The following is a 72089-nucleotide window of genomic DNA, read 5'->3' as shown; positions in this document are numbered from 1 at the left end:
TGGTAGAGGTAAGTCCAGGGTGTTGGTCCAATCTTTTTGTAGCGCAGGTCCAGTATCAAAGGGGCCATAGGAAGGGGAGCAATGGCAGTTCAAAGTGGACAAGGTGACAGAGTGTAACACAAGGGGGATATTCAGGAGGGTCTCGTTTCCTGCGGTGGTCTTGGCAAGTGTCTCTGGTGTCTGGCTGGGTCACAGGGAACATTTGTGGGGTGATTCACCTTATGCAGGGGGCCTGATGGTGTGCTGTGTAGTCCCTCATGATGTTGGCCATATCACCCAGCACCCCTCCTATGGAGACCATGGTGGTGTTGAGGGCCTGAAAATCTTTCCTGATCTCCTGGTGCAGTTCCTCCTGCAGCTGCTGGTTCTGCTGCATGATGTGTATCACCTGACCCATCTTGTCCTGGGATTGTTGGTAAGCCCCCAGGACATTGGTAAGTGCCTCCTGGGCAGTCAGTTCCCGTGCATAGCTGTCCTCCGTGTGTCACTGTCCCCCTATGCCTGTGTCCCCTGAACGGTGTGCGCATTGCAACTGACCCCAGGACCCTGATTTTCTTGGTTGTGAGGTGTGGACTGGGGTCCCTGTACAAGTGGGTACACTGCTGATTGACGTGTCCTGGGGACAGGGGTGTGGGGATGTTGGGTGGCTGCTGTGGTGTTGGATACTGAGGGGGGGAGGCTCTGTGGTGGACTAGGTGTGGGCTGGGGTAGCCGACTGACCAGTGGTCCCCAATGGGCCAGGAAGTTCATCCTGATCCAGAAGTCCAGAGGTACTGTCAACACTGGGGGCATTTCTGATTGGGCACTGGGTAGCTGTGGCACCTCCGCGCCGCTGAGTTTGGCTGATGCACCGGTGGCGATGTAAGTGGTGTCTTATGCTACATGTCTGTGACATTTTCTGCATCCCTAGCTTCCCCTATGTTGTTGCTGTTGCCCTGCCACCTTTGTTTGTGAATGGTGATGTCTTGTGGGATTGTTAGTTCTGCATGCTGTGCATGCATTAGTGGTGGGTGTACATGTAGGGCTGAGAGGGATGTTCATGCAGTGGGTATGGCTTGCAGGGCTTCGCATTCACATTACTAAATTGTGATGGTGCACTGTGTGGGATGGAGTGGAGTGATGGGTGTCAGGGTGAGGGATGATGGTGGCATGCAGGTATGTGGGGGGATAGGTAGCAAATATTGACTCACCAGTGTCCAGTCCTCCGGCAACTCCAGTGAGTCCCTCAGGATGCAGTATTGCCAAGACTTGCTCCTCCCATGCTGTCAGCTGTGGGGGAGAAGGTGGGGGTCCCCCGCCAGTTCTCTGGATGGCGAGCTGGTGCCTTGTGGCATGGAACGTACCTTCTCGAGTAGGTTGTTCCACCTCTTCCTGATGTCATCCCTTTTGCTTTGTTGCTGTCCCACAGCGTTCACCCTGTCCACGACTCTCCGCCATTGCTCCATCTTCCTGGCAATAGAGATTTACTGTACCTGTGCTCCAAACAGCTGTGGCTCTACCCTGACTATTTCCTCCACCATGACCCACAACTCTTCATCTGTGAAACGGGGGTGCCTTTGTGGGGACATGGGTGTTGTAATGCTCATTAAACGGCTGAATGTGTTCTACTGGTGGGGCGGTGCTAGTGTTAGCAGCTCCAGGTTACCACCCTCCACCAGTATGAACACTGCAGGATTTCCACCCTTATTGTGGCGGAAGTCAGGCAGTGCTCATAATCTGGCGGACGGACGGTAGCCGCCGTGGTGGTATGTTGGCAGCCATCACCGCAGCTGTAGGTGGTATTTACCGCCAATGTTATAATGAGGGCCATAATGTTTAAGACGAATGGCGGCCACATGGTCCACCATAATTCAGACGTGCACATTGGCAACTTGTGTTATTTTCTCTGTTAGGCTTTAAATGTAGGTTAATTCATCACCATATGCTAACTTCTATGCCACTAATATACTAATAAAATTTGATCTCTCTCAAACTCACTTTAATAATCACACTTTATTAATTTAATCACCCACTAGAATCTGGAGAAAATGATTCAGTTTCCACAGAGCACAAGACAAATGCAATAACCAACAAATTTACAACAATAGTTAGTAACCACCAGCTTAACCACTAACTTTGGGTTACAGAATAGCATGCTGCCTGCCATAAAGCCTTTCAACACTTCATCGAGGATATTAAGCACTATATAGAAGCAAACACAGCAGAATATAATACAATAAAATATTGTCAACACAGTCCGTGCTGTTTCATATATGTAGGAAACTATGCAGTCAACGGCTTCACATGGTCAAAGATGCTAGGCACAGCTTCAAAGGTCCATTAATGCATGCCAGTCAGAGAGTGAGGTCCCCAGATTGTCTCTGCTATCCTTCAATTTTTCACCCAAAACCTTGGAATTGCCCTTCCAGAGCAATCACTTTATCACAGTGATAATTAATGAGTTCATGAGGACTGAAGCAAGAAAGCCTATCCAAGATAGTGAACATCTCACAGATAAAGGGAGCTAATTATTCAGACATTAGTAGTAGTAGTAGTCAGTTTATTTCAGAACTAAGCCCATAAAACATCCACACAATTGAATTAATGCAATAGAACATACATAGATAGAACACAATCAGTAAATCATCTATCAGAAATGTTCATATAAAAACCTAATAATGTACCATCAAAAAAATGATTACAAATATAAAATGTGAGTCATATATTTTTTCTGTACAGGCACGTTCTAAGTACATTTAAGCAGCAGTTGGCTAAGAGGGTTAAAGAGAAAGGCCTTTGAAATTCCTTGTTAACCATACTGAATACAAATAGTTACTGAGACTCATAAAGATATGGGTAGTACTATTGGTCTGAAACACGTTGATACGCTTTTTTAAAGTGTTTTATACCCAAAGCACTGCAACGTGATCTTACCCAGAACCTTCTTGGTTTTACATATGCTCGACAAAAAACAGTAAATATTCCACACCTTCAATTGCATAATTACAAAGTGCACAATGCAATGGCCTAACCAAATTAGACTTCCACTTATTGGTGAACTTGTTCACTTCCAGCATACCCAACCTGAATTGTATGTATAAGGTTCATGCGTTGGAAGATACATACATATCCATACATGGTTCCAGGGCATGAGCTGTTTCAGAGTTAGCAGTTCATCAACCATGTCATCAAATTTAGCCATGCAGCGGTACATGTTTGTTTTGTTTTTCCAGGATGCGTCCTAGATCATGAGTCTGGTGTTATTGTTTATTGATGTGGGATTATTCCAGAACATGCTCATCCCTTGATCGCTAAGGCATGGCATGGTTGAACCAGGGGATAAGGTCACAATTGCCATGGTTCCTTACTTCTAGCATAGAATATCTATAGGATGAGAGTTCAGTAGTTAGCCACAATCTTACCCAAAAGACCAGAGGTTTTAATATTGCTGAATTACCGATTCTATTTAGCCGCTTATTGGAAAAACAATGTGCTCCTGGGCATGTTAAAAAATAATCTCATGAAGTTATTTTCCTTTACTGTTAATCCACTAATACATCCTGCTCCTCAGATTTCTGCCACAGATTTCAGGCTGGAGTCTTAGCTTCGGCCCTATACACATAAATAGCTGGTGTGACAGATCTTGGGGTGGTTGTTTTAATCTTTTTGCTCACAGCAAAGCTACTATGGAGCAGGGTCATTTCACTTTTTTGGAGCTGAGACTTGTGCCAGATTTGTCTAACCTCACTCCAAAATAATAGAAAATGTCTGCAGTTTACAGGACCGCCCAATTGATACAGAAGTCTCCTCTGTACAATTTATGGGATCTAAGAACCATTAATCAGAACATTATTATTTGGGGTGCCAAGAGGTCAGCATGACAAAAGACAGGCTTAATTGTATTATTCGACAACCCTAAAGTGCACTGAATCTTCACACTTTAAAATCTTAATCTTGGAAATGCATAAATATATAAATCAATTGTTTTTGTTTAGTTTTTTCGCTGCACGAGGCTTTTTTATATTTTAGTCAGGGGTCAAATTGCAATCTAGACCTATTGGCTCTGCTAACGCGTTTTGCAATCTGAGAACCAGAGTGGCTTTGAAGCAGCTTGAAATTGCATAGATGTCTTGAGAGTACAGGTGCAGAAAACATCTGTAGTGGTCAATAACACATTGGTTGATATTTTTCTTGTCAGCAGAAGATGCAGGAAGTGATCCAAAGTGGGAAACACTTCTTCTTGGGCACACATTGCAGGGAAAGTTTAATGATTTTCTCGTCCGACCCTCATTTCCATGATTCCGATTACAAAGAACTAGTTGGCGCCACAATATTTTCTGTAACACAGTGTACATGAAAGGGTGATGTTCTGGGTTGTGATCAGTTGCACCATTTCACCAAAATAATGGGGGCAAAAGATGTGACATATGGCTAGATGTACCAAAGGGTTTTACCCATTCTGTGTCTATGGCCCATAATGTATTCTTTGACTCAGTATGATATCACAGGGAGTGCAATCCCTTATACTGCAGTGCTAGGCTGTTGTACTCTTTCTACCGCAATCTTTACTGAAATATTAAGGCTGCAGTACGTTACATTACAAGTGGTTGGGAAATGATCTGCATATTCCCCACCAACGTAGTTTCCAATACCACGGGTACAGGTAACTCTGGAGTTTAGGAAAATATGGCCCATTATAAGTTAGATCTGGAAGATCCACTAAGAAATTAAGACTTTTGGTGGTAAATTGATAACTCCTTGTCTGAGTCCGGTGGTAGTTCCTCACTGTGAACCAGCCATTCACCTGGTGATTTTGGCTGCTGAAAGGTCATTCGTAATAACAACCTAATTTACTAAAATACAAAAAAGCACTGAAAAAAACAAAAGGTCTCGATGTGGCAGAGCTATTGTATTTGCCAATTTCATTAGCCATGTTGTACAGCAGCATGGCTGAAAAGTAGGGAAAAAATGCTATGACTCAACCAGAACTGACTGCGAGAGACAGTGATCCATTTTCTTAGTATGGGATTATTTACAAAAAAATATTTCATTATTTCACAACTGAGCTGAAGTTTGCAGTTTTGGACCCTCATGTAATAATTCTGTAAATGAATATTTGGGTTTCTCCCCTTTTTTCTGTAAATATGGTTTCCACCCAAAATGATGAACACAAATATTCCAAGCTGAACTTATTTTTCCAGGAACATATAGATAAGATACACCAGAATGCACAGGAGAATATACAGCAAGCAAAGAAAAGATTCAAGAAGTATGCTGACAAACACAGAACTCCAGAGAAAATATATTCATTTGGGGATCAGGTGTGGTTATCCACGAAATATGCTTGTCTTGCAGGACAAAATAAATCTTACCTTAAGCTTGTGAGGCCATTCAAGGTGTGCAATTTGTTTTAACCCTGTAGCCCTTAAATTAGAATTACCTGCTACCCTAGCTGTTCATCCAGTTTTTCATGTGTCTTTCATTAAACATTGGCACATGTTTTAGATACTATACCAGCCGCTGTGGAGGTTAGGGCTGACCCAAAGTATGAGGTAAAAGCAATATTGGATTACAAAAAGAGTAAGGTGATGTCCTTTCTATCTTACAGATTGGAAAGGTTGTGGTCGTAAGAATAGATCCTGGGAGCCTGTGGGTCATGTGCATGGACCCTGGCTGATGAGACAATTTAATTTACAACATCCAGCCATACCCAAGCCAGTGGGGAGGGTTTTGGGAAAGGTGTACTGTCACAGTTGCAGCCACTCCTCCCTGCTCGTCAGCACTACCACAGGATGATAATTAAGGCTGAGGTAGGAGACACTGGGCCTCGTTATGAGTTTGGCAGTCTCAGGACAACCATGTTGGTTTGGTTCTCAACGAATACAGCCAAAGCACCGCCAACACCGCCACTGCCGTCTGGCCGCCATGGATGACGGTAACCACCTGCAGGCCTCCAGATAGATTACGAGGTGGACACCGCCAAGGTTACTGCCGCAGTCACACCACCACGGAAACCCAGGTGGAAACGAACTGCATAAAAAGAAACACTCACCTTCAGGAAGCCGTACCTGTCCGAAGCCGCCATTGAACCAGAACTCCACGTCATCTTGCTACTCCTACTCACCCAGAGACTCCGGAATCAATGCCAAACACAGCAACTGTAAGTGCACACACTTATCTGTCACTGTTGTAAATTGCAAAAGTTGCATGCACACACAACACACCATCGGGAATGGGGGCGAGGGCGACACACACACACATGTAACCTGACATGCACACTCACAGACAGCCACATACATATACAGAGTACACGGCCATCACACAAACACGTCAAAATACACACACCGACTACAGGAAACACAGCACCGGCCCAGTCACACACAATAACCCACAACACGTCACAACAACACCACAAACGCTACACCATCAATGCAATGGCAAGCACCCACAATAGACACTACCCAGTGACAAATCACACATACAACACAACATACCACCAACTGGGAACGAACACACACAATCACACAACCATCCAACACAGCAATCGACATGCACAGCAAACACACAGCACATAGTATCTGATATACCATGCACCAAACACACACACAAAGCCACAAACACGTCAACACAAACACCACTCAATACCATGACAACAACATGTCCCCAACATACACATGCCCAACATACAACACACACCCATTACTGGGGGACAAAAGCACTGCACACAACCTCACATGCTGCCCAGACAAAACAGGTAGCACAATCATCACTTACACACAAATACTCACACACAAACAATGTAAGCCATGAACAAATCTGCCCTAAGAAAAGAAATGCAGAACAAAACAGTTGGGTGACATGAATGTTGTGGGGACTTACCAAACTCCACTCCCCCAAGTATTCCTGCAGGCCCTCATGATGCAGAATGTTCAAGATCTTCTCCTCCCAAGATGTGAAAATAGGAGGACAAGGTGGAGGCCCTCCGTCAGTCTTGAGGACCGCCAGTTGGTGCCTGTTGACCATGGAACGTACCTTCCCCCTTAGGTCATTCCACCTTTTCCTGATGTCCTCCCTTGTGAGTGGATAGCTGCCTACAGAATTGACCCTGTTGACTATCCTTTGCCACAACTCCGTTTTCCTGGATATTGATGTTTGCTGGACCTGTGCTCCGGACAGGTGTGGCTCTACGCTGACAATTTCGTCCACCCTGACCCTCAACTCCTCATCAATGAAACGTGGGTGTTTTTGTGGGGACATGGTAGTGGAGACGGTGAGGTAGTGTTTAAAAAAACAATTGAACTGAAAGTAAGTGATGAGGTGTAGGTGCTGTGATGGAGTAGATGACGGTTGTGTGTGAAGGTAAATTGTGTGTTGTGTATGTTGTGCAGGTGTGTGATATTTGCGTGCTGAAATGTGTATAGGTGACAAAAGTTGTCAGAGAAAATCTGTGATGGTGGTTCCTCCTCTCTGACTGTGTGTGGAGTTCTGGTTGCAAAGGATTGCAGGTTGTGTAGTGATCTGTTATATATCGGAGTGAGTAGGTGTGTGGATGTGTGTCAGGTGTGCGATATTCAAACTATCCAATGTGGTGTTGTGTTCAGTGTGATGTGAGTTCAGACTGCCTCGGTTCAAACCACCAATGGCTTCCTGCCATGGAAGAACCCCAGTCGTGATTTGTGGATCGTAATATGATGGGAGGATTTTTGTTGGCCTGGCGGTGCTGGTGGTGGGACCACCTCTTTTCTGGCCTCCAGTGTCCTGGTGGATTCGGAAATGTGGCTGTTTTTTGATGACTTCACAGTGTAACTCTTAATACGACGGTCGGATTACTGTCAACATGGCGGTCTTTTGGCGGCCGCAACCGCAGCAGTCTTACCGTCAGACCGCCAAAGTCATAATGAGGCCGACTGTCTAGTTGTTATGTACTCCCCTGCATTGGTCCGCCCTCCCCCAGAAGCTGCGTTAAGTCAGGATCATGTTTCTGAGTGCAGCAGCAAAAAAGCTGCTCTAGGAAACCAGCTTGTGCCTGTAATAATTTTCCGATGCCGTACTGACCTTGATTTCTCGATGGTCTTGTTGTCGCTGATTTTGCTTTGATCCGGTCCCACTGCTTCCATGGACAGCACTTCACTGAAATTCCGGGGGTAGCGGAAGTGACATCACACACCCTTTGACCTCCACTTTCACTCACACACACATACTTACACATACACACACTTTCACATAAACACACTCTCACCTGCAAGCATGCACACAACATATATTTAAAAGCATATTTTACTTACATAAGCTGCCATGGAAGGGCATATTCCAGCTAATTGTACTCCATTTTTATTATACTAATAGTGAATAATATGTTATTTTTCACTATTAATGTGATAAAAATTGATAGAACAAGGAGATTGGAGCCCCAAATGAAGGACGAGCTGCCACTGTGTTCCTGGCACTGATTTTGCCACCTCTGAAGCCAGGGGTTGCAAAGGCTGTGCGAGTGGTCGCAATGGGTAAGACAGGGGTTGCAGCTACGACCCTTAAATGACATTCGTGGCTGCTGCTTGCTCTGTGTCCCTGGAAGGGGTTTTCTTAATTCCTACTTCCTGCTCCTATGCAGCTGAGTTATTGCTGGTATCTCTGTTTTCTGGAAGTCTGTTAGGTTCTCATGCGCCTGTGGAGATAATGGTGCAAAAGCATTTATTATCAGCTGACAAATTTTGTAGGATGTACACATGCAAGTAATTTTGGATATTCACTCACCATCCTGCATTTGAATTCCAAGACTTTAATGGAAGTATACATGTGGATTCTACAAAATAAAGAGAAAAGACTGTTAATGGATATTGAAATATGTAATATGCAAAGAAGTAAAAGACTGTCAACATACATGTTTTAAACTGAATACTAATACTTGTTATTTGTTGAGCATCTTTTGGGAAGAGTTCCAGCCTCCAAAATATGTATAGCTTATATTTTAGGAGACTCTAAAGGAATGAAGTAATTCTGGTTTTGTGTAATTCCCTTAATATTTTAGGAGACTCTAAAGGAATGAATTAATTCTGGTTATGTGTTATTCCCTTAAAGGTCCTGTCTTTTAAGCATCTAGGTATTACTCAATCAATCAATCAATCAATCAGTTTTTGTAGAGTGTGGCTACTAACCCGTGAGGGTCTCAAGGCGCTGGGGGGGAGCCTCATCTGAAGAGCCACATCTTGAGGTTCTTCCTGAAGATGGTGAACAACGGGCTTTGTCTGAGGTTGTTCCAGCTTTTTGCTGCCGTGTAGGTGAAGGATTGTCCTCCGTCTGTGGTTTTACAAATGCGAGGGATGGTGGCCAGGGCCAGCTTGGCGGAGCGGAGGAATCTGGCGGGGTGTGGAAGGAGACGCAGTGGTTCAGGTAGGCCAGTCCTGCGTTGTGTATAGCCTTCTACGTGTGGGTAAGTAGCTTGAAAGTGATTTGTTTCTTGACCAGGAGCCAGTGGAGGGTCCTCAGGTATTTGGAGATATATTCTCAGCATGGGAGGTCCACGATGAGTCTGGCGGTGGCATTCTGGATGAGCTGTAGTTTTTTGATGTGTCTAGTTGAGGTGCCGGCATAGAGGGTGTTGCCGTAGTTGAGATTGCTTGTGACTAAGGCGCGGGTGACTGTCCTGCGGCAGTCTGCTGGGTCCCATCTGAAGATCTTCCAAAGTTTGTGGAGTGTGTGCCAGCAGGATGAAGGCAATTGAGTTTACCTGGCGGGTCATGGACAGGGAGGAGTCGAGCATGATGCCTAGGTTGCGGGCATGCTCAGTCGGTGCAGGGGGGCTGCTGAGGGATGTGGGCCACCAGGAGTCATCCCATGCTGAGGTGGCATTTCCAAAGATGATGAGCTCAGTCTTGTTGGAGTTGAACTTGAGGCAGCTTCCTCTCATCCAGGTGGCTACGGCTTCTATTTCTGATTGGAAGTTCCCTTTGGCCATGTCCGGGTCTTCGGTGAGGGAAATGATGAGTTGTGCGTCATCTGCATATGACACGATGTTCATACCATGGCCTCTGATGATCGCTGTGAGAGGGGCCATGTATACGTTGAACAGTGTGGGACTCAGTGAGGGTCCATGGGGGACTCGCAGTTGACTCCTGTGGGTCTGGATGAATATGGCGGGAGTCTGACCCTCTGAGTCCTATAGGAGAGGAAGGAGTGGATCTATTCCAGGGCTCTTCCACAGATTCCTATGTCGTGGAGTCTGTTGCGTAGTGTGCTGTGGGATACCATGTTGCAGACTGCTGAGAGGTTGAGGAGTATGAGTGCTGCGGTGTGGCCGCAGGCTAGGAGTAATCGGATGTTGTCGGTGGCTGCCAGGAGCGCTGTCTCCATGCTGTGGTTGCTGAGGAAACCGGACTGGGAGCTGTCCAGGGAGTTGTTGGCCTTGATTAAGTTCTGTAGTTGTGCATTGATTGCTTTCTCCAGTACTTTGGTGGGGTAGGGTAGCAGTGAGATGGGCCAGAAAAACTTTAGTTCTGATAGGCCGGCCCAAGGTTTCTTCAGGAGAGGGCATGTTTCGGCGTGCTTCCAGTATTCGGGAAGGTGCCAGTTTTGAGTGGCGTGTTCCCCCATTTTTTCTCTAAACGTCTGCGGGTATGCTTTGATTCTTGGATATTACTGGGGTGACAGGGGGTTCAAAGCTTAGAGATGCAAAGTATTTGTATTAATTTAGTATCCTACTACTTCTTAGGATTACATACCATACATTGGGATTCAGCCACTAAATACAAGTGGAAATGTGGGAGGTTCTAGGCAAGAAAATCACACTCCTAGTTGTTATTCTGAGTTACTCATACTTTAAAGGTGAAGGCTCTAAAGTCTGTTATTCTTTTTAACCAGATGCATGATGAAGCTAGAATAATGAAGGAATCTCTAGTGTCATGGATTGATGCAGTTACCTTGAATGGGCCCTTGAAATGCCATCTTTGTGTTTTCTTCACTCCAGCTTCTGGAATTCACATCTCACCCCAAAAGATTGAGCAGCTAGTGGTTGTGCTCTGGCATTTCATGGGTAGAGGTAAACGGAGATGAGTGTGAATTGTGGGTTCAGGGGCTTGTAGGGTGACTAGACAGCTCAGAGCTGGGTAGAGGTAAAGGGAGGTGAGGGTGACTTGAGGATTCAGGGTCGGGTAAAGGAAAATAGAGGTGAGAGTGACTTGCGCATTCAAGGTCAGGTAGAGGTGAAGGGGAGGTGAGGGTGACCTGAGTTCTCAGGGGTGAGAAGTGGTAAAGGGACATGAGGGTGACTTGATGCCTCAGAGGTGGACAGAGGTAAGGGGAGGTAAGGGTCACTTGAAGATTCAGGAATGGGTAGAGGTAAAGTGAATGATGGAGACTTGAGGTTTCAAAGGTGGGTATACGTAAAAGGAGGTGAGGGTGGCATGAAGGTTCAGGGATGGATAGAGGTAAAGGGAAGTGAGGGTGTCTTGAGCATTCAGGCACGGGTATAAGTAAAGGTGCTGGGGGCTTGAGGGTTCTCGTGTGGGCAGAGATAAAAGGAAGTGAGCGTGACTTGAGGGATTAGGGGTGAATAGAGGGGAAGGTAAGGGGAAAAAGGTGACTAGAAGGGTCAGGGGCGAATAGAAGTAAAAGGAGCTGAGGGCTATGAGGGTTCAGGTGCAGGTAGAGGTAAAGAGATGTGAGGGTAACTTAATGGTTCAGAGTGGGCAAAGGTAAAGGGACGTGAGGACAACTTCAAGTTTCAGGGTGGGTAGAGGTAAAAGGAGTGAGGGCGACTTCAGGGTTTAAGGGTGGGTAGAGGTATAGAGAGGTGAGGGTGACTTGAGAGTTCAGGGGTGGGTAAAGGTAAGAGGGGGATGAAGGTGATTTGAGGGCTCTTGTGAGTAGAGGTAAAGTGAGGTGAGGGGGACTTGAGTGCTAGGGTGGGAAGGGATAAAGAGAGGTTAGGGTGACTTGTGGACTTGTGGTGGGTAGAGGTAAATGGAAGTAAGGGTGACTTGAGGACCTAGGGGTGGGTGAAGATAAGGGGAGATAAAGGTAGGTGAGGGTAACTTCATGGGGCCAGGTAAATGTAAAGGGAGGTGAGGGTGACATGGGGGTTCAGAGGCGGGAGAGGTAAAGGGAAGTAAGGGTGACTTGAGGGTTCAGTAGCAGGTCGAGATAAAGGAAGGTGTCACCCTCACCTCCCTTTATATCTATTCTATAATGGGAGCTGAGGGTGACTTGAGGCTCATGGACAAGTAGCAGTAAAGAGAGGTGAGGGTGGCTTGAGGATTCAGGGACGGGCAGAGGTAGAAGGAGGTGAAGATGACTTGAGGGCTCAGGGATTGGTATTAGAAAAAAGAGGTGAAGGTGACAAGCACTCAGGGATGGATAGAGGTAGAGGGAGGTGAGGATGACTTGAGAGCTCAGGGGTGGGTGGAAGTAAAGGGAGGTGAGGTGACTTGAGGGTTCAGGGGTAGGCAAATGTAAAGGGAGGTGAAGGTGATTTGAGAGTACAGCGATGGGCAGAGACAAAAGGAGATGTGGTGACTTGAATGGTTTAGGGGTGGGTAGATGACTGAGGAGGATGACTTGAGGGCTCAGGGTGTGTAGAGATAAAGGGAGGTGAGAGTAATGTGAGGGCTCAGGGTGCTTAGAGGTGAAGGGAGGTGAGGGAGACATGAGGGTTCAGGCACAGGTGAAAGTAAAGGGAAGTGAACATTACTTGAATACTAAAGGGGTGGACAGAGATAAAGAGAGATGAGGATGACTTAGGTGCTCAGGGACGGGTAGAGGTAAAGGGAGGTAAGGGTGATTAGAGGGCTCAGGGGCAAGTAGAGGTAAACAGAGATTAGGGTGACTTGAGGATTCAGGAGTGGGTAGATGTAAAGGCAGGTGAGGGTGACATGAGTGTTTAGGGAGAGTTTGAGGTAAAGAGAAGTGAGGGTGACTTGAAGGCTCAGGGGTGGGTATAGGTAAAGAGAGGTGAGGTTGACTAGAGGGCTCTTGAGTGAGTAGAGGTAAATGGACTTGAGGGTTCAGGAGCAGGTAAAGGTAAGGGAGGTGAAGTTGGCAGGTTCTCATGGGCAAGAAGAGGAAAAGGGAGGGGAGGGTGACTTGAGGTCTCAGGTGTGGGTAGAGACCAAGGGAGGTGAGGGTAACTTGAGGATTTGGGGGTTGGTAAAGGGTAAAGGCAGGTGATGGTGACTTTAGAACTTGGTGGGTAGTGGTAAAGGGAAGTGAGGGTGACTTGAGGGTGGGTTCGACATGGGTAAAGGTGGTGAGGGTACTTTGAAGGTTCGAGTGGGTTGAGGTAAAGGGAGGTGAGGGTGACTTGAGAGTTTCAGGGGTGAGTAGAGGTAAAGGAGTATGAGAGTGACTTGAAGGCTCAGTTAGGTAGAGGTAAGGGGAAGGAGATTGACTTGAGGGCTCGGATGGGTAGAGGTAAAGGGAATTGGGGATGACTTGAAGGCTAGGATTTGGTAGAGGTAAATGGAGGTAATGGTGACTTGAGGACATAGGGTGGGTAGAGGTAAGAAGAAGAGGGTGAGTTAAGGGCTCCGGAGTAGGTAGAGATAAGAGAAGGTGAGGGTGACTTGAGGGTTCAGCTTCATTTAAGGGTAAAGAGGGGTGAGGGTGACTTGAGGGCTCAGGGTGGGTAGCGATAAAGGTAGGTGAGGGTGACTTCTGCGGTGGGTAGAGGTGAAGAGAGATAAGGGTGATTTGAGGATTCAGGGGTGGGTATATGAAAGGCAGGTGAGGCTGGCTTGAGGGTTCATGGGGGGTAGAGGTAAAGGGAGTGAGGATGACTTGCGCACTCAGGGGCAGTGAGAGGTGAAGTTAGGTGAGGGTGACTTGGGGGCACAGTGGTGGGTTGAGGTAAAGGAAGGTGAGTCTGATGTGAGGGTTCAGGGATGGGCAGAAGTAATAGGAGGTAATTGAGACTTGAAGGATCAGAGTGGGAAGAGGTAAAGGGAGGTGAGGTTCACTTGAGAACTCAGGGGCAGGTAGAGGTAAAGGGAGATGAAACTGGGTTGAGCATTCAAGGGGTGCAAGAGGTAAAGGGAGGTGACGTTGACTTGAGGGCTCTTAGGCAGATGGAGGTAAATAAAGGTAAGTGAGAGTGATTTGAGGGCTCAGGGTTGGGTACAGGTAAAGAAATATGAGATTGACTTGAGGGCTCAAGGGTAGGTTGAGGTAAAAGAAGGTGAGGGTGACACACGCTCATGGGTGGGTAGAGGTTAAGGGAGGTGAGGGTGACTTGAGGACTCAGGGGCTAGATTAGGTAAAAGGAGGTGAAGGTGACTTGAGGACTTAGGGGTGAGTAGAGGTAAGGGGAGAAGGGTGACTTGAGGGTTCACAGGTGGGTGGAGGTAAAGGGAGTTGAGAGTGATTTGAGGGTTCAGGTATGGGTATAGTTAAAGGGAGGAATTGAGGGCTCAGGGGCAGATAGTGGTAAAGGGAAGTGAGGGTGGCTTGTGGGTTCAGGGTTAGGTAGATGAAAAGGGTTGTGAGGGTGACATGAGGACTCTGGGTTAGGAGAGGAAAAGAGTGGTGAGGGTTACTTGTAGGTTCAGTGGTGGACATGGGTAAAATGAGGTGAGGGTGACTTGACTGGATGGTATGATATGGTATAGCCTGTCATTTTATGGTACGGTATGGTATGGTATATTATGGTATGGTACGGTAAGTATGGTATGGTATGGTATGGCATGGCTCATATGGCATGACAATGCATGGCATTGCATTGCATGGCATGGTATGGTATGGTGTGGTTTGATACCGTATGGCCTGTCTTTTTATAATTTGGTATGATATGGGCTGTTATTGAGTGGTATGTTATGGTATTGCCTGTTGTTGTATGGTAGGGTATAATATAGAATTATATAGTATGAACTATCATTATATTGTATTGCATGGTATGGCCGGTTAGTCTTTTGTGTTGTATGTAATACCCATTTGTGAATAATGAGTATTGTGGATGAACTGCAATCTAACATCATTTTGTTATTGAGGCACACAACCTATAAACTGCCAACAGCATGCATATACATGCATTTAGACAAGTGTCAATATTATCAGCTGCAATAATTTTAAAATATGCAACTTACTCTGGCTTTTCCGAATTGGGTAAGAAGGCAGCATTATACGCAATGTGACCAATAGGAGGACACGTCATAAGCAAACAAGCATTAGTGAATGCTGCAAAATGTAACTTTATTAATAAATGATTTTGTCATGCAGCTCAATACAGGCTGGTTGGAGAAAAATGGTTTACTTGAAAGTGAAGTTTTGAAAATTCTGGAAAGCAAACAATGATCGAGGGAAACGGTGGGCCCAAGACGAAAAAAACAAAAACAAAGAGGCCTAAAAGCACAATAAAATGAGATAGAGCATCATAAGAATGTGTAAAGAGAACATACAAACAAACAATACACACTCAAAAGAAAAAAAGTACCACAATCTGAGCACAAGCAGCGTGGGAGAACACTAATCAAGAAATCAGTCATCACTTGGTCCGTACTCCAGAGAAGAAAACAGAAACATAGAGAGGAAGTGAAGCCAACATGTGCAGACAGGCGCTCACCAATGAAAGGGAAGAAAATATGAGTGACAATGAAGCCAACCACTTGTAAGCAATGGCTGGTGAAAGCCTTGTTTTAGGGGGTTTCTTTGTTATTATCAAGAATAGGTCGTTTAATACAACAGCGCCTGTGCGCTCTCTCTGGAAAAATCTAAAAACTAGAATAATTTGCAAAAGATAAACCCACCTTTTCTTAAAAACTTAAGTAGACAATTAAATCACAGGACTTGTAAAATAATCTACAGGTACTGCACACAGAAAAATAGGGAAAGCATTTTTGGTACCTCTAGATACTCCCAGATAAAGTCACTTCCACACGCTTTGATTTTGAGGGCATAACTATGGACACTAGAAAGCATAAATGATCAATCCACATCAACCGCCGCTGCTGGCAGGGAGGAATACTTCTGACATGTTCATTCCCTTTCACTGGTAATTGATGGCGACCGCCGCGAACTATTTAGTTTGCAATCTGTGTCAAGTGAGGGGAAGTAATTTCTAACGAAGCCTAGGAAATAATATTCACCAACTTTAATTACTAAAAAGATTAAATTAATGTCTCTCCTGCTCCATTCCTGCTTGGCAGTATCCACTCGAGGTGAAATCCTCTGGGGCCTTGAGATGATGTGGAATGGAAACTAATTGTCTGGAGGCAGATCTCAGTCTGTGCTGTGATCCCATGATCTCCACATAGCAGCAGAATAATGGACGATGCCTGCACCTGTTCAAGTCCCAGGCATTCTGTCAGGATAATTGCATATAAAAAACGTAATTACTGAAAAAGATCAATCATGTAAGCGAAAAGTGTATAACACGCCAGATTCATGGAACCGGAAGTCAGCATGTCCTTGTGGGCACAGAACATGTACAGAGTCATTGAACACTTTTGCAAGCTGTTAAGGTCAGTGCTCACAATTTGCCCATGTAATGCATGATTAATATATTGCCAATGCAATTACAGCTCTAAAAACAAGAAATAACTTCTGGAAGTCGTATAAAACTTCAAGAGAGAAGTGGAAACTACAAGTGATTCTATCCGGTTTGCATTTTGCATAGGTACGGAGCCAGCACACATACCACTTTCACAATAATAAACGTCATAAGAAAAGTGCAAACAGCATTGGTGTGCTAGTGACTGGGAATATGCAGAATGAAAAAGAAGGGACAAAGCCAACGGGTTAAGTTCTTCATGGAACATCCTCGCACCTTCAGTGAAACCTGATGGTTTTTGTAAGCTGTGTGGTGTAATATATGTAATGTGTACTTTGAATAGCAGGAAGTCACCTTCCTTTTATTTGATTTGTGATTTGTGATTTGTAAAGCGCATGGATATCCTCACAGGTTTCCCAGCGCTGGCCTCCTCACAAAACAAATGTACTCAGTCAATTATACCACAATATGCAGTTGGAAACAGCTTGATCATCAAATTCTTCTGAAAACATCATATTATGTAGATGGAAACAGCCAAGACTTCAGTTTTTTCTGAAATACTGTAAGCATACTACAAACTTGCCGCAGGTCATTCTACAATTTAGGGCCAAGATACGCAAATGATCGACCGGCTTGCCGGGTCCTCCTACTGAGCTCGGAATCAGGGCCAAATTTAAGTGGCTTGAACGCAGAGCACGATTTGGAATGTAAGCAAACACCAAAGGTCTTAAATACAATGTCCCAGTATTAGCAAGGCACTTATGCATGTAGCATAAGGTCTTAAAGTGGCCCTGCTGCTCAATAGTCAGCCAGTGGAGAGTAATAAGCAAACCGCCTGTCGAAGTAAACCTAGGTGGATGAAGAAGCATGCAGGCTGCCACATTTTGAACAATTTGAAGCCGCTTGAGCAGAGATTTAATCACACCCAGATACAAGACGTTGCTACAATCCAACCTGGATATCACTAAGGCCCAAACTACCATTCGTTGGGCCGAATCAAGTAGACATGTCAGGATCTTCTTCAGGCACTAAAGAATACTGAAGCATGTGGCCGCAACTTTATTTATGTGGTGATTCATTGATAGTTTATCATCTATCCAAACGCCTAGGCTTTTAACCACCTGGATTGGAGTGGGGATTGGGCCCAGAGCAGAGGGCCAAATATGGGGCCCCCAGAGGTGGGGATGATTGTCTATTAACAGGATCTCGGTTTTATCCCCATTAAGTTTCAGTGAATTGCTATTCATTCAAGCTGAAATGTGAGCTAGACAGGGACTAAGGGCTTGCGCAATTCGGTTATCCTTGGTAGATAGAGACACCACAATTTGTGTGTCGTCAGCATGAGAAAAAGGCGTGGGCCCATGGGACTCCACAATGTCAGCAGGAGGCTTAACATACAGACTGAACAGGAGTGGACTCGGGGTAGAACTCTAAGGTACCCCGAAAGCTAGCAAATGGGGTTTAGACCTGTGTTGATGCGAATACATCTGAAAAGTACAAATATAGACGAAAGATCATAACCATGCCAAGGCCGTACCCTGCACTCCCATCCCTTCCAGGTGACTGAACAGAATAAAATGAGTCACTGTGTCGAATGCGGCACTGAGTTCTAACAGAATCACTGCCACCGAATAGCCTGAATCTAATTGGCCTCAAAGGTATTCCATGACATTAAGGAGATCAGACTAAGTACTGTGATTATCCCTGAATCCTGATTGCGATGAATGCAAAATCCCATTCTGCTCCATAAAAGATGTAAATTGCCGAATGACATCCCTTTCCAGCATCTTTGCTAGGGTAGGCAAAAGAGAAATTGGCCTATAATTTGACCATACCATAGAGCCAAGATTGGGCTTTTTAAGTAAAGGTGTAACTAAGGTCCTCTTCCATGATAACAGGATCATATCTACCGCTAAGGAAGCATCCAGAAGCTGAGTAAGTCGTACCATGGTAAGAAAGGCCATCTTACTCACGTTTTTCTCATCACATTCCCTAAAGTCCTTCAGGGGAGTTTGGGGAATCTGGTGAGAAAAACATAAAGACATAGCGCAATTTATAGCATGACTTTCACACCAAAGTTTTCAAAAGCCATAGGCTCCAAAAGGACACTCATAAAATAGTCCATTACTTGTCTGGTGTGTCTAGAACGCCTGGTTCTTGTAGACAAATTGTACAGTTTTTAGCTTTCATTCCCTTACAAATTGTCTTAAAAGTGACAAGTGACCTAGAGGGTTCAGAACATTCACTTTCACTTGGCATAATACCAACAATCTTTTTACACTTCAAATTTCCTTTTCTTTACGTTTTCCAGCCTGCTAAGTCGTCAATGCTCGACTTTAGATGTCTGTGTAAAATAGCTCGCTGTTCAGTTCTGAGAGCATCAGTCCAGCGGCTCCGACTGCGGATCTGGCTATACATGCCTCCTGTCCTAGATTTCCAGTAAACGAGTTTGATTTCTTATTTTCGTGCGCTGGCCCCTCTTAACATTTGGTGATGAAGACCATTTCTTCATGGCTCTGCAGCCTCACGCCACCTGCTTCAAAATGTCGACTTGAAAAGCTCATCTTCAGTTGCCAGCTGCTTGGTCATGGTATATGTGAATGCTTTGCTGCATGGACTGTCACTCAGTCTCTGTGCGACATTTCCAGGTATGGAATAACTGGGGGCTGCCCGCTTGATGATGCGAAGGACAGGCAGGGTGGAACAGGCAGCACAACTCCTGTGCAAGTGATGTCAACGTGCTTCACTTGTACACGTGGCCATATTTACCACCATTTTGAACTGAGGTAAACACAGATTTCATCGACTTTGATAGTTATGTTTTCATAACGGGACTCAAGCTGCCACAAGAAAGATAGCAACCAGTGCACTGAAGAATCTACAGGGGAAATATGATGGCGAGTTTCATCATTACAGCTGGATTCCCTAGAGGTATTTACACAATTTGTTGAAGATAATGCTTGTGAGAAACGTGCGAGGTATTGCATTCAGTTCTAACTGTTTATGGTTTATGTGGAGTGTAGGAGACACCGGGGGTGTCGTGAGCCCCCGCGTTAACAGCTTCAGCGGGGGTGGCGTTCTTGTTGTGCCTTATCTGTCTGCAGCTCGGCAGAAAAAAGCTGAGCACAAACCCTGTCTACAGAAGAGCAGTCCGGAGCAAGGAAAACCTCACGGGGTAAATAGAACAGGGAAAGAAAGAAGGAATTTTGGAAAGAGGGGAGGAAAGAAGGAAAATTGGAAGGAAAGGTGAAAAGTATGGATGATCGAGTGGATGAAAGGATGAGTGAATAATAAGTGGACGGACAGGCGAAAGGATGGCAAATTAAAGGAATGGGTGGATGGGTAAGTGAGTGAATGTTTAGGTGGTTGGACAGGTGAAAAGATGGCATAGTAAAGGGATGATGGATGCATGGATGGATGAATGGGTGGCAGAGTAAAGAAAGGGATGGACAGGTGGATGGGCTGGTGAATGGATGGTAGAGTAAAGGGATGGATGGATGGATGGACAGTGAATGGACAAATGAAAGGATACCAGAGTGGATGCATTAATGGATAAATGGGGGTGAATGCATTGGTGGGTGGATAGGCGAAAGGATGGCAGAGTAAAGGGATGATGGATAGGTGGATTGACAAATTAAAGGATGGCAGAGTAAAAGGATGGATGAATGAGTGGGTGAAAACATGAGGAACGGATGACAGAGTGGATGGATGGTAGAATAAATGGATGAATAGCAGAGTGAATGAATGGATGTAAGTCAGAATCGATTGATGCATGGTAGAGTGGATGAATTGATGGATGGCAGAGTGGATGGATTAATGGATGAGTGGCAGAGTAGATGGATTGCAGAGTGAGTGGATGCCAGAGTGGATTTATGGTAGAGTGGAAGAGTGGATGGATGGATGGCAGAATAGATGGAGGGTAGAATGGATCCATGGCAGAGTGGATTATGGCAGAATGGATGGGGGTTAGATGGATGAATGGATAAATGGATTAATGGATGGATGAATGGCAGGCAGAGTGGATTTTTGAATGCCAGAGTGTGTGAATGAATGGATGAAAGAGTTGATGAACGGATGGATGAACAATGGATGATGGATGGGTGGCAGAGTGAATGAGTGGATGGATGGCAGAGTGTGGGGATGGGTGGATGGATGGAAGAGTGTCTAGAAGGATAGATAGCTGAGTGATGGGGGAATGCAAAGTGGTTCTGGGGCCGAGTGGATGGAAAAATCGGGGGCAGAAGGATGGATGGCTAGATGGATAGCAGACTGGATGGATGAGGATGGATGGCTAGACGGATAGCAGACTGGATGGATGGGTGGGTGGATGGGTGGATGGATGGACTGAATGGGGAAATATAGAATGGTGGATAAATGAATGAATTGGTGAGAGAATGTAAATATGTAACAGTGCATATCAGCAGGTGGATGGAAGGGTGAATGAATGGATAGACGCATGGACAGAAAAGACAAGGAATCTGTTCTAGGGAGGGTTCAGCTCATGTGATTTTCTTGCTTGGTGGAATCAGCGAGTTAGTTCAAGGGGGGGGGGAGAGTTTCAATTTTCTGGCTACTCCTTTGTGAGTCACCGCCATATGTACGTTAACATTTGTTCTGAAATTTAGTATACTAATAGTCATCAAAGTAATATGTCGCACTATTTGGAGCATGGAATCCAGGCACAATACCCCAGTATTTCCAAGGGCAAGTGGGTTCGGAGAATAGGGAATGTTGTATTATACTCAATGTAGCCGTGGTGAAGGAGAGTGTTGGAGTTGTGAGAGGTAAGAGGTGTGGGGATCAAGCGTGAGCCCGCATGTACAGAAGGCAACACAGTGTGCACATTGAGGATGGCCGAAAGAGAGGAACTGACCAGGTGAACCTCCGGCATACACAAAGGTAGCGTCCAAGTCGCGTCTTGCAATAGAAACCATATCCAAGATACGTCTCCAGTAATAGCGTGCAATGTATCTCTAAGGTTATGCCAACATTTTTAAAACATATAGGCAGTGGCGGTTGGTGAAGTTTGAGAGTGGTGGGGCTGGGCTTGTCCCGGGGTGGAGGGAGGAAGAGGTTCACATTGTGGGGGGTGGTGAGCATGGCAATTTGTGGGATGCTAGTCACCATTTCCTGTGCAAATCTTATTTAACATAAATGAGATAAAATGGTGCAGCGTGTTGGCCCATCCTTACAATATATTATAGACAATCATGCAAAATGCACTAAATAAAATGAGCAAATTTGTCATGTATTCACACTTTACTGTATAGGCAATGTATACATAAACTAGGCACCTAATGCATATGCACAGTATGCCACACAGACTGTACAAACCATATACATTATACAGGCACGTCATCAAAATACTGTGCATTGATAATATGCACACATTATATTGTACCCATGCTAAACTCACCTGCAGATATACAGTATATAGCTTGTTTTTGTGCATGTGGACTAAATAAAACAATATTATGAGCACTAATAGCATTGCCACAACTTATACACTAAAAAATCCTCTACAAGCTAATACTGCACGCAATAGTCGACAGTTAAAGCATGCCTGTCGACTGTTGAGCATTTAGAAAATGCAGCAAGCAGACCTTTTTATTTTAACACGCACATACAACTTATGTCCACAAACTAGTGTGCTGCTCTGCCCACGCAGAAAGCGCACATCCATCCAAGAAGGCGGTGGCAGGATACTGACGTATCCCCGGAGAAAACAAAAGTAAACTATTTTTAAAGTCAAAGAACACCAACTACACAAATCGAAGCCTTTATAGAAGCCTCACGAATATCCAATCATTCCCACCTCGAAGAAAAAAATGCATGTTTTCTTTTCAGTCGGATATTACTGCAACATCGCAATCAGAGAGATTGAAAACAAAATAGGACAAATACTATTTCACAAATGCAAAATAAAATCCAGAACTTGGCCCGCCCATTTGCTTGCTATCCAATGCACACTGATCGGACTCTGAAGAGCACAGCTTTCAAGCCCAGGCTTTAAGGGTATTAACACATACTGGCTGCAAGCTACACGAAAATAGATAAGTGACATTAACACCTGACCACTTAAAATAATGGCTATTGAAATATATATTAAACACTTTACTAGAAAATTGATGAAAATTCCTGCCTGTGTGACATAGCTATGAGTTCTCAAGAAAGCCACTACAACTACAGCAAGGGGCCTGAATTCCAGCAGAGAGGCCCTGTATTGAAGGGGCATGGAGTGTTGACCACAACATTCTGGTGGGTAGTATGTAAAAAGCTGGAGTCAGTGGTTAGCAGCTGGCACAGGCAGGCAGTGAAAAGCTGAAACTGGCGGCTATTATAAGGAACTCATACAAATATTAGGACCTTTATGCCACCCCTGCTCTAAGGCTATTCCACATTTTTCAGCTAGACTGTAAAGCCAGAAGGGATTGTGGTGCGTATGTTTACAGTGATATAACACTTCTATGTGGAAAATGTTTCAAATATATGTGCCGTCTCTGGCCTCCCATTTTAACTCCACGCCGATTAGAGAGTGGTACAGTGCAATTAATTATTCTGCCTTGTCCCAATTATTTATCCAAGTGATTGCAATTATTTATTTATGTCATTGGTCTCAGGCTCAGTGACCTTAGCGTTCAACATAGGAACTCGTTGAGTGTCTATGAAACCCCACATAAATAGTTCAATAAAAATAGCCACTGTCTTCCAAAATTCCTGAAACAGCACAAAGGAGGTAATTATTATCCAAGCAAGGAAAAGGGCATTCATTTTAACAGGCCCTTCAATAAATGCAAGTATCCAAATGAGCCAACTAAGTTAATGGATGAGAAAAAGCATGTGTGCTGACTGAGGCAGGACAACTCCAAATGGCATGTCAATGATCTGCCCAAAGAGTGTTTCAAAGTTGGTGACGGAGATGAGGACCATGAAGCAGCGGCTGAGAGGAGATTTGAATAGTGCTGTAGAAGAGATTCCGCAGGGCACAGAGTCTAAGGTCTGTGCTGTCTGTGCTGCTATGAATATCCACTCAAACTGATGACAGCAAGGAACTATGGGGTATGGCATTAGTTTTGGTGCTGCCACAGATTTACAAATACTTATAAATCTGGAGCAGGGTCAAAAGCAATGGGTGTTGCGGGGTAACGCCCACAGCAACACCCATTGCACACCCTCTAGACAAAACTCCCATTTCTCTCCCTGGTAGGAACATTAATAACAAGAGATATCTTGACATTTTAATTGCTTCCTGAAGGCTGAACGTACAAGGAACTTTTCAGCAGGTGCTTTAAAGTCGCAAGTTTTGGAAGTTATTGCTAAACACAGTATCCCCTTGAGGTCAGCGCCCCCCAATCCAGGTCAGCACCCGGTGCAGCCACACCGCCCTAATGCCGGCCCTGTGAATACCCTACCCCGGGGAACCTAATTAAAAGCCTATGAGTAAAATACATTCAGATATACCATTTTCTAGTCATGTTTGGTATTTAAATTAATTCGGGAAACCTTGCCTGTTTTTCCATAGGGTCAGAAAGGGGATGGTTGTACGGTCAAAGCTGTCAGAAGAATTTGGCACTTTTGCCATAAGAATTTGGATATGACAGTTATATTGTAGGGAACCCTGAAATGTCTTCTATTTCCATTGTAGTCCATAGATGACATTGGACTACACATCGAGCCTCTACCCCTGAACATTTCAGTCTGATGTGTATTTTGAAATTAGCAACAGTGGATTGTACTCTTTGAAAGTGGTGGGACGAGTGAAGTGCCCCACCACTTCGCAAGAGAAACAAAATAAAACACCCCATCCATCCAAAACTCCAAAGTAAACCACCCCTTTCTCCAAAAGCCCAAATAACACTAACTATAAAAAAACACAACACTACACTTACAGTGCTACACACTTACATACATTACACATATGCATTACACACGTGCACTACAGATTTTTAAAAAGGCACATACCCACGGGCTGCGCCTCCTCCATAATCTTCTGCTCTCCGATAGAGAAAGCGCTCCCCTAATCAATCCAGATGCTGCTCTCATGCTATTAACCTGCATGAGAGAAGCGCCTGGATTGGATGGAGCATCCTGGCTGGATGCCTGGTCTCCGTTCAGCTGTCTCCAGACAGCTGAGTGGAGAGCTTTAAAGTGTGCATGTCGCTTTGGCGGGCGCATAGCAGCCGGCCAAAGAGACATGCACACTTTGGAGCATCCAGTCCAGGCACTGCTCCAGTCCTCTGCTGTCCGAAGCAGAGGCAGTCCTGTGCTGCCGGCAGCAGAGGGCACGCCCAGCATGACTCTGGGCTGGTGCACTGTGCAGAAAAAATAAAATGGCAATTAAATCTTTTCATTGACATTCTATTTTTTCCTGCGCTGCTCGCAGAGGGCCAGGGGATGACGCTCCCCTGCCCTTCGAGAAGAAACCACCGCTGGATATTAGTGATTTCAGAGCCCCATTTATCCCCAGTTTTTAATTCTGGTCCAGCCTATCAAGGGATCATTGTTACTGAAGCATGCACGCCACGCAACAAGAGCGTGGACCATCCACATAGGCGTGGTTAGACCTCACCATGCAAAGAAAACATCTTACAGGCAGCCCTATGTAAGTACCTCTAATGTTTCACTGGATGGCAGAGTGTTTTCAATTTGGCACCAACCCATTTTATTTCCACATTATTGTGGGCTGCTTAACACTGATCAGCGGATGGGGGCTAGTGAAGAATCAGCCTTCCTTTGCAATATTACGTGATTACTTTAGTGGGTGAGTCCTTCTCCACCCCCACGCCCCCTATATGTTATTCTATAGCGTATTATGTGCACTACAGTGGTTAGCATGGTTTTAAATCACATATATCATGTTAATTGTACTGTCTGTTTTTACACCAACACTAAGATGGTGTCTGGAGAGAATCTGTCTCCCTGGCCACACAACATGTTTGCACTAATGGATGAATCCATCACTGCCCCCTCAACATGTTAATGGGCAGTTTCAACATATACCGTGTTTGGCATGTTTTTCGGTCACAACTGTGTGCACACTCGGCACCTTCCCCTGCAGGAGTTTTAATGGGTTTGCACGCCCTTTGGGGACTTCTGGCCCAGCGTTCACTATATCTGCTCTGTGGCTGGTTCAAGGGAAAAGCCAGAAAATTGAAACACCACGCACTCCGAACAAAAGCTCTTACTATATGGCACCAAAGGAACAAAGCAAGTCATCACACAACCCTTCCCAAAAGAGCGCTCCTGTTTTAATTGTATCCATTCACCCTTTCCTCCTTCCATTCGCCTGCTGATATCCACCATTTCATTCTGTCATTCATTCATTCTTTCATCCATCATTGTCTTTCACCATTCTGTCCGTCCAACCATACATTTCCAGTCTATCGATTCATCTCAATATGTAGCCATCAAACCTATACATCCACACACCTATTATTCATCCATCCTTTCACACATCCATCTTTTCAGTCACTCACTCATTCATCCATCCACCCTTTCATCAATCCATCGACCCTACCTTTCAATCATCCATCCATTATTTCCCTCATCCATCTATCCACCCTTTAATCCATTTATCAATCCACCTTCCCTTTAACTCATCCATCCATATTTTAACTCAGCCATCCTTTCACTCATCCATCCATCATTTTATCTCTCATAATCTTTCCATCCATCCCTCATCCACCTATCCATCCACCTTTCACTCACCCATCAATTCACTCTTTAATCCATCTATCTACCCTCCCTTTCACTCATCTATCCATTTTTTCACTCATCCACCCATCCACCCTTTAATCTATGCATCAACCCACTTTCACTCATCAATTCATTCTTCTACTCATCCATCCTTTCACTCATCCATCCATCATCCTTTCTCTCCTTAGCCACCCACCCTTTCATTCATGCATCCATTCTTTCACTCACCCATCCATCATCCCTTCTCTCATCATCCATCCATCCACTGTTTCATCAATCCATCTATCCTCCCTTTCACTCATTCATCCATTCTTTCTCTTGTCCATCCATTATCCTTTCGCTCATCATCCATCTATCTACCCTTTCACTCATACATCCAACCACCTGTACACCCTACCTTCCACACATTCATCCATCACCCTTTCATCCATCCATCCATCCTCCCTTTCACTCATTTCATCCATTCGTTCACTCACCCATCCTTACATCCATCCATCTTTCACTCACCCATCAATTCACTCTTTAATCCATCTATCTACCCTCCCTTTCACTCATATATCCATTTTTTCACTCATCCACCCCTCCACCCTTTAATCTATGCATCAACCCACTTTCACTCATCAATTCATTCTTCTACTCATCCATCCTTTCACTCATCCATCCATCATCCTTTCTCTCCTTAGCCACCCACCCTTTCATTCATGCATCCATTCTTTCACTCATCCATCCATCATCCTTCCTCTCATCATCCATCCATCCACCCTTTCATCAATCCATCTATCCTCCCTTTCACTCATTCATCCATTCTTTCTCTTGTCCATCCATTATCCTTTCGCTCATCATCCATCCATCTGCCCTTTCACTCATAAATCCAACCACCTGTACACCCTAACTTCCACACATTCATCCATCACCCTTTCATCCATCCATCCATCCATCCTCCCTTTCACTCATTTCATCCATTTGTTCACTCACCCATCCTTACATCCTTCCCTTCATTCATTCATCCACCTACCCATCCATCCTTTCACTCACTCATCCATCCACCCTTTAACTAACATATTCATCCTTCCTTTCAATCACTCACCTTTGTCTGCCAAGTTGCATACAGGAGATGCCCATCAAGAACTTCGACTCCACTGTAGCTACCAAAGTTGCGGGTTCATAACCACCCCACATCCATCCTTTCACTCATCTGTGCATTCCTTCGTTCATCCATCTATCCACACTTTCACTCCATCCATCCATACCATCACTCAACCATCCATACCTTCTCTCATCATCCATCCACCCTTTCATTCATCCATCCATACTTTCTCTCATCATCCATCCACCCTTTCACTCATACACCCATCCATACATTTACCCTTTCACCCTCTCTTTCATTCATCCATCCATTTTTTCACGTATTCATCCATCCACCATTTTATCCATCCATCCACCCTTCCACCCTCTCTTTCACTCATCCATCCTTTCTTTACTTACCAATCCATTCTTTTACTCACCCATCCATCCACCCTTTCATTCATCCATCCATCCATCCTCCCTTTCACTCACACATCCATCCATCTGACTTTTCACTCAACCATCCATACTTTCACTCACTCAAGCATCCATAATTTCTCTCATCATCTATCCACACTTTCACTCATCCATCCGCCTACCCTTTCACCCTCTCTTTCATTCATTCATCCATCCATCATCCATTCTTGAACTTAATCATCCATCCGCCCTTTTACCCATCCATCCATCCTCTCTTTCACTCATCCATCCATTCTTTTACTCATCCATCTTACATCCATCCTTTCACTTTTACCCACTAACTGTTTTACTCACCCATCTATCCACCCTTTCACTCATACATCCATCCACCCACCCTTTCACTCACACATCCATCCATCAGCCATCCATCCATTCAATCACTCACACACCCATTCACCCTTTCACGTTATTTATGACCCCAGCTGACATTTTTGTTGCCTCACCTGGTGACATGGAGGCGAATCTTCAAGCCAGGCGAGTCGGGACTCAGGAATGCTGACTAATTCAAATAAACACACGCACATGCAATGTGCAACACCTTGCTCTTTGCTTCACTGTCCCCACGAGTCTGCTTGCTGGCAGTAAATCTAAGGCATACCGGAGCTCAAAATGCATCCAGCATGAACTGCAGCGTGGGAAGCAGCACCTCGAGTCTGCGCAGTGTGTCTTCAAAAGTCCAGCTCACACACCGCGCACACTCGATTTCGTGGCTTCCTGCTTGTAGTCTCTACCTCATCCTTTACCAACTCGTCACCGGGTCTGGTACCACCCCACCCTGTGACGAGCTGGAAAAGGGTGTGGTGACAATGGTCTCCTCTCACTGATTGATGTGGAGGCCGAGAGCTGCAGGGCTTGAATCTGAAACGCCCAGGGCTAACTCTACCTGCACGTCATCAGGGGGTGGAGACTGAACCTTGATGCAGTGTCTTTGCCGAGTTGATGACCTCACAGGCCTCAGGGCTGTGAGATTGTCAGCTTAGCAAAATTCTCTGGACTTTGTGCCTGCCCAGGAAAGCGTCACTCCACTGTCATCACTGCAACGAGTAGGGTCAGGTCAGTTCGTAGTGTAGAACAGCCTCAAAGATAATTCAACATGTAAATACACTGTGTTCACAAGTTGTTTTAACGAAGCAGTTTCAGCTTTGCTTCGATGCATTATTTTTCACAGAGAATGTAAAGGGGGTCGGAGCCCCGACGCCCTTGAAGAGAAACTGCCACTTCATATAGGGTAGGACATATATTTTGTAGGTTATATCATCAGCAAGGCAGTGCCCTAGTACTTTGAGCTAACCAGTCAGTGGGAGGATGTGTAAAGGTATCACTGAAAACCAGAATGGATGCGGAAAGGATGTGGAGAACGCCATGAGTAGCATGCTGTAGACATACTCAACAATCACCTGTAATGCCTTTTGAAGTGGCTAGAGGTAGAAAAAGTGTTTCAGTGTTGGCACCAGGGTGGATGTCATAAGACAGATGTGTGAAACCTCGTCAAGAGTGTACAAATGAGTTGGCGAAGAAGAATATTGAAAAGGACTAAGGTAAAAGCAAGGTGAGGAATGATAGGATGAACAGACTGAAAGAAGTGAGTATTTATTTAGGGGACCAATTGTAAAAAATGGCGGGAAAAGGTAAGAGTTTATGAAGTATTACTATTTAGTAAGGAGCTCCAAAGTGTGAATGAGTGAGAGGGCGGTATTGTATCCAGTGAGGAAGGAGATGTGTTGGTTTCCAGATATTTACCAAGGCAATAGCAAGAAACAGGAAAATACCAGAATAAAGGAAATATTATGGCTAGTAATTCTTTTGCTTTAGTTATTGTTGAAGTTAATGTAATGCATCTGTTTTGTTTGTATTGTTGGTGTCGGTATATTGTGATCTTGGGTCTTGTGATGTGTGTCTGGTTGTCTGAGCAGTCTTGTGAATTTGTTGTCTAAAAAAGGATTGTGTGTGATATTCCGTGTTTACATTGTGTCATCAGCACTATTCCTGATTAGTGCCAATTTGTTCTGTGTTATAGTTTATATTTGTATGTGTACAATAGAATGCTAATATACAACAAAATGTACGTCGTAAGCTAATGTTACCGACTCAAACCGTAGGTCTCCAGCTCATGGTATATAGTCCTTAGAAGCTTGAAACGGGGTTGGATTAGGATTTCAGAAGATTTTCAGTTAAATATCTGCTTTTAATACATATTTCGATATCCTGTCCGTTTCTTCCAAATATCAAGGTTTCAATTTATAAAAATGTGACTCCTTTACTATCAAATATAAGGCCCTCATTACAACATTGGTGGTAAAAGCCGCTTGTGCAGAAGACCGCCAACACACCGCCGCGTCCGCGGAATTCCGCCACAGCTATTATGACCCACATTTCGGAATTCGCCAAAATTCAGACACCCCCCACAAGTCCGCCACACAAAAACAAAACCTCCACCATCACGCCAACAGAAATACACCCACACTATCACGACACACGAATCCACGCAGCGGTCTTTCAACTGCGTTATTCCATTGGCGGTACACACCGCCGCGCTCAAAATACACACACTTCTACAAAACACAGCCACATTGGACAATTCGAAATACACACACCTGATACACATACACACACCACTCCCACACACCCATTACAATAGAAAACACACACACACATCACCCACAAACCCCTACTACCAAACATTCCGAAAGAAGGCCAGAGAGAGACAGCACCAGCAAGAACAACAGCATCCACAGGCACACAACACCATCACCCACAGAACTTCCACGCACCTCACACAACACACCACTACATATCAGCACACTTATCACCACACACTCCATCCCACACATCACCTACACCACCCCATGGCACGGCAAAGACACCCCAGGTTCTCGGAGGAGGAGCTCAGGGTCATAGTGGAGGAAATCGTCCGGGTAGAGCCACAGCTATTCGGATCACAGGTGCAGCACACCTCAATTGCAAGGAAGATGGAGCTATGGCGAAGAATAGTGGAGAGGGTCAACACAGTGGGACAGGACCCAAGAAATCGGGAGGACATCAGGAAGAGGTGGAACGACCTATGGGGGAAGGTGCGTTCCGTGGTCTCAAGACACCATCTGGCGGTTTAGCAGACTGGCGGCGGACCGCCACCTCCTCCCCCACAACTAAAAACATGGGAGGAGCAGGTCTTGGCGATTCTGCATCCTGAGGGCCTAGCAGGAGCAGGTGGAGGAATGGACTCTGGTAAGACAAATCTTAACTATTACATCCCCCACCCTACCTGCATGCCATCACATACCCCCACCCTCACCCCCAGCACTCAAACTCCTCACATATGTCCCAACATCACAAACCACCCATCCCAACACCAAGCCCTGCATGCAACAACAAAGCATGGACACTCATCACTAAAGCATGCCCACTGCACATACCCATACAACCTCCTAAACCATCATCACACAAGGTCCCACACAGGAATGCAAGCACTGGGGTACACAGTCACCCACCCATTGCACACCATGACACACACAGATGTAATAACCATCCCTTAATACCCCTGCAGGACCCCTACCCAGCGTCACTGGACAGAAGGGTCCACACATGTCCACACCACCAACAGAAGAGGCCCACAGTGATGACAGCAGCTCTGTCCAACTGGATCTAGATGACCAGCCCAGCCCATCGGGGACCTCGGGACAGTCGGTTCCCCTCACCCAGTCACAGGCCACCACAGACCTTCCCCCCTCTGGAAACACCAGCACAGCACCCACCCAGCGGGCCCATACCTCCATCCCCAGGACACGTCAATCAGCTGTGTGTCCACCACTACAGGGAACCCAGGATAACCCACCACCCCAACAACAACAGGGACCTGGGGGCAGTGGTAGTGGGCACACGGTCCAGGGGACGGAGGCCCAGTAACACAGGGGAACTGTGAGGGCTGCTGTGCGACAGGGGGCGGACAGGCCAAGGGAACCCACTCTCCACGAGGCCCTCTCCTCCATCATGGGAGCCTACCACCACTCCCAGGAGACGATGACAATGGTACTGGCCAAGTTTCAGGAGACCCAATGCCTGCAGGAGGAACAGTATATGGGCTTCAGGGAGGAACTCAGAACCATCAGCTCCACCCTGGGCACCATCGTAGGGGTGCTGAAGGAACTCGTCAACACCAGGAGGCACACTGTGGCACTAGAAGGGGCCCCTGACACTAGCATGGACGATGAACTGCCCACCACCTCCTCCGGCGTTAGTGGACAGGACGCCCCGCCACAGGACCACCACACCAGCACCCCACCCCCTGCAGAGGGAGAACCACCCCGCAAACAGTCCCTGAGATCCAGGAACAAGACAGAGCACGATGCCAAGTCCCCCGCCAAGAAATGAGACCACCCTGATTGTCATCCTACTTCCCACTTTGTCACCCTGTCCATACTTAAACTGCCCCAGCTCCACTTCCTTCCTATGCCCATATGGGCAATGCATCTGTGAGACTAATAGACTGGACTCTGCCATGGACATTCCTCCGCCATCACCCCTCACCATTTTACTACCCCCTCCAATATTGAGCACTTAAATAAACACACTTAAAGCACAAAACAATCTGGAGTCTATCTGTGCTTTCGAAATAGTGTATTAGCAATTACAGTGACAAAATGCTCTTTCAATTGTAATGTCAACATACCTATGTCACACAGCTTTAGTCCATGAGGAATCTAAGCATATGTCACACAGTGGGACCCACATCTGTGACATCGTAAGGGAAAGTGACAACTCAGTGACCATACACTGGGTGAAAACGACAGACAGTAGAGAGGTAATAGTGTTAAAGTACATGTAGTAGGCAGGTCTGTACTCTTACCTGTGTCTCACTGGAAACATTGCTGGATCACTAAGTCCCTGTTGTTCATGTCTTCTTCCTCTGCTTCCTCGTCTTCACTGTCCACAGGCTCCACAGCTGCCACAACACCGCCATCTGGACCATCCTCCTGCAGAAAAGGCACCTGTCGTCGCAAAGCCAAGTTGTGAAGCATACAGCAGGCCATGATGATCTGGCACACCTTCTTTGGTGAGTAGATTAGGGATCTACCTGTCATATGGAGGCACCGGAACCTCGCCTTCAGGAGGCCGAAGGTCCGCTCGATCACCCTCCCAGTTCGCCCATGGGCCTCATTGTAGCGTTCCTCTGCCCTTGTCCTGGGATTCCTCACTGGGGTCAGTAGCCATGACAGGTTGGGGTAACCAGAGTCACCTGCAAATGGCGAGGGACAACTGTTAGACACGCACTAACCTGGAGGGATATCCCCAGACCCAGACAACCATTCCCACTGTCTTGCTTCCAGGTGCTCACCTAATAGCCACACACGGTGCCTCTGGAGTTGACCCATCACATAAGGGATGCTGCTATTCTGCAGGATGTAGGCGTCATGCACTGAGCCAGGGAACATGGCATTCACATGGGAGATGTGCTGGTCTGCCAAACATACCATCTGTACATTCATCGAATGATAACTCTTCCGGTTTCTGTACACCTTTTCACTCCTGTGGGGGGGGGGACCAAAGCCACATGGGTCCCATCAATGGCACCTATGATGTTGGGGATGTGTCCCAGGGCATAGAAATCACCTTTCACTGTAGGCAAATCCTCCACCTGAGGGAAAACGATGTAGCTCTGCATGTGTTTCAGAAGGGCAGACAACACTGTGGACAATACGTTGGAAAACATAGGCTGGGATATCCCTGATGCTATGGCCACTGTTGTTTGAAAAGACCCACTTGCAAGGAAATGGAGCACTGACAGCACCTGCACTTGAGGGGGGATTCCTGTGGGATGGCGGATTGCTGACATCAGGTCTGGCTCCAACTGGGTACACAGTTCCTGGATTGTGGCACGGTCAAGCCTGTATGTGATAATCACATGTCGCTCCTCCATTGTCGACAGGTCCACCAACGGTTGGTACACTGGAGGATGCCGCCATCTCCCCACATGTCCCAGCGGACGGTGCCTATGAAGGACAACAGCGAGCACAGAGTCAAACAACTCAGAGGTACGTACCCACAGTTTACACAGAACACCATTCATACACAAAAGGTGGCCTGTATGTGTGTTGCGTCTAGGCCTAGGTATGTGTGATACATTTGAAAATGAAGCCATGTGGGCCCGTGAAATGGCAGCTGCCTGACCTCTAAAGTGGGACAATGGGATGTACCCAGGGAGCATGTTGTATGGGCTATGCCTGTGTGGAGAGGGCTGGATGTAAGAAGGAAGGGGGGAGAGTGGTGCGTGCATGAAAGACGGTGAATGCATGTGCCACATGGCAAGGGTAGGGATGGGGGCCAATCAGTTTGACGGTGCAGTTGGTAATAACTTCTGTTTTTCCCCTGTACATTTCATGTAGGTCAGCGCCCACCAGAAAAAAGATATTTGGCGTGCCATCGCCAAGGACGTCCGGACCCTGGGGGTCTACCACATATGGAGCACCCACTGCCGGAAAAGATGGGAGGACATTCACCGCTGGAGCAAGAAGACGGCGGAGGCTCAGCTGGGGATGGCCTCCCAACGTGGGAGGGGTGCCCGTCGCACCATGACCCCCCTGATGTTCAGGATCCTGGCGGTGGCCTACCCGGAGTTGGATGGGCGCTTGAGGGCATCACAGCAGCCACAAGGGGGTGAGTACACTCTCATTCTGCTGACTTTGCACGCAGTGGAGGTGTCTGGGTGGGGGAGGTGGGCTGTGGGTTTCCCTAGGCCAGGACGAGTTCTGTAGGCAAGGCCCCTCTGTAAGGCAGGCCATGTGGCACCCCACCCCACCTCTGTAGAGTGACAACTACACCTAGTCATGCCCCTGTGTCATCTATGTGTGCAGATGTCATCCCTAGCCTTGTAGGCCATTTCCCAGGAATTGAACAGTGGAGCCCAAGAGCGCGGCGTAGTGCAGGGGGCTTCTGTGTCTGTCATGTCCGCCAACTGTAGCGGTAATGCATGCACTCAACATGTCTTTCTTCTGTCGCCCCCCCCCTTTTTGTGGTCTCCCTGTTCTTGTGTGCATTAGCATCATCAGGCAGAGGAGCAGTGGCACCGGAGCACCAGGGGGCTGCATCCCACATGGCCATGGAGGGCCACACTACGGAATCGGACTTCACCAGTGGGACGGAGGGTGAGGGGAGCTCCACGGCGGGGACAGGAGCTGACACCACAGACACGGACTCGTCCTCTGATGGGAGCTCCCTTGTGGTGGCGGCAACATCTGTGCCACCCCCATCTACAGGTGCAGCCGCCACCCCCCCTTCCAGCACTGCCTCGCCAGCAGCCCCTCAGCCTTCGCCCCGTGCCCGCTCACCCGGGAGGGTGGGCATCACCTTCGCCCAAGGCACCTCAGGCCCTGCCCCAGTCACCCCTGCTGCCCTCAGTGAGGAGGCCATTGACCTCCTCAGGTCCCTCACTGTTGGGCAGTCTACCATTTTGAATGCCATCCAGGGTGTAGAAAGGCAGTTGCAACAAACAAATGCATTCCTGGAGGGCATTCATTCTGGTCAGGCGGCCCTTCAGCGAGCTTTTCAGACTCTGGCCTCAGCACTGATGGCAGCCATTGTCCCTGTGTCTAGCCTCCCCCCTCCAACTTCCTCCACCCGACCCAATCCCCTGTACCTCAGCCTATCCCAAGCACACCTTCAGACCAGCATGCACACACCTCAACACACAAGGGAAGCTCAGGCAAACATAAGCACCACACATCCCACAGGCACTCTGGCAAGCATCACACACATGCAGACACACCAACATCCACTGCCTCCACTGTGTCCCCCTCCTCCTCGTCTCCCTCCTCCCTCCCAGTCTCGTCTATACTCACACCTGCATGCACTACCTCTACAGCCACTACGTCCCTCTCCAGCACACCCACCAGCACACCCCGCTCACGTGCAGTCACCACCCCCACTACCATTCACACATCCCCTGTGTCCTCTCCCAGTGTGTCTGTGACGCCCCCTCCCAAGATACACAAACACAGGCACACACCCACCCAACAGCCATCCATCTCACGACAGCCTCCAGCGCATGAACCTTCACCCAAAGTCAGCAAACGTACACCTCCTACAACCACCACCTCTTCCTCCACTCCCAAACCCCCTCCAGCTACCCGTCCCAGTGTGTCCCAAAAACTTTTCCTGTCCAACCTTGACCTCTTTCCCACACCTCCCCCACCCCGTCCGTCTCCTAGGTCCCGAACTAGCACCTCAGCCACAACATCTCCGGGACCAGTGGTGCCTGTAGTTACCGGAATCTGGAGTGCACCGGCCACCAGGGCAGCCAGTGTGGCACGGAGCCACAGCACAGACAGTCCCCTGTCAGAGTCACCAGATCCTCGGGGTCCATGCACATTCCCAACACTTCCACCACAAGACAGCTCCAATACTCTGATTAGATTTATCACAGAGTCTAAGAGAGTCCAAGTGGGGAAAAGGGGATTAGGACGGGAACAGCTGGGAAGGAGACCTGTAGGAAGCAAAAGGTTAAAACACAACATCAAAATTACATCTCATGAAATCAGTACCCTGCTACAACTCTAAGCTTCGTCTTTTCCGAAAAACATGAACAACCCTAAAATAATTCTAAAACTGACTAGGCTTTAGATGACCGAATACCTGAGGAGGAAACAGGAAAAGTTAAATAGGATTTTCAGATTCAAGTACTTTCTTTAGCATGAGAATCAGAAAAAAAACACTCTGAGCAATTTCTAAACAACCATATGAATCTCCTTTTAGGAATACATATCAGGAACACACAGAATTACCTCTAGAACTCTGGTATTGTGTTGTGTTCATCTCAGAAAAAACATTGGGAAGTAAATTTCGCACACTGCAGATTTTTCTATGAGTATTAAACAGCATAAAGGTTTGTGCACCATGAAATCACACAACGTAGATTCAAGGAATAAATCACGTGACGTGTCAACTTGAAATGCTACCAAGAAAATGTCTTAGAATGGTAGCGCACAGTAATTTACATTATTTATACACGAGGAAAGAATTGCGCGTCTTGCCGATTCAAATGCCACCATACAAAAGCCAAGAAATGGTAGCGCACAATGAATAACATGAAAAAACACTCAAGGAAAGAATTGCACGTGTTGCCGATTCGAATGCCACCATGTAAATGCCAGAAAATGGTAGCGCACAATGAACAGCATGAATTACACACGAGAAGTGAATCGCGCGTTTTGCCCATTCGAATGCCACCATGTAAATGTCAAGAAAAGGTAGCGCGCAATAAACAACAAAGTTAAATGCTCATGAAACGAGTTGCATGTCTTGCCAACTCGTAAAACATCATGTAAATGTCAAGAAATATCAGCGCGCAATGAACAATAATGTAATAACGAAGTCAAATCTTTATGGAATAAATTGCGCGTCCTCCCTATTTGCAAACCACCATACAAATGTCAAAAAATGGCAGCGCACAAGTAATCTGTTATTCATTTAAGAATTAAAATCAAGAATATGAAGATTCTCAATTACGGTGTTGGGAAATGTCCAAACACCTTCTTACCGCCTGGAAACAGTGATCACCAATGAGAGATGAGTGCAGAAGACTGGAAAATCCAAATAGGCCGCCGGGACAGGAGCTCAGGAAGAAGCTGCTGCTCTGCCCCGGGACCTCTGAATAGTGAGCACTGGAAGTTGGGCTGACTCTCTTTTATAGAGTCTTGGCCCAGCCTAGAACCACACCCAGGCATGTTGCAGGGAAAGTCTCCAGAAGGCCCTGGAAAGGGACCACACCCTAACACACTCTGAATGTCTGCAGCAACACATTGTAAATGTACAGTATTTATAAGCACCTTAAAAATGAATCTTTTGGATAGAATTCTGCAATGCAAAAGGTTAAACAATAACATATCATCACAATGCATAAATTACTTTATCTTGCGAGTGTTGGGTTTTTGCATTCTAGATGCCCGTAGAGCGCGCACTTTCCTGGTGTTGACAGTCCCCCACCTGTGAAGCATCAGAAGTTGGCCAGTGCCCGGCGGGAGAGGGAGAAGACTCCAGCCACCAAAGCCGCTCCCAGGGGTCCCGGTGGAAGTGTGGAGTCAGCTGTGACACCTTCTAAGGTGGGGAAGGGCCTCAAGAAACCCAGCAAGTCTGGGAAGAGCAGCACGGCGGAAAAGACCGCCATCATCCCCGCTGCCCAGGAGGCCACCTCCAGCACAAGCCCAGCTGCCCAGGACAGGACCGACAGCACAAGCCAAGCTGCCCAGGACAGGCCCGCCAGCACAAGCCCAGCTGCCGAGGACAGGACCGCCAGCACAAGCCCAGCTGCCCAGGACAGGACCGCCAGCACAAGCCCAGCTGCCCAGGACAGGACCGCCAGCACAAGCCCAGCTGCCCAGGACAGGACTGCCAGCACAAGCCCACCTGCCCAGGAGGGGCCCGCTAGCACCAGCCCAACTGCCCAGGAGGCCACCGCCAGCAAAAGCCCCACTGGGCCATGAAGGGCCGCTTTCAAATGCCCCGCTGGGCCATGAAGGACCGCCAGCAAATGTCCCGCTTGGCCATGAAGGACCGCCAGCAAAAGCCCCGCTGGGCCATGAAGGACCGGCAGCAACTGAGACCCTGCAATGGAGACTGCCGCCTCAAGCACCGCTGAACAGGGCACCGCCATCTCAAGCACCGCTGCACAGGGCACCGCCATCTCAAGCACCGCTGCACAGGGCACCGCTATCTCACGCACCGCTGAACAGGGCACCGCCATCTCAAGCACCGCTGCACAGGGCACCGCCATCTCACGCACCGCTCAACAGGGCGCCGCCATCTCAAGCACCGCTGAACAGGGCACCGCCATCTCAAGCACTGCTGCACAGGGCACCGCCATCTCAAGCACTGCTGCACAGGGCACCGCCATCTCAAGCATCGCTGCACAGGGCACCGCCATCTCAAGCACCGCTGAACAGGGCACCCCCATCTCAAACACCGCTGAACAGGGCACCGCTGTCTCAAGCACCGCTGGCCCATGAGCGGCAAGGGCACTGACGCAACTGAGTCCGTCACTGGGTGAATGATGCACTCTGGGCACAAAGCCCCCTCCAGAACCAGTGGAGACTGTCATCCACTACCTCTGTCCTTAGCAGAATGAAGCACTCTGGGCACCATGCCCCCTCCAGAACCAGTGGCGACTGTCACCCACTACCTCTGTCCTTAGCAGGATGAAGCACTCTGGGCACCATGCCCCCTCCAGAACCAGTGGAGAGATCCATCCACTACCTCTGTCCTTAGCAGGATGAAGCACTCTGGGCACCATGCCCCCTCCAGAACCAGTGGTGACTGTTATCCACTTGAGAGACTGTGGCTTTGCACTCCCCAGGATATGGCAGTGAGCAAACCACCCACTGTAGAGACTTGAGAGACTGTGGCTTTGCACTCCCCAGGATATGGCAGTGGGCAAACCACCCACTGTAGAGACTTGAGAGACTGTGGCTTTGCACTCCCCAGGATTGAACAGTGGGCAAACCACCCACTGTAGAGACTTGTGAGACTGTGGCTTTGCACTCCCCAGGATATTGCAGTGGGCAAACCACCCACTGTAGAGACTTGTGAGACTGTGGCTTTGCACTCTCCAGGATGAAACAGTGGGCATGTGGCCCCCTCGTGGATTTGGCGTTGTGCACTCAAGCGGCTGAGGTGCCCCCCCTTTCCCTCCCCCTGAGGTGCCTGTTTAGTTGCTCTCTGATGCCCCTGCAGTGTTCTCTCCGTTATGGTCGGGGATCTTGTGTGGGCCTCGCCCATACCGTGTGGTCCCAGTGTTCCACGGACTTTCTTAGAGCACTACCTGGATTACTATGCTTGGTATATATTTTGTACATGGTGTATATATATATTTCTGCCTACTTGCTTTTCATATATTACAATGGTTACACTCATTTTCTATTGTCTTTGCATTCTTCCGGGGGGTTTGGGGGTGTAACTGTGATGTATTGATTTGCATTAGTGTGTGTGTTGTAGTGGGTGAGGGTGGGGGTGTTGCGTGTGTATGTCCCTGTTTTTCCCTCCCCCCTCCCCTGTGTCATAGGTGCAGTACTCACTGTGGCCTTCGCCGCCGGCGTTCGTGCTCCTGGTAAAGGAGCAGGAAGACTATTGCAGGGAGAATTTGGAGTTCCGGATCCATGGCGTTCTCGTTCCTCGTGGGGTGTGTAGAGGTGAGCGTTTTTCCTTCGGGATTCCTGTTTCCGCCGTGTTTTTATCCGCAGTGAATCCACCCCGGAAAAGGTGGCGGATTGGCCTGTCATAATAGTGTGGGCGGTACATTGTCTCCCGCCTGTCTGTTGGCGGTGACCGCCGCGCTGTTTGTTTGTACCGCCGTGGCGGTCGGAGTGTTAAAGTGGCTGTCTTTGTTGGCGGTTTCCACCACGGTCGTAATTGCAATTTTTTTACCGCAGGCCTGTTGGCGGTCTTACCGCCGCTTTAACACCGACCGCCAGGGTTGTAATGACCCCCTAAGTATTTCATTTTGCAAAAATAAAGTCAGTGAATACAAATTTTAAAGTTTCATGCTGTAAATGTAAATGTTGAAAATAGACTGAAGGTTCTGATGAAACAAATGAAACAAAATTAAAAAAAAGTGTTTTTAATGCTAAAACCCTTGGTTTTCAGTTGCCCAAACATCAATTGCCTTTTATACCAAACACCCACACAAACTACAGCCACATACAGGTAGATGTTGCCCATTCATCATCTACTCATGCTCAGGAAGAGCACAGTATGCCAGGAATGACCACTAATATTCTGAGGGCCAGTATCATAACAAACATAGGTATCAGCATGCCATGGATGCCTACAATGGGCATCATTCCAAGGCTAGCACTATACTTGTAATGTAATGGGTGCCATCAAGCCACGGATGCCACAATTTGACAAGAATTAACATCATGTACGGTCTACAGTAAGGTGGGTCGGCATCATCATGCTACGGATACTCACTTTATAATATACAAAGCATTGTCCACATTATGGTAGGGCCAGCAGCATCAGTGGTGGATTCAACATATCATCAGGGTTGGCATTTAGAGGAAATACAGATTTACTATTCATAACTTTATATCTGATTATCTTTACTATACGCTTGAAGTCGATACTGTACAGTCTACATAAGAGCGAAATAATACAAAAACTACTTACTTTCGTAGAAACCCAAAAGGAGGCATAGTTTGATTGCTAAGTCTTGTCTTTTGGGGGCACCTTCATAAAGAATTTTCAACTGAAACAATGAAGTGCCACTGATTACCATCCCTGTTTAGGTATGCCCCTACAACAATGTTCTTTACAACGATGAACGATGGGCCCACCACTGTTTTTCATTTACTCTGAGCATGATCACAATTCAGCCCCAATGATAACATGTGTTGTTCCTGAAAAATATTGTATCATAAGGGAACAAGAGGCCACCATAGTAGTATTGCATTAGTATAATAATTACTAGACATTCCACTCTACTTCTCAAAATAGGTCTGCCAACTTTCTTTATGACAAAAAACTAGGTCAGAATTCAATCTAGTGATAAGTAATCATATTTCAGTTTCTACAGAAGGGCACATTTTCTTAGTTTACCTTGTAAATGTTACAACCCACCTTCTTTCTAAGTCAATTGTTCTTTCACACAAACACTCCTCACATTAAAGAACTGATAATCTCATCTTTCAAATGAAGGACTCTAAGGTGCAAACCAAACTATATCTAAAAGAAGCTTACATCATATTTCACACATGATCAGGTCTTTATGGATGTTTGATGATACTATTCTAGCTAGAAAATGACCTGTCAGCCTTTCAGCATTTCCGTGGTAATGATCCTTGATATCCCGAAATTATCCTTTGTTGATTCTTTAGATGATATTTCAATAAATCTTGACGACCTTGCGCTATTGACCATGGTGGAGTGCTGGAGCCAAGCATGGCGCTTCCTCACAAACAGCTTACAGAAACTTTGGTACTTGCCCCAGGCTGCAAATAATGCAAAGGTCAAGAATGTTTTGTGGACAAGACAGTTTTGGTGGTCACAAATTGCAAATTGCAAAGCTGCAGATGATATTTGCCATGCAGAAAGTGCAAACAGATTGGAGTGCTTTGGCGTGGTTGTGAATGTAGTCAATAATAGGAAAAATATTAGTGTTATACCACAATATTGAATATTTAATATTGACTCCACAGCACCAATCACCAAGATATCATCAAAATAAGCAGTTGTGGATTTCATTACCTAATTCATCATCGTCAAAGGGGCAGGCACATAATGCATGAAAGGACCCATGAATCCTTGCTGACAGTTGGATGGCACAGATTAAGACTATACCAGCCTGCTTAACAAACCTCTCAATACTAGCTAGACATGTCTGTGAAGACCGGCTAAATCTGCCACACATTGATGTTCCAAGAGGACTCTAACATAGTCCACCTTGCAGGTTCCAAATAGTCACAGCACTGAAATCCAATAATAACAAAACTGGTGGAGACAACACAATCCAATGTTGAAGTTGTTGAACCAGGTCTTGAAAAAAGTAATACGTTACAGTTTTGTTTTTTCAGCATATTGTTGATCTCATGGGTGTAGATGGGAGCATAAGACATGATAATTAAGTCAGTCTTGAGGGGATTTACTGGTTCATATCTCGTATATATGCACTGGTCCAGGTTTGATGGGAGGTGTTCTAGGTGGTCAAGTCTTTGCTCTGGGAATGATGGGCCATTCACTGGTCACTGGGAAAGTATCTGCGATATCTACTGTCATTTACCACCGGAGTCCACAACCTCACATAATATTGCACTCCTATTGGATGACCAAGTTACTCCCTTTGTACACTTTGTACACACTTCAAAGGTACCAATGACAAGCATTCAAGGCTACCTCTAAAAGGTGGTAGAGATTTGGAACTCAACACAAATTATTGGTCTCAATAAACATAAAATCCCTTCAAAGCTACATCCATTAGGAAAATAATTTGTTTGCAGCTAAACGGAGAAAGCACATAAAACAGCAGACTGCCATATGACCTTCTAGGACTGAGATAAAAATAACCCCATTCAAAATTACAGCAATAAGGCAGTACAAAACAAATAACAGTTTGTCATTTGGTCGATGTTATACTTTTAGAAAAGTTGGAATGTCTCCCGAAAGTGTGTGGATTTCTATGGCTGCGGTCCTTATATCCAATCCATGAATCAGGGATTTCTGACTGAAATCTACAATGTATCAATTTGTATCTTACATGTCTGCTCTCAGCACTAGTTTTTTTATGACCATGGCTTGAAGGCTGGGTTTTAGTCCATCTTGCTAACTCTGTAGGAACAATAGTCTAAAAACCCAAGTAACCCAAAATATCACCAACCAAAAATGATGTCCCCAAGAGTTGCTAGAATTTCGAAAACCTGCCTCTCCAAACCGGTCAGCCACAGTCGAGGTTTTTGGTTTCCATAGCCACCCACCAGCCTAACAGCACCAATCAGACTCCCTAGTTCACCACTTGGAACTGAAAATGTAGAAGACATCACGGCTAGTGTGTAGTAAGCACGATATAAACATATAACTCCTGAACCTTAAGGGCTAGATGGATACATAAACAGTTAAGGAATTATGAGAACACTGATCTGAGATCTAGGGTGAAAAAAGGAAAATGTATCCCTGACAGGAGACGAAATGCAGCAGATACAGACTCCCACAAGTTCAGGACACTGGTGTTCCTTGAATGTTTCCTGCAGACCCTCAACCCTCTGGTCAAGGGAGAGAAAGACATCAACAAGAGGAGGCCATGAAAATACACTTTTGGTCATAAATGTTGGTAATATTGAAGATTTTTTTAGATCTTGTTTCTTTGAGTCTTGTAAGTAACATGAATAAAAATGTTAAAATTTCACGTTATAAACGTTGTAGATAAATCAAAGATTCTGATGTTAATATGTTCTATTTCAAATCATTTACGAAAAAGTATTTCCTTGGGTGTGGTTATATCACCGGCTTTCGTTCTCTCGGTGGCGTATGTCGTATGTAGGTTTTATTCCTCGTGAGCTAGCATGATCAAAAGCATGAGGGTCACTCATACTGTGACAATTAAAGTCACAAAACAAAAGAAAACAAAGTGCACTTGTGTTACTTGGTAGTTAGTGGCTTCGCGACCTTGTACACGGTGCAAATGTACATTTTGTAAAAAACAATATCTTTCATTGCGAGCATTCAGTGAGCACTGACAGGCATGTCAGAATTGTTTTCAGCCAGGGACAAAAGAGGTCGAGCTGCCCTGCATGTCAGTATCTGGTGCCCTCTGGTGTTAGCTGCATGAATACATAGGGAACTCGTAGGGCCTGAGGAATAGTGATCCATCTATCCCCATCCTCTAACTCATGAGTACAGTTCACAAAAACATTTTCCAATTTCCTTGCATTGGGGCAAAAGCAGCTGCAGCCTTCAGAATATAATGGTGCTGGGCTATACTGGTCATGAGTGTTTGGTGCCTCCACCATTTTTTCCTGATGGGAATTATGGTTCTGCCATTCCATACGGGTCTACTCTCAAATCGTGGCAGATCAGATTATGGACGCTGGATTATATGTGGGATACCTCGAATGACATGAAGCCAATCACGAACCATACGGACACTCTCTCCTTTCAGGAGCTAGGGGAAAAAGAAGTACCTGCCTTGATGAACAAGGTAATATCGGGCTCCAAGTTAGACCCTGCACCGCCTTATATGTTGATGCAGGGGGAGAAAATAATCCTCCAGATTCTGCTAAAAATACTCAACATCTTCCGACAATCAAGTATAGGACCATCTGTAGTGAGCCACCCGGCCACTACAAGACATTGTATGCTGTTTCACTCATCCAAAGGCTGGGCGTGGCCAGAGGGTTTAAATAAAATTTCACTGGCTGCACGTGGCCAGTTCACGCTCACACTAGTCTTATAGGCCCATATTTATACTTCTTTAGCACCGCATTTGCGTCGTTTTTTGACGCAAAATCGGCGCAAACTTACAAAATACAATTGTATTTTGTAAGTTTGCGTCAAAAAACGACGCAAATGCGGCGCTAAAAAAGTATAAATATGGGCCTTAGTGTCTTGTGTATTCATTGCCTCCCATTGTAAAGGCCCGTGCGAGGCCTGCCCCTACCCCTGCCTGAGCACCCCCCTCTGCCCTCTACTTTGGCGACCAGGTGGAGAATACCCTAGTGTACACGAGAAGGAGCAGCACGCAACTGCCTTCCCCAGCGACAGACAGGAGGTTCCTGGCTTGGAGCTGCGTGTGGGTGCGGTTCCGAGGAGGCTGGCAGCACTGTTTGGGCGCCGGGTGGCCCCACCAAGTGGCCTGCTAGGCAATGTGCCCAAAGCCACTGGAGGCTCCCGTTGGAATCCAGGTACAGCCCAGATGTTGTAAGCAGAGCACCTGAGGGAGGCAACTTGGGCGAAGCTGTATGCTCCACTGTTAGGAGTGCGCTGAGGAAGAACACATGTCAGCGCGCAGCGGAGGCAGGTGTACGGATCACCCGAAATGCGAGCAGGAACAGTCACTGGCTATAAAGTGTCAAGGCCCACTGTCTGAAGCAAAGTTGGGGTCTACTGCATCTAATAAAGCCTGCATCACGCATTGAACTGATACTGGAAGACCGAGTAGCAATTAGGCACCAATGAGGTCTGTGAATGGGCCATGCCAACAAAAGAATAGATCTGTTGTCCAAAAAAAAAAGAAAGTCGAAATAGCTAGGAAGAAGTGGACAGCAGATACTGACAACCAGAGACCACAGTAAGTAGAGACTTGTGTGCCCTCACACCAGTTGGAGGAATATGTGATGGAACAACTAGGTCCTAAACAACTACTTGCCTAAACCACTACTGCTAAACAACTAAAACGTCTCTACAAAAAAGTACTGAACAACTACTGTCTAAACAACGATTTAGCCTGAATAACGATTGCCTGAACAACAAATTTTATGGTAAATATATTTTTTTATTTTTTTATGGTTTATTAGTTGTTTTGAATATATATATATATGTATATATATATATATATATATATATATATATATATATATATATATATATATATATAATTCTAAAGGTTTATTAGTTGTTCTTAAAATTTGTTGTTCAGGCAATCATTATTCAGGCAAAATCGTTGTTTAGACAGTAGTTGGTCAGTACTTCGCTGTAGAGACTTTTTAATTGTTTAGCAGTAGTGGTTTAGGCAAGTAGTTGTTTAGGACCTAGTTGTTCAGGATGTTTCCCCCCGTAAAAGCCGCTCCTCAATGGTGCAAGTGGATTGGGCATCTTCAGCATTATGTCCGTGCTGCGTGTGACTCTGATGGCGCCATCAAATGCTCCTTGATGTTACATATGGAAGGCGGCGAGCTCTACAAGTATTTTGAGGACTTACCAAATACACAAACAGATGATGACTTTGATGGATGTGGCTGCGTTCAACAGGTATTTTGATCCCTAATTGAATCCAGACTTTGAACGTTTCAAACTCAACCATGCACGCCAGGCAGAGGGTAAATCGGTGGACTCGTTCTTTGCGTGGCTGCCCAACTTAGCAAGCACTTGTGCTGGAATAGATAAACAGGATGAAATCTGAGCACAACTAATCCAGGGATTCAGATTTTCCAGCCTTAGAAATTTCATTTTGAGGCAGCCTGGCATCACATTGAACGACATCTTAACCCTGGCCAGGTCGCACGAAGTGGCTGACAGTCGGGCGGGAGAGATGGAATCTGCTCTGGTATGCAATGCAATGGCCCCATATAAATCTGGTGAATTCAAGGAAGAAAGGGTTGAAGCCCTATAATGACGCCCAGAAGAGCCACGTGAAAATACCACCAACAAAGTGAAAACAGATGTACGGCAGCTGTGGTTCGACTCAACACCCTCCTCGAGGATGCCCTGAGCAAGGCAAGCCCTGCCTGAGGTATGGCCGTTCCAACCATTTCACAAAGGTATGCTGGAGCTCCTACACTGGAACCACCCCCACATCGAAAGGGAAATGAGGGCAAACATAAGGCAGTTGTCTCTGGAAGATGGGGCGCACAGCAGAAAACGCACACCACAGAAACTAAGTGGGAAGACAAAGACAAAAAATAGGTGTTCGCCATATCCTTCACCGGGTGAAACAATCAGTGGAGAAGACCACCATCAATGTGTCAAATAAATGTGGAAGGGGTGAACCTTCTCTGCCCTTATTGACACTAGGGCCTCAGTGAATGTCCTTGACGCAGGATAATTTCTGAAACTGTATCCTAAACCAGATTTTAGCACCACAAAGGTGAAAATCTACACTTATTGGGCATAGTACCCATCCCACTGAGAGAAGTCATCGAGGTAGAGGTGACAAAAGGAAACACCAGGACACAAACAAAATTTCATGTCACCCAAGAAAATATGGAAACGCTATTAAGATGCCACATGGTGGAAGATCTCTGCCTAGTTTTCTTTTCAAGGCAAATTCACCAGTCTCACACAGATGACATCTTGAAGGACTCCCTGGAGTTGTCTAAGTGGTTGGGGTGTTTGGAAGGTGTTCTGGTGAAGCTCCATATTGATCACACCATCAAGCTGATGGCTCTACACCACAGAAGCGTACCTTTATACCTTCGCCCACTGGTAGAAAAAGATTTGGAGCAACTGGAGCAAGCAGGAGTCATAAAGAAAGTGTCTGGCCCCAACCTGTGGGTCTCACCACTGATCTTAGCACTGAAACCAAATCAGCTAGGTGCTATACGACTTTGTGTCGACATGAGACTCCTCAACAAGGCTATTCATCAGGAGAGGCACATCACCCCGACCATAGACGAGATTGTGGAGGATTTAAATGGAGCAAAATGTTTTTCAAAAATAGACTTACATTCAGGATATCATCAGCTGATGGAGGAATCTTGCAGGAATGTTGGAGGCATACTCAAGTACTATAGGAATATTACAATGGGTATACTAAGTACTATTGGACGATAATTGATGGAAGTGTCTATTTATGTTATAAATTATTGTCCAATGTCATACTTGTCTGGGATTCCCATTTTTAGTTTGGTGAATGTATTATGTATAGTTGAATGAAGTGGATGGGATGGTTGGTATGAATGAGTGGATATTGAGGGTTGTACAAAACACCTGGGATATTTCATTGATGTATAATGAATTTTTTTTTTTTTCTTTTTTTTTTTTACTTTTACAGCTTTATTTCGGTAAAACAATACCATAAAAGCATACTGACAAAATTCTTACATTTCTAGAAGAAACAAAGACACTTTTTTAAAAGAAAAAAGACAAAGAAACACTAAAAACTGATCGAGACCAAAGCTCCCTCAGGGCCATACAATACAAATAGGCGAGTTATGGGTATAAATGTTATTAACAAATCAACAATTAATCACTAAAACACTATAAAATATACAGTACACATCATCATGCAGATCGCCATATAAATATTATAAAATTTTATAAAATACCCCTAAAGTATAAGCCTTAATACAAAAACAGTTAAAATTGCTATCTTGCTAGTAGTATCATTAACTATAGACTAGCTCAAAAAGTAACCATTATGAAAGTAGGATATATGCTTTTGAATGACTATTTGCCTCCAGTAGGTTCAAGTTGCCTCTACAATCTTAGCAATATAGATACCATCATCACGTGAGGGGTTATTTGACTAATTTTTAGAAAGTGATTAACAATCCCTAGGGCCCAACGATTCCTTTCTTTCTTACGTGCCTATATTGCTTAGAGGTCATATACGATCGAGTGATGCAAAAAGGCACATTGTTCTAGCAGCAGCAAATATTCACTTATCTACTAGAAACAAGTTATCTGATATTGATCTTAAAAACAGTAGGTAAAAATCGATTACAGTATTTAATTTGTAAAACCCATAAAATTTACCTCCCGTGCTATCAGGCACTTGTTTGCCTAACTAGGAGGAGATTTTTTGGGATAAAAGATAAATAAATATCAGAATCCAGGAACAAGTTTCATAGGTGACAATGACCATTCTAGGTAACTTAATCAACCTCCCAGTAGCTACGGTCCTCCCGGGCATAGACAGTGTCCCCTGAGCTAGATATATCCTTGGCCGATTATAGGTCCCAAGGCCATTGAATTGCAGAGGGTGACTCCCAGTTATCGATTTCAGGACCCATAGGTTGACTTTGGGAGTTTTGCCTGAATTAGAGCGCCTACAACCTCAGGCCCGCCTTGTCTCTGATGAATGAAATTGCTATTAAGAACCGGCTTAGACCAAAAACAACATATGGTATCGAGCTGGATCTAAAAAATCTGGCAGCTTCATTGTAGTTCCTGATTCCAACGTTCCTGCAGATGGGTCGGATCCATTTCTTCCTTAGTTTATCGTAGGCAATGCAATTTAAAAGGACATGATCTGTCGGTTCTGGAGTCTCCATATTACATAGCTCGCAGGTCGCCTCATGATTACTCCCATTCAGGAGACCCCATTTGAAGGTAAAAGCCTTGACCTGGAGAATCCCATATCGATACTTCATAAATAAAGCTTTTGCTCGTCTAGGTTGAATGGTATCAATCCATTCCTCAGCGCTCGGTAGTGGTTTAAAATCCAGAAAACTTAAGGTTAGTCTACCTGAATCCTTGCTATGAAGAGGGCTATTAAAGATGAAGTCCCAAAATACTTGCTTTAGTCGGATCTTTGATTGGGTTGTGAGTATATGCGGTTCATCCCAGTAGATTTTCAGCCCTAAATTGTAAAAGCTTTGCCTGATATAATAAAGCCACGGGAGGGAAATAGTCTTGTCCAAGCCCATGATCTCAATTAAGGCTTGCCTGTATTGGATCAGTTCAGGGGTTGTCCAAAGTCTACACCAGTAGAGCAGGGGCCTCAGGGCTGCCAATTTGCCTATTTGTTTCATATTAGTGTCCTGGGCTAAGGGAATCAGCGGAGTCGATGGAGGGAGGTCCAATATCCCCCTCATGAAATTATTTTCCTGAGTGGCCAATGGAGTTAGTTTTGTGAATCCCCAGAGTTCTGCGCCATACAGAGCAGCGGCCTGTGCTTTGCACCTGTAGATCTCGAATACTGGTGACACAGTACTCGACCTTGAACATTTGTAATTTTTACTGATTGCCATAGAGCTATGAGTTAAGGAGATAGCAGCTTTGTTGATGTGCGGCGCCCATGACAATTTGGCATCAAGCAGTATCCCTAGGTAGTTGAAATTTTTAACTCGTTCCAGTGCCTGCCCTCTAATACAAATGTTTCTCTTGAGTGCTTTGTGAGGGTTAACAGTTAAGTATTTAGTCTTGTTTGCATTTATTTCTAACCCCTTCAAGCTGCAATACTCACTGAATTTATCTAGTAGAGTTTGCAGGCCCATTGGAGTTTGAGACAATAGGATGGTGTCATCTGCAAAAAGGAGGGCGGGGACTGGATCATCATTCAATCTTGGTGAGTCGTGGTTACTTTGTTTCAGATGATGAACCAGATCATTGATGTATAAAGAGAAAAGAGTTGGGGCGAGCACACAGCCCTGTCTCACCCCCCTCTTGATAGGTATTGGGTCTGTCAACTCTCCTTTTGGCCCCCACCGGACCTTTGCAAATGTATTTTCATGTAGCCTCTCCAGCTGGCCCAGGAGGTTCCCCGGCATGCCCTGTTTTCCTAATGCTGCCCATAAGGAGTCTCTCGGCACCAGATCAAAGGCTGCGCGCAGGTCCACAAACGCGATATACAGGTGGCCTTTCTTTAGTCTAGTGTATTTCCACATTATTGTCAATAGCCTAAAGGCCTGGTCAACTGTACTGGTCTGTTGTCTAAAGCCTGCTTGGTATATAGACATTATGCTGTTCTCTTCTATCCAGATATTGATTCTATTCAGGATCTGTCTAGCATAAATTTTTTGTGTGACGTCTATGAGGCTAATTGGTCTATAGTTCCCTGGGTCTTCCCTGGATCCTTTTTTGTGGATTGGGATTATTTCTGCCCCTGTCCATGTCTCGGGCATTGGGCCTCCCCTTGCTATAGCATTACTTAAAAGGTTTAGATAAGGTGACCAGATTTCTATGCTATGTTTGAATAGATCCCCCGGGATCTTATCCAAACCGGGGGCTTTTCCTGGCTTGATTGCTTCAATGGCAATCACTGTCTCCTCCAGACTAAACTGTAACTCGGGTAAAATACCCCAAGCCACTGGGGTTTTGTGTCTTGAGGGATAGAGATCGAAGGTGGGAGGGTCAGAGTAAAGATATGTAAAATAGTTAACCCATGTTTCGGGGTCTATGTGATGGTCTGTAGTAAATATCCCCTCTTTGCTACCATGGGTAACTATTTTCCAAAAGGTTCTTGCATCATTGCTTTTCGCTGCTACCAGCAGGTCTTGCCATTTTTGGTCCTCCCAGTTGCGTTGGGCAATAGCCAGCGTTTTCTTATAACTGGCCCTTGCCTGCTGTATGGCTAATTGATTTTTTTGCTTTAGTGCCTCTACCAGTACTCTTTTCCTCTCTCTACATTTGATAGTATACCATGGACTGTTAGGGGTGGTTTGGGCCTTCTCCTTTATGTGCTTATTCTGTAACTGTTTAGTCAGGACAGGTCTTAACATAGTGCTCAATGACTGGTGGATGGCCGTAATAGGAATGTCACTAGGTTTATTTTCTGCATAAGGCTCCAAGAGATCAGAAAATATGTTGTAAATGTTTATCAAAGTGACCTGATTGCCAAGTATTACTGGCCATTTTACAACCCTTCTGTTGTTACTGAGGGTGGGTTGTAACTTCACTTTATCATGTTCTATATATTTCGAGTCCAAATCTAAGAAGTGTGCCTTGAATTCAATTATTAGCGGGAAGTGATCGCTATCCCTTCTTTTATCAATTTTAAAGGTCGCTAGTCTTTCCCATGTGCTTATACTATGCAGAATGTAATCTATTTTTGAAGTTGAGTTGCCTCTCTGGAAAGTAACCAGATTAAGGCCGACTTCACCCACTCTGCCATTGCATGCCCTCAGTCCATGGTTTAATGTAAGGCTCATGATTTGCAGTGCGGCCACTGTGCCTGGGACAGTTTTTTCTATTGTTAGGTAAGGAATTGTTCTCATTCGGTCTTCCTCTTCTGCTAAATGTTCGAATCCAATTATAGGTTCATAGTTACAATTAAGGTCACCCCCTATCATAATTGTCTCACCTATTGGAATTTTTTTGAGCAGCTCGTCTAGTAGAGTTATTTCAGGAGACTCCACGTTTGACTTTCTAGGTCTTATATATACATTAAACAAGTGGGTTATTATCTTATTTTTTTTTCCCATTGTCAACCATAGAATGTCCTCCGACTCAGTGGCTTGCATGCGTATCTCAACATTTAATGAGATCTTCGCCCATACAACCAACCCCCCAGACGGTCTCCCTCTGGCAGCTGAAGTTGCACTGATAAAGTAGGTTTTATATCCTACTTTATACGGTGGATCTTTAAGCCACGTCTCCTGGAAGAGACAGACATGGTGTCGATCAATATAGTCCTGCCATTCGGGGTCTATAAGCTTGTTTTTTAAGCCAGCTACATTCCATGAAATCATGGTGATAGGACCCCTTCCGTTTAGGCTTGTGGCATTGAGAGTATGGCTCGGGTGAGTTGTTAAATTTTTCCTACCATACAAAGGCTCCACTGCGCTCCCTGCCCCTATAGCATGGAGATCAATCCCTTCATGGGGCTCCCCTACTATTTGGTCCCCATTGGGTTCCACTTGTGCCTGATCTATCTGGATTAGTCAATCTACTCTCTCAAGGTTTGGATCATAGTTTCTCTTTTGCAGTCCCTCATTGTGGTTAAGTTTATGCCTTTGTGCTCGAAGTTTGGTAGTTAATGGATCCAAGCTAAACCTCATGGCATTGGAATTAGGGGCGGGGGTTCTCTGTTCCATGTCAATCAAACCTCTGATTAATCTTCCATCCTTGAGTGTTAATGCAATAACGTCAGGTTTCCCCCTCTCTCCAGGGATTCTTTCTGCCCCCCTAATATCTGATCGAATTATGGATAAACAGTGTCTTTTAGCCCTGATCCAATGTATAAGCTTATTTTTTAAGGAGTCCTCATCTTCTCTGCTATTTAAGGGTCATTTTGAATTTAGATTTGTATCAGTTTGGGTTTATTGAAATTTTGAATTTTTCAAAACTTATAGTGCATGTTTATGTGAGAAATGTACTAAATTGGTGTATCTGTATTTGTTGGCTCCTACCCCTTTCTTCTTTGAAAATGCTATATCTGTTGCAACTATATGCAAATAGGTAAAATATCAGTAGGAGCAGTGTTTGTTGTAATATAATACTTTTCCCCATGGAAACTGCTCCAGATTTGTTAGCAGGAGCCCTTTGTGAATGTGATTCAGGAATCTTGCATATATATAATGACCTCCTCCACGCATGTAGGCCTACAATGTTTTTGGTGCCTCAGGTTTGGAGTATCATCTGCAGCAGATGTCTCCAAGATGCCATATGAGAGGTGTTGTCTGAACTCCTGGGTGTGATAAATGTAAGTGATGATATCGTGATTCTTTCGAAAACCCTGGAGGTACACCATACCAGACTTTGAGCTACATTGCAATGTCTGGCAGAACGTGGATTGATGCTCCTTAAGCAGAAATGTTTGTTTTAAATCAACAAAATTGAGATTTTTGGATATACGTTCTCAGAGGAGGGCAGACAAGTTTACCTGGTGGTGGAAGCTATCAAAAAGGCAGCTATTCTGCAGAGTCCCTCAGAGGTCTGTAGTTTCTTGGAGATGGCCAACTACTGAAGCAAGTTTATCCGCAACCTGGCCACTCTCACTGAACCATTGAGGACATTAACCAGAAAAGAAGTTCCTTGGAAGTGGAACAGCAAGGCCACCAAGGTATTCAAAGATATTAAGATGACCCTGTAACATGACGCGACCATGGCGTATTTCAGCCCAGCTCAACGCATGGAACTCATTGTGGATGCTAGCCCTGTAGGACTCACGGCTGTGCTCTTGCAGCTGAAATGTGAAGGGGAATGGGTGCCAATTGCATATGCAGCAGAGCGCTGACAACAATGGAAATTAGATATGCCACAACTGAGAGAGAAACCTTGGCTATCCGGTGGGCATGAAAACACTTCCACCTTTATCTCTGTGGCCAGAAATTTCAGGTGGGGATGGATCACAAGCCTCTTGCACCATTCTTTGCAGGTGCTGCTCAAAATGGACCTGCTCGGATCGAGAGGTGGGCTGAAAAGCTCCAAAAATACTCTTTTGAGGTGGTATACTAGCCTGGATTTAACAATCCTGCCAACTACTTATCACGTTATCTTTGGCCGTGGCCCACGTGACACAACAGAAGGATCGAGTAGCCGAGGATTTTGTGCCACTGAAATTTCATAACTATGAGAATTATCCTTATCAGAAATTTGCAAAGGCCAGGAAAGTGGACAGCTGTGTTATGCAAGTTGCAGAGGTGTTAGAAGGACACCTCTGGAGAAACTTCCAAAATGGCACTTGTGGGCTTACAGAGGTGGAGCAGGAGGCAAGAAAACACAGAGATGCAGAGGTGAACTGAGCAAAAGTGAAGAAGGTCTCATAATGAGGGAGCATCAAGTCATAATCTCTCGTAGTATGTAGGCCACGACTGTCAAGTTAGCGCACCAGGGCCATCAAGGGGTGTCCAAATCTACGGCACGTCTGTGCAGCAAGCTGTGGTTTCCCGGAATGGACAGAATGGTTGAGGATACTGTGAAAAACTGTCAGTCATGTGTTATTACCAGTAATGAACTATTGTGGCACTAGTAATCATGGAAGCTGGTAGCACCAAGCCGTTGTCCTCTGTGAGCATAGACTTTGGCAGTTTTCCGGACAAAAGGTTCACACTGGTAGTGATAGGCAGTCACACAAAATTCAAATGGAGGAACTGCTAAAATCAACTGCTTGCGAGTACATAAAGCCTGCCCTCCCAAAAACGTTTTGCCATGCTGAGGTTATCTAATGAAATCATAGCAGACAATGGCCCTCCCTTCCAAGGCCAGCAATTTAGAACGTACCTACAGAACCTCAACATCATGCATCAGAAAATGACACTCCAATGGCCTCAAGTCAACAGAGAAGTGGAGAGGTTCATGCAAACTCTCAACGGAGCTCTCAGGATTGGAGGAGAGAGGCGTGAGGATCTTGACTGTTGTCTGAAACAGTTCCTGAGGGCCTATAGGCACATTCATAGTACCAAAGGATATGCACCCAGCGATCTTTTGATGAGGCAGTGAACCAGAGATCTTCTATTGCCGGGACCCATGTGGAAACCCTCCACCTTCGATGTACAAGCTGCTCAGCAGCAGAGGAGAATCAACAACAGAAAAGCGGTTGAGCCATTCTTGCAGGTACGAGACCAAGTGATCATCAAAGATTGCTAGCCTAGGTGGAAGTTTCGCACCCTCTTTGAGCAAGAAATATGGAAGGTAGTGAGAGTGAAAGGTACCGTGACAACACCAAAGCAGAGTGGCTTGGAAATACCGAGGGATGTGGCCTGGTTTAAAAGGGTCCCATTCAGGAGGTACAGATCTGATGAGGAGGATCTCCCACATGAGTAAGATGGGATCGCATTTGAAAAATCACGAGAAGAGGCAGGCGAGAGCATAAACCGAAGAAGTAGCGGAAATGAGGGCACCCCAGCACCCACAGTTGGGGGAGAAAGCACTGACTCACCAACTCAGCATCAGGACATGGATAGTCGAGGACACCCTTATCAGCTGAGAGCTAATCCTAGACCCAGCCACGTACTGAGAGACTTTGGGGGTTATTACAACTTTGGAGGAGGTGTTAATCCGTCCCAAAAGTGACGGTAAAGTGACGGATATACCACCAGCCGTATTACGAGTCCATTATATCCTATGGAACTCATAATACGGCTGGTGGTATATCCGTCACATTTGGGACAGATTACCACCTCCTCCAAAGTTGTAATAACCCCCTTTGTGTGCTGAAGTCGTGGTGGAGCGCAAGGAGACTCCTTGTTTTGAACAGACCTATCATTTCAATGAACTTATGTATTGACCATGTTCTGTTACTTGGACATTTTAGTTTCTTTTTATTTATTTTTATTTTTGAAAGGTTGGAAGGGATGTAGTGAGCCACCCGGTCACTAGGAGACATTGTATTGTTTCACTCACCCCGAGGGCCGGGCGTGGCCTGAGGGTTTAAATATGGGGTTCACTGGCCACACTCGAGCAGTCCATGCTCACACTAGTCTTGTCTTGTATAATCATTGCCTCACACTGTAAAAGCCAGTGCAAGGCCCGCCATTACTCTGGCTGAGCGCTCCCCTCTGCCCTCTACACCATCCTCTTGGAAACATGCTGTGATAAAGCCTATTCTAAAAAGCCCACTTTGACAAGCTGAAAATTATAGGCCAATATCCTTCCTTCCCATAGTGAGTAAGGTTCTGTAAAAACATATAAATAAGCATCTTTCTGCTTTTCTGGAACAAAATGAGGTGCTCCATCATACACAGATGGGTTTTCAATCAAGTCATGTTACAGAAACAGAGTTGTTAGCCGTGGTCGAGGAACTGAAAATTAATCTGGATCATGGAGGTTCCGCATAAGTTATCCTGTTGGATCTAAGTGATGAGCTTGACACTGCCTCTCACAATGAGCTATGGCACAGAGTAGCAGATGTAGGAATATCAGGATTAGCTTTTTGCTGGGTCTCTTCATTTCTTGATGAAAGAACTTTTCAGCTTTATTAAAGCCATTTTACTCTGATACTTTCTCTCTGAGATGTGGAGTCTTTCGGGGTTCCTCGCTTAGTCCTACACGTTTTTATTCTTTATGTTGGTCCTTTAGCAGAGATCATTGTGTCCTATGGTCTCTATATTGCTTCAAATACATATGATTCTCAGATTATCATCTCCTTCACTCAGGACAAGCATTTTAATATTGATCAGTTAAAGCTGTGCCTAAAAAAGTTTGCTGTATGGATGGCTTGCTTTTTTTTTAATTCAATGGTGACAAAACTGAGGTGCTGGTGGTCTGTAAGAATATAAACTGCTGGACGTCAGTTTGTTGGCTGGAATTCTTAGGTATTTGGCCCTAGCCAAAATCCACAATCAAGAACTTGAACTTCTGGCTGGATGAAACTCTCATGTTTCTAAAGTGGCTTCCACTAGCTTTGGTATCATGAGGTTACTTAGTAAGATCTTAGACCGGCTCCCACCACTAATGTTCCATCTAACTTTTTTACTCTATCTGCAGCAATAAAGGTGCTCTGTGCACTGCACCCAAGGCTGTGTGCACTGAAGACAAGCAACAACTTAATATACAAGTATTTAATGTCTGAAATCTATCAAAATAACTGGGGTAGCAAATGTGCAGAGGGTCCTGAGGCAAACCAGAAAAAAATGACACACACTCCTCTGGGTTGGTATTAAAACACATCCATTACAAGGATGCAGTTGGCTCCTTGAAATCCTGGCCTACATCTTGTGCTTTAATCATTCCACCAATCCGCTATCTTTGCTCTCTCCTTGTCTCTTATCACCTCTTTACACTTTTTGTCACCCCTATACGTTTCAACTCTATCTCTCTTGCTTATTTTGATCTCCTTCATCCATTTTTAAATTGTTGTCTTCTCTTTGCTCCTTATCCTCCCAAATTTTTTCTCCTCCACTTCTCCCTCATCCTGTCTCCTCACTCTTCAATCTAGATCCTACCATTTTCTCTCACCCAATCTCCGTTCTCTCATTCCACCTTTACTCTATCAAATCTATATCTTCAACTCATCTCCTTGTCATGTCCTTGTTTCCACCTCCTTGGTTGTCACCTCCTTGTCTCCTTATTCAGTTCTGTTTATCTTCTTTGCCTTCCTTCTTTCTTTCTTTTCATTCTTTGTTCCTATTTTCTTTCTCTATTCTTATACTCTCCCATTGTTCTTTGTATTCTGTATTTACCATCTCATGTGTGCACTTTCTCATGATGTCCCACCTCTTTCTTTATTCTCTCTACTTAATAACATATTCTTACTTACTATTCCATGTTCCTTCTTTCTTTCTTTTGTTAATATCTCACCTCTGTAGTGGTCTTCCTGATCCCAACATCTTTCTAGCTATCTCTTTCATGCTCAATCCTTCTGGTTTTTTTCATGTCTGGTGACTGCATCTTTCACCTTTCACCCCCTTGCTTTGTCCTCTTTACTTTTGTACCTCATGACAAGCCCTGTGCACAAAACTATTGAAGACAAGGTATGGCTATTGCTCCAGTGTAGTCCCCATTCCGGTTTTACAAGTACTTGCTTGGAACCTATCTCGCTCTCTGAGACAATCAGGCTAAACCCAGGGAGGGACTCCAAAATAATTCTTAACAAAAGCCTGTTAAATAAATGCAGCCAGTGGAAAGAAGACTGACCCTTTCTCAGGACTTGGCCTTGGTGCCTTTGCAGCAGCTGCAGCACAAATAGCCATGCCACTGACTAAAATCTCATGTTTAGCTCAAAGAAAAGGGAGGCACTCCCTAACACATATGCTGCACTTGACTAACCTCTACAATCCTCATAAGGTAATGGGGCAGACAAAGTCAGCCAGAACCAGATGCCCCTACCTTTGCTGCCACTAAAATACCCTCATTCACACCTTACCACCTGTGATGACCATAGATAAGGAACACTGATGTGGTTGTTTGACTCTCTTGTATTTAAATAATGCCTAATACTCAGGACAAAGCTGTAATGCATTCTGATTTGCATTGTGATTCTATGCGCCCTTTTGTACTACATGGTTAAATAGGATGTCGACTGTAGTGAAGGCGATATGGAAGGCATTGGGTTTGGTGGATAAAGTTCAAAAACATGATTCAAACATGGTGCTGTGAACATCGCTGCACATAAGTATGAGGTGTTGCAGAGCATTTGAAAATTGACATAGCAATTATATAAAAACAGTAATGTGCATTTAGGAAAAATGGCACAACCATATTTTTGGCCACCTCTGAAATTTTAGCTTTTTGCAAATTTATAGGGATGATGATTTAGCACTCTGTAAACCCATAAATAAATGATAGGTGCTAGAGAGGCTTCAAAACTTTTAAAAAAAACATTTTTCTCTCATGCTTCAGGAGCCCCTTCTTTATGGCTTCCTGGATGCTTTCTGATTTCAGTACAGCAATAAATCCTCTGCATTTGTCATTTGTTAACCTTGCATTCACTTGCAGTAAGAACAAAAATAATCCTATTTATGTTGGGAAACACTGTTTTAAAGATTCTGCCCCAGATTTCCTAACATTGCACTGGATTTGTGCCATAAATGTAGTGGAAACCTTGCATGAAGTGTTGTGGTGGGACATACATTCCAATGCAAATTGTGATTTCGGTTGGAAAAGTTGCCTAAAGTAACACACAGTAAAGCTATGCCCTACTTTGCAATACTTTGCACCTTGTGGAATGTATCATGGGTGGTACATGGGTGTTCCCATGTAACTATCGCTGGATTAGATCAAAATCCCCATCTACTAATCCATATTCAGACCAACGCAAACACCTCCCTACACGGCACCCTCATCTACGAGCCACCCGGACCCCAACCCCAGTTCTGAGAAGACATCGCTAACCTTGTCACCCCTCAAGCGCTCTCCGCCTCCGACTACATCCTACTTAGCGACCTCAATTTCCACCTTGATACCCTTGATGACCCCAACACCTCAAACCTCCTGAACAACCTCACAACTCTCGGCCACAAACAACTCGTCAATGTCCCCACCTACAGAGCCAGACACATACTCGACCCCGTCTTGTCAGCACTGAACAACATCACCATCTCCCACACCTCCAAACACCATTGGACCGACCACAAGTGCATCCACTTTACCTACACACACCGCTCGCCACCACACACCCTCATCCCCTGGGAGACACTGGGGCAAAGTCACAGAAGCACAGCTCACAAACACTCTCAACTACTCCCTCCCACCGGATGCAATGGATGCTACTAAAGCCACAGGCAACCTACACTGTTGGCTCTCAAACTGCTTCAACTACGTAGCCCCCCCTAAGGAAATCAGCAGGGAATCAACAGAGCAAAACACTCAAGTGGTTTACGCCAAACCTACAGAAATCCAAGTGCGCCTGCAGACGATTGGAATGTAAATGCAGGCTCAGCAAATCCACAGAAGAATGCACAGCCTACAAAATAGCAGTCCCCAGACACCACCAGGATATCAGAACCACCAAAAAAGCTGCCTTTCAATCATGCCTCAACACCAGCACTCACAACAGCAATCTTCAAAGAGTTTATGAACCCCAGGGCAGACACCTCATCCATCCCTCCCTCTCAAGACCTCTGCAGCAACCTTGCTACCTTCTTTCACCATAAGATCCAGGACATCTACAAAAGCTTCAGGAACCAAAGCCCACCAGCACCGCTCACCACCGTGGACCTTGCACCTCACCAGATACTGAACTCCTGGGCCCCATCACCATAGAGGACACCCAAAGACTGATGAACTCCATACACTCTGGAGCACCCTCGGATCCAGGCCCTCATCACATCCTCACCTTGGCCAACCACTCCATAGCACCGGAAATCTGCTGAGCCATCAACCTATCCTTTAAGACCACCTCATTCCCCTCATACTGGAAACACGACGAAATCAGCCCGCTACTCAGGAAACCCGCCGCCGACCCTAGGGAGCTGAAGAACTACAGACCCATCTCTCTGCTCCATTTCCCAGCCAAGGTAACTGAGAAGGCCATCAACCAGCAACTCACTGAGTTCCTCGAGACACACCGCATCCTGGACCCTTCCCAGTCCAGTTTCAGAATCAACCACAGCACTGAAACCGCACTCTGAGCAGCCACTGATAACATACACATCATACTGGACCACGGAGGCACTGCCGCACGCATCCTCCCCCACTTCTTTGCTGCATTTGACACATCTCCCACTCCACCCTCTGCAACAGACTGCATGATGCTGGCATCCGAGATGGATCAGGTTCAGCCTCACCGGAAGAACACAGAGGGTCAGACTGCAACCGTTCACATCAGAACCTGAGGAAACTTGCTGCAGAGTGCCCCAAGGATTCTCACTCAGTCTGACGCTTTTCAATGTCTACATGGCCCCGCTCACTAAGATCACCAGACAACAGGAATTAAACATAGTCTCCTACGCTGACGGTACCCAACTGATCCTCTCCCTGTCTCAGGACTCTGTGCAAGCAAAGAGGAATTTCCACAACGGAATAGGAGCAGTTGCCACCTGGATGGAGGCCAGCTGCCTCAAGTTCAACTCGGACAAGACAGAGATTCTTGTGATCGGCTCCACCCCTTCTGCCTGCAATAACTCCTGGGGGCCACCGCTCTGGGTAACGCACCCGCCTCCAAGGACCAGGTGCGCAACCTGGGTATCATCCTGGACTTCACTCTATCAATGACCCAGCAAGTTAACGCTGTCTCCTCATCAAGCTTCCACACCCTCCGTCTCCTGTGGAAGATTTTCAAATGGATTCCCCCTGACACGAAGAAGACAGTCACACACGCACTCATCACCAGTCAACTGGACTGCGGCTATCCACTATATGCCAGCATTACCAAGAAGCTTCAATCAAGATTACAACAAGTCCAGAATTCAGCAGCCAGACTCATCCTGGACATCCCCCAACACAGCCAAATCTCCTCCCACCTCAGAGACCTACACCAGCTCCCAGTCAACAAGTGCATCATATACAGACTCCTGATCCAAACCTTCAAGGCACTGCACAACATAGGATCAGCATACCTCAACCACCGCCTCCCCTTCTACGTACCTAACAGATGTCTCGTTCCTCCCTGGTCGCCCTTGCAGCTGTCCCCAAGATCTGGAAAAGTACAGCAGGAGGAAGATCCTTCTCCTACCTAGCAGCCCGGACATGGAACACACTTCCCATGAAGTTCAGGCAGATCGCATCACTGAAGCAGTTCAGGAAGGACCTCAAGACCTGGTTCTTCGACTGAGCAGCACGCCTACATTCAGCGCCTTGAGACCCTATGGGTGATTAGCAGCACTTTACACATCCTTGATTGATTGATTAGTAATCTCTGTAGACCACGAATTGAGCCCAAAAATGTAATCTCCTTGAGGCAGGCATAACAGTGGAGCAACTTTTAAAAGTCTCTAAATATTTTTAAATTTTGCATGTGTTGCACTGTACAGTACACATATGAAGTGAGTAAGTAGAGAATAGTTTTTGTACTGGAAAGGTAATTTTCCAGTACAAAATCCATGCTTGACAGAATCTACACACCCTTGCATTCCATTGGGAGCCAAAAGTGCCTGAGCACAGGGAGAAGTGAGAAACAGTGCCATATCGTAGTAGATATGGTGCAGTTTCTCTCTCACCCATTGATGCAGTGCAGCAACTTGGTTGCTCCATTGCATGGGGTCAAAACTTAGTAAATCCACCTCTGTATCTCAGCCCCAGCAGCACATAATCACTATGTGGCTGGCTGTGTTATGCAGAAAGCGGGTCCTACAGTTCAATTAACAGTTTTGCTACTCAGATTTCTTTAAAACGCATGCAAACAAGCCTCCTCAGTGTAGGGATAACAGGTTTAAGAAATGGGATTTACCTTCAGGGAGAGAAATTCGGTAAATATAATTCTACAATGAGGAATGTGCAAGTCCACAGTCAGATTAGGACAGAAAATAGGCCCGGACATGATAATAAAAGTGGGCCCATTAGTGCATTAGATAGCTAGCAAGCATTGGCACAGTCCATAGGTTTTGTCTATGAGAGATCTGTTAGCTTTGACAATGTTTCGAAACAGACACCAGGGGGGCATGAGAGGGAACGAAAAGACAGTGGGAATAGGGGTGGTTTGAAGAAGAACAAAGCAAACAGTGGGAGAAGGGCGGAGGAAGCAACACAAGTAAGCTGTGGGGGAGGGAGAAGAAACAATGGACAGTTGAAGGATGATGGGAGGTGGGGAGACTATACAGTGCCATGCATTCCTAAAGAATGCATGGCAAACATTTAAAAATAAAGTACCTGTAGCAGCTTGTGGCCAGTGGAAGGGCACTGGCTGCAAATGGGAAACTGTGCTAGGTCCATGCTCCACAGTTGGGACAGCTGGCAGGAAGCAGGTGGCAGTGGCAGTAAAAAGCAAGTATGGCGTGGAAGCCAACCAATGGTTAGTATTAGTAAGTAATAGGTAAGTCTGTTTTTAAGTTTTATTATTATTTACAATACCTTTCACTGACAATGCATGTGTGCTGTAGGCACAATTAAAAATTGGCCCATGTGTGCAGATTGTTGCCCCTTTGAACTTGTAAATACACGTTATAAGTATTTTGCAAGATATGGAAGACAACATGGATTTGAGCTTGTTGCGGGCAATATTCATTTTAATAACAGAGAAGTCAACAGTAAAAACTGACTCAGTAGACCATAAAACTGGCCACAAACAGCAGGCTCAGTGAGTATGGGGGCTGGATCAAAGGCAAGGCCCAAAAGAACTAAATATTCTGTAACTATTTTGTTGGTAGTTCACCTTCAAGTACCTGCATATAAAATAGCACACACCTTAAACGAAAAATAAATGCAAGTTAAACTAATCAGCGAGAAACGCACTATTTTACAATGTGAAATCTCTGTTAGTTAAGGCAGTCACAGCAGATATCTGCGCATTCAACTAGAGAGCCACATAATTGAAATCTGGTTGGTGCAGTATTAGTGCTGTGTGTTTTTAGGTTATGAGCTCCCAGCCTGTGACAGAAAGCACTGTGAATGTGTAGATCATGTTTTTAAAACTTGCATTACACACAGCAAAGATAGGCTGCCACAAAGTGCTAAAAAAAAGATTTTGGTTCAAGATAAAAAAGTACTTCCAAAATGTAAATCTGAGTAATATGCAGACTGTCCCTAGGGCAAACATTCACATAACTGCCCCATAAAAGCACATACTCCACAGTTCATCAGGTCAGTTTACAATACCTCTCAAAGAGAATATTCTTTAACTGCCCCATCCTTTGAAGCCAATATCGGCTTCCTAGCAGCCTTTAAATTTGCAGATGAACCAAATGAGCACATTTACATTTCTATCAGGCAGCAGACTCCCTGGCAAGAAGGCCTGTTTCTTTTTCAGCTGTCTGTCCCTTCCACGGCTTTATAGCACTGGACAGCCTCCTCCCTTCCACTCCAGCAAAGGCATCTCAGATGTCGGAATCACCCCGTCTCCTGCAGCAAACGCAAACAAAATTAGGATCTTTCACGCCATGCACCTGAAGAGTGCCCGGACGCTGAAAGGAGCAAGGCCGCGCATGCGCAGCCGCTAGTCTAAAGGGAACATAGCCCACCACCCTCTTGAGGGGTTGCTGTGCAGCCACTGATTCTTTTTTGTTTAGATTATGGAAATTCCCTCTACCTCGGATGTCCACTCTGTGTGCTGAAAATACTCAAGGTAATCGAGAAGACAGCAGCGGTGCTGTTACTTAAGATACTGAGGTATCAGTCAGTGTCCGGGTCTTTGGCTGTTTTGCACTGGCTTACAGTTAATTAGCAAATGTTCTTTATAGCTGCTCAATATCTGCTCAAAAAATACTCCAGCAATTGGATCCATTAGAAACCATTTCTAACCTATCCTATTGGAATTCTCCTTCAGTTTGCTGTGTATTTCATTCATAATATGTGTTAAAGTAGTGTGCAGTGGTATTCCTGAATAAATTAACTCTACAATCGCTTAGTGAGGTGAATAAAGGTGGTGAATTGTGAGGAGGGCTGATAGGGACTGGAGTGAGAGTCAGGGAGGGTAGCTCCCATCACATTTATTCCCTATAGGTGTAGGCTGAGAATATTGAATCCAAAATATCTATGGGTCACAATAGTATGACCACAATATCAAGGGACAAAATGACAAAAGGTATACATTTTCTATACCTAACTCCACATATACGTACCGTGGTGATATATCTCTTCAAGGTACGTAGATGTGGAGTTAAGAATAGTTAATCCATACCTCCCTCTCTGCACGCACTTGTTCAATATTTTGTCCCTCAGTATTGTGGTCACAATATTGTGACCCATCAATATTTCAGATTAGATATTCCCTACTACAATCAGCCCTATAGATATAAGTATTGTTTTCAGGCTCACCATTTCAACTGCTCAGGGAATAGCACATTTGAGGTTTAAAAAAATACTCCTGGCGCTAAAATCCATGATGCCATGCATCTGAACGTGCCTTCTTTTGGAGGGTGTTACCCCGTGGGATCATTTTCACCTTCTAAAAAAAAGGGCAAGTGATCTCTTTAGACTTTGGTAGAGTTACACACCACACAATGTTCCGTCATTCTCCCAAAAAGATAGCTAAATAGTGTCACCTGTCACAAAACACGTCACTGATCCTCCCTGAGACTAAATACATTGACTAGGTATACCCCACAAATGTTCCATCCAAATAAACTGTAGGAGGTAAGACTCTTTCCCTGTGACATTGCTTGTAGACCTGCATGGGCATCTGTATCCAGAAATGTCATCCGCTACTGAAAGGGTATGGGGGAAACTATACAGGTATAGAGGATGCCATCTCATTTATGCTTGACACAGCAAGGATCACAAAGCTCTAAAATATAGTGTTTTGCCTGAATGGGGGAGTATAGACAAGAATGTGCTATTTGGAAGGCCAGATCAGGTGTGTTCTGACAGAGCAGTAACCTGACCATCATTTTGTTTTTCACCCTAGCACACACAGATTGTCACTCTGGCTACGGCTTAGGCATGCCTCAAATAGGGCTGGCCCACATAGAGATTACACATCATTTTTATGATGATAATGATGATGATTATGGAAATGATTTATAAAGGGCAATGGTGAGCCATCAGACAACAGTGGGCCAGAAAGCATATGAGCTAGACCTAGCAAAGAGAGTCTTGTGAGCATGGGAAGAGCTAGACGTGTTACAACCCAGGGCAGGACTGTTGGAGGCAAAGCTTTCTGCTTGGCTGAGACTGGGCCCTAGCCAGGCAGAACGTACCAATCCCATCAAGGGTGGGTGAATACACTCACTGTATAACATGCGCTCACGCTTGGATAGCTTGGCACAGAGCAGTAAGGCTTATCACAGGGGCAATGTGTAAAGCAATGGCAGAGTAATACTACACAACAATCACACTGACCATCACAAAAGAGACTTCATACGAGGTGCATATAAATAAGTTTTGTATTTAATACACACATTATTCAATAAAGCATGAATAACGTGTAACTTTGGAAGGGAATCACCATTTGAAACAACACTAGCAGTACCAGGCCCAACTGTTAAAATGACATTTGCAAGTATGCACATGTGAGAAAAATAATACTTTCCCTCCCACACCCACATGAGGGGCCAAACGTTGTCAGCACTAGACCCTAGTCATTACCCCAATTCAATTATACACAGTCCTAAGGCACACCCCTGTTCCCAACAATAGCAGCAATATGTACATACAGAGCAATGCAATACTTTAAATTAGCTCTGCGGCCTGGGCCACACAGGTAAAATCTTACGTCAACTGTGTAAGTCCTCTGGCAAGAATTAACATGTCCGACAGCACCGTTGTACGGTGTAACAAGCAACCACAATTGCTACTATACACTTACTCCGCACTGCCAATCAGTACCACAGATATCTTGTGGCTCGCAAATTATGCACTCTCATACACTCGCTCCCAGCACCCTAATGGGGGGTACTGATATCCACCCGCTATCATTGCGCTCTTGGACTCTCCCTTGGGCCCCAATCCCTTCCTCCACACTCCAACTTGCCCTACTACCCTGCCTCCCACTAGCTGAAGATGCGAGCAGCCTTTTCCTGGGTGCCAGGTCACACACAGCTGGAGTCAGACTTCTTCAAGCACCTGGGGACAATATGAGGGGAAAGGAAGAGATACCAGCAGAGCAGATAATAGTTTACAAATGGAGGTTTGGCCACCTCTCGGGATGTTCACTGAAAGGTCTCTGCACTGTGCATTCTAGCAAGGGCCCATGTCTGCAAAGTATGGGGGGAAGGTCATTGGGACACACACACTGGTCACATTGGCGCCCAGCCGAGCCAGGCACTCTAATGCACAATAGTTACCAAATCCCACACCTCCCTGGGAGTTGGTGCAATGTCTGGGGTGCACTGATTTGAGAAGCCCCAGATGGTCTTGGTTGCACACAAAGAGATACCAATTCGCCCCTCCCTAGATGGAGGGACTACATCAGGTGCGCAATGACTTGAGTCGCACCAGACGATTCCGATCACAAACACAAAGTGCTCAATGCTGTACCTCCCTGAACTGAGGCACGTCTGGAGCGCGATGACTTGAGCCACACCAGACAATCCGGTTAAACATGCAAAAAGGATTTCACTCCCGTACCTCTCTGGAACGAGGCACAACATTTGGTGCATGATCACTTGAGTAGCACCAGACACTTCTGATCGCAAGCACAATGTGTTCAATGTTGTATCTCCCTGGAATGAGGCACAACGTCTGGTGCACGATGACTTGAGTCATACAAGACACAAATGCTCAATGTCATACCTCCCTGGAATGAGGCACTACATCTGGTGCTTGATGACCTGAGTGGCACCATACAATTCTTGAGAACACACAAAAAGAATCCCAATTCAGTGCCTCCCTGGAATGAGTCACAATGTCTGGGGCGCGATTACTTTAGTCATACCAGATGATCCGGCTACACAAACAAAAGATGCAAGTTCTGCGGGTCTGCATGAGGTAGGATACAGCACTGCTCCTGGGACACCCATATCTCCGAGGGTTGTCACCTATTACATGGACACTGCACTCAATGAGCATGCAGTCAGGAGTTGCATGAGAGATATGTGAAGCACTCGACAAAGGTGGGTCACATGGGGTCCTGCCCCAGTGAATCCACTCACAACAAACCAGCTGCTTATGCATGTCATGGCCCCATTATGAAAGGCCACACTCCTTGAAATGCGGGCAATACTTTGAAGGCACCACACCGGGCAAATCCGGGCTCCAGACAGTATACTTGCTTCAGTGCTTGCACCGCTGCTACCCGATAAAGTCCAGCCGATGATGGAAGTACTTACGAGGGCAACACTCTCCAGATGACACCAGTAGAAGGTGTAGGTCCCTCACAGGAGGTCTTTGGTGTTCCTGAGACTTCCATGAGAGAAGAAGGAGCATGCCATTGTACTCTTGGAGAGCACACCTCAGACTGCCACACTGCAGCAACCAGTTTGCGCAAACCAACCACAATGTCAGAAGGGTGTGTGGTCCCTTCCTTGGGATCAATAAATACTCCTTGTGCACAACAGATTTCTCTGGCAGTGTGCATCACATGGTCCAGCGTCTCCATCCCATGTTCCTGCAAGCGTATCTCTCAGTTGCTGGAGAGTGGTACCAGTAGATATACTGAAGTGTGCCTTTGAAGTTGGGGGTGGATCAAAGGGTTCCTCTTTAAACCACAGATGTCTCCCCTAAATTTCAATCCTTCCTGCCAATGTGCCATGAAATGCAGATTGTTTTTTTTAGTGGGCCATGATCTGGCTCCGAGAGGCCAAGTGTCAACATTTTTCTTTCCAATCTATCTAGCCAGGCCCGCAACTGGTGCCCAGGTTTTATGGCTGTCACTGGGGAACGCACAGATGTGCTTTCCCCAGCCACCAGTGAAATGGAGTTCGAATTAAAAGAACGTTTTTAGAACCTAGAAATGCCCACTTCTTAGAAGTGGCATTTCTAGAGCATTACTGACAAAACAGCCTTTACCATGGAAAGGGGGTTGTCCTTGTGAATTCAATGATAGTAAACACCATGAGGCTGCTCCACTGCAACCTACTGTTGCAGTTCAGGATCAATTGTAACCTATCCCCATGTTAACCTATGCGTAGAGCACTCTCATGTGTACTGAAAACACACATGGGTATTCTTTCACACATGGGCAAATTTGCCCTGGTGCACACACAAGCCTGCAGGGGCAGGCTGGACAAAAGGTAAAGGACAACACATGGGTGCAAGTGCAGCTATTGAGGCCTGCTGTGACAGGCCAAGTACACAGGGCACACCAGTGGGCATATGTGCACCTGCTGGTCAGTGTCACTTTCCTGGCACAGGTAGGAAGGCATGCACACTTCCACATTGTATTTACAGTGGGAAAGCACCTAGGTCCCCAAAGCCACTCAAAGAGAATCAGCAAAACCATGTAGAAAAAGCAAAAGGTTTGGGGAAACACTACCTCAGCGTGTCGGGTTTAACAAGGGCAAACATCTACAATATGCGACTATAAAGGTTTGAATAGGTTTTTGTCTGATTTAAACTTTGACTGTTGTTCCAACTATTACCTACTCATTGGGAATAAATGTATAGCAGGTGGAAGTATTACTGCTTTGAAGTTGCATGGGCTCTACTCATGTCACCTCCTCGTCACTTGCTAGAGGAAATTTGCTGTGTTTTTTGGTACAGACACACATACTGCGCTCTTCTAGTCCATTGGCTAGATTTGCAGTTGCTGATGTATCTATACAAGTGAGAAATCCAGAGAGTTCCTAAACTAAAGCAAGACAAACATCAAAAAGTACACTTTAGACAATGTTTTGCACATATGTTTAACACTGTACAGATATGCTATGTAGATGACCATCATGTTGTTCACAGTGCCTCTTGTACCCAAGAAACATAACACACGCACATAAAGGAGAACCCTTTGGACAAAATATCTCCCAATATACATTAACATCTCAAAGATGCCATATAGCCATGGACACTAGGCACTGACTATCACTAATCAATGGGCAAAGTTGTCTTACTAACCAAAAGGTGCAGGCACAGACTATCACTTATCAATGTTTCTGTCAACACCAGGACAGTGCGCGCTCTACGGGCATCTAGAATGCAAAAACCCAACACTCGCAAGATAATGTAATTTATGCATTGTGATGATATGTTATTGTTTAACCTTTTGCATTGCAGAATTCCATCCAAAAGATTCATTTTTAAGGTGCTTATAAATACTGTACATTTGCAATGTATTGCTGCAGACATTCAGAGTGTGTTAGGGTGTGGTCCCTTTCCAGGGCCTTCTAGAGACTTTCCCTGCAACATGCCTGGGCGTGGTACTAGGCTGGGCCAAGACTCTATAAAAGAGAGTCAGCCCAACTTCCAGTGCTCACTATTCAGAGGTCCCGGTGCAGAGAAGCAGCTTCTTCCTGAGCTCCTGTCCCGGCGGCCTATTTGGATTTCCAGTCTTCTGCACTCATCTCTCATTGGTGATCACTGTTTCCAGGCGGTAAGACGGTGTTTGGACATTTCCCAACACCGTAATTGAGAATTTTCATATTCTTGATTTTAATTCTTAAATGAATAACAGATTACTTGTGTGCTGCCATTTTTTGACATTTGTATGGTGGTTTGCAAATAGGGAGGACGCGCAATTTATTCCATAAAGATTTGACTTCGTTATTACATTGTTGTTCATTGCGCGCTGATATTTCTTGACATTACATGGTGGCATTCGAATCGGCGAAACGCGCGATTCACTTCTCGTGTGTAATTCATGCTGTTAATTGTGCGCTACCATTTTCTGGCATTTACATGGTGGCATTCGAATCGGCAACACGCGTGATTCTTTCCTTGAGTGTTTTTTCATGTTATTCATTGTGCGCTACCATTTCTTGGCATTTGAATCGACAAGACGCGCGATTCTATCCCTGAGTGCTTTTCATGTTGTTCATTGTGCGCTACCATTTCTTGGCATTTGTATGGTGGCATTTGAATCGGCAAAACGCGCAATTCTTTCCTCGTGTATAAATAATGTAAATTACTGTGCGCTACTATTCTAAGACATTTTCTTGGTAGCATTTCAAGTTGACACGTTGCGTGATTTATTCCTTGAATCTACGTTGTGTGATTTCATGGTGCATAATCCTTTATGATGTTTAATACTCATATAAAAATCTGCAATGTGCGCAATTCACTTCCCAATGTTTTTTCTGAGATGAACACAACAATACCAGAATTCTAGATGTAATGCTGTGTGTTCCTGATATGTATTCTTAAAAGGAGATTCATATGGTTGTTTAGAAATTGCTCAGAGTGTTTCCTGATTCTCATGCTAAAGAAAGTACTCAAATCTGAAAGTCCTATTTAACTTTTCCTGTTTCCTCCTCAGGTATTCGGTCATCTAAAGCCTAGTCAGTTTTAGGACAATTCTAGGGTTGTTCATGTTTTTTGGAAAAGACGAAGCTTAGAGTTGTAGCATGGTACTGAATTCATGAGATGTAATTTTGATGTTGTGTTTTAACCTTTTGCTTCCTACAGGTCTCCTTCCCAGCTGTTCCTGTCCTAATCCCCTTTTCCCCACCTGGACTCTCTTAGACTCTGTGATAAATCTAATCAGAGTATTGGAGCTGTCTTGTGGTGGAAGTGTTGGGAACGTGCACAGACCCCGAGGATCTGGTGACTCTGACAGAATAGTGAGCCCACTAATTATTATCCTCCTGGTTTGTGTATGTTCTCAGCATGGCCACACTGGACGAGCTAGTCAAGGCTATCACCCAGCTCCAGTCAGAAGTGGTATCATCAAAGGATTTGACAAATAGTCTAGCTGAGAGGGTGAGTCAGTTACAGAATAAGGTTGAGAAGAAAGAACAAAGTCCCACAGGTGTGTCTTGGCCAGGTACTTCTTCTCAGACTTCTGGAGGTAATCCGACTAACATTTCCCTCAATGTTCCTTCAGCCATTCCTTTAGCTCCCCCAGAACGCTTCTCAGGTGATCCCTTGAAAGCGCAATCTTTTCTGGTTCAAGTGGAACTTCACTTCACCTGCAGACCACATACTTTCCCCGATGCCCAGTCTAAAGTAGCTTTCTTGTTGTCATATCTGTCTGGAGATGCAGCTACCTGGGCTATTCCTCTTGTACGTAAAAATAGTCCCCTGTTGTACAACTGGAAAAATTTTATTCGTGAATTTGAGAGAGTTTTCGATCGTAGAACTGTAACACAGTCATCAGATCGTGAATTATTAGACTTACGCCAAGGGAATCAGGACTTAGGGGGTGATTCTGACCCCGGCGGTCTTAGACCGCCGGGGCCAGGGTCGGCGGGAGCACCGCCGACAGGCCGGCGGTGCCCCGCAGGGCATTCTGACCGCGGCGGTAAAGCCGCGGTCAGACCGGCAACACTGGCGGGCTCCCGCCAGTGTACCGCTGCCCTGTTGAATCCTCCAAGGCGGCACAGCTAGCTGCGCCGCCGAGGGGATTCCGACCCCCCCTACCGCCATCCAGTTCCCGGCGGTCCGCCCGCCGGGAACCGGATGGCGGTAGGGGGGGTCGCGGGGCCCCTGGGGGCCCCTGCAGTGCCCATGCCACTGGCATGGGCACTGCAGGGGCCCCCGTAAGAGGGCCCCTACAAGTATTTCACTGTCTGCTTGGCAGACAGTGAAATACGCGACGGGTGCA

This window comes from Pleurodeles waltl, chromosome 4_2 (genome assembly GCF_031143425.1).
Source record: "Pleurodeles waltl isolate 20211129_DDA chromosome 4_2, aPleWal1.hap1.20221129, whole genome shotgun sequence".
Classification (NCBI taxonomy): Eukaryota; Metazoa; Chordata; class Amphibia; order Caudata; family Salamandridae; genus Pleurodeles; species Pleurodeles waltl.
The sequence above is the reverse complement of the archived record's forward strand: the minus strand, read 5'-3'. Positions refer to the sequence as shown.